General features: G+C 41.6%; 1 protein-coding gene across 1 annotated transcript; it reads left to right on the top strand.

Moving 5' to 3' along the window:
• The first annotated feature begins 32,128 nt into the window (after window positions 1–32,128).
• Window positions 32,129–66,599, top strand: LOC119949182 (orofacial cleft 1 candidate gene 1 protein homolog). Its single transcript, XM_038770725.1, has 7 exons — window positions 32,129–32,140; window positions 34,719–34,804; window positions 34,955–35,028; window positions 39,215–39,295; window positions 39,591–39,767; window positions 62,610–62,696; window positions 66,526–66,599. The coding sequence occupies exons 1-7, from the start codon at window positions 32,129–32,131 to the stop codon at window positions 66,597–66,599; spliced, it is 591 nt and encodes a 196-aa protein (XP_038626653.1).
• The last annotated feature ends 5,490 nt before the right edge of the window (window positions 66,600–72,089 follow it).

Here is a 72,089-nt window from a genome sequence, read left to right as displayed (position 1 = left end):
TATTCACCCTTCTGTTTTGATTGTGGGACAGGGGCTGTATCTGATCTGACTATCCTGTAGCTGCTCCAGTGCTTGGTACATAGCAAGTGTTTAACAAATACTATTATTATTATTATCATGAGCAGGGGGATGGACTAAATGGAAGAAATAACTAAATAATTTCTCCAGGTCCCTTAAACAATCTATTTTGGCTGTTTTTTTTTTAATCAAATGTCATTATTTTGAAGTCAACTGGTTTCGAAGCTGTGCCTTACCTATCCCAAAGATTTAGTTTCTGAAAAAAATTACATCTCTTTTCTAATTTTATTGAATACAGGCTGCCTTTTCTAAAATGCAATGAAATATGTGTTAAGGCCAGGTAGGAAGAAGTTCAACACTTCAGTTTATTCTCTTTGAAATCCAGTTAACTCTTAACCAACTTTGAATAGGTGGTCCATTTGTGAAATATTTTGAACTAAATTTTAAACATTCACCAGCAGAGAATCTACTTTCCCTAAGTTCTTCTTCCACACCAAAAAAATCTCTCAATCCAAAATAGTAGTCTCTACTGACCCAGGGGTGCCCTCTCTGTGTCACTCTGATTGCCCTGTCAACACCTCTCTCTCAGTGACTACCACCTCAAACCACCTCTCCTGTTGGCAGGTTTTTGATGCTTTGAATTATCTTCATAATTCTCTCTTCCACCTCGGGGGACTATTGAGAGTTGGCAGGTTGTTTTTTTTTGGCTGAGAAAGACCAGTCTCACTTTAGTAAAAAGTGAAATTCATAGTAATCCATGCAATCTATTATTTTAGGTGGCAAATCCTTTGTTATAGTCAACAGAATTATCACTCTCCTTTTTCTTTTATGGATATTTCTTCTGCTTGACTGTAGATGAGATCATACAGTTCACTGGGGAATCTCTGGGTCAAAGAGGCAATATAGGTTGAATTTGGACACTGAATAGTTACAGCTATTTACATGTAGGCATTGGTGAAAGTGAGATCTACATTTCAATAATTTCTTCATGGTATTTGTTAAGCACTTACTTGATGTCAGGCACTGTACTAAGCACTGGGGGAGATACAAGTTAATTAGGTTGGACATAAGGCTCACAATCTTAATCTCCATTTTACATATGAGGTAACAGGCACAGACAAATGAAATGATTTGCCCAAGGACATACAGCAGACAAGCAGTGGAGTCAGGATTAGAACCCAGGTCCTTCTGACTCTCAAGCCCATGCTATATCCACTAGGCCATGTTGCTTTTCTAGTAAAGAATTCATTAAAGAGGCCAAAATAGGAAATGAGAGATAATCCTTTGTCACGGATCCTTTTCCTTTTTTAAAATTATTTTACTATGTTACACGCAGCAAAACAATTCTTTGGTAAGTAATTTGTTTCACTGTTTCATTCAACAATTGACATAAACAAAATTATTCCTGCTGATTAATTTGCTTCCTGCTGCTTGGCCTAATGGGAAAAGCACAGAACTGGGAGTGAAGAGACTTAAGTTCTAGGTCCCACTCTGCTGTGCATCCTTCAGAGAGTCACTTACCTTCTCTGTGCCTCATTTTCCTCAAAGTAAAATAGAGATTAAATACTTGCTCTCCATCCCGCTTAAGACCGCGAGGCCTCTGTGGTACAGGGTCTGAGTTGGATCTGAGTATCTGTATCTACCCAACTCGGAACTTAGTCAGATACTAAGGAATACCATTAATATTTTTATTCTTTTCAGCAGAAGGAAACCATCCTAAGTCTGTGCACTGAGCTCTAGGCTTTCTGCGAGAACTTCTGGCAAAAGATATGAGCTGGAGGACAGAGCGCTTGCCAGGAGGGCAATTCAATACTTCTAGAACAGGGCCACAAGCAGGAGGACCAGAAATCTTAGGGTTCTTTGCACACAGATGGATGCCCTCGTTACAGAATACCAAATGTTCTTCAGCTTCTGGGTCATGATGGCAGGTTTGAACTTTAGTACAGAAGCAGCTAAACCAAGTCATTTGGGGCTCAAAGTGCAGCTTCTAAAGAACTCAGTCTTGCCAGTTGATAACTCCCATGGGTGACTCTTCTATCCTGATTCAGTCACCATTTTGAGCTTTGGAAAGTATATTTTTCTGTTTCCTCCCTTAAGTGACTTCTTAGATCATGAGCTCTTGCCGGAATCACTGTTCATCACTGTTCCCCCCAGCCCGGAGTCCTGCGTACAGTACTTTGCATAAATGGCTTGATTTGTAACTTCTTTACATAAAAATGCTTTCATGGCCCCCAAATGGAAATGCCTTTCAATGTCTTGAATGGCAAGAGTGAATGCTCTCCCTTAAAAAAAAAATTAAATGAAACAAACCCAACAAACCCTTCGCTCCGCAGGAAAAAGAAACTTTTTCCATCTTCCCTTTCTTGTCTTGGGTGTGGCCAGTTAGAGAAAGTTGATGTTTTATAGGCTGTGCATTTGATTTGGTGTCTCAGTTCTTACTTCCATCTGTCACTAAAGGCTTTTGTTCCTAGGCTGGAACACTAAAGGGTTTGTGTCAGCTTGTGATGCGTAAGAAAGAAACCTCAGGTAAATAATGAATGAAAAACCAGTTTTTTGCCATTGTCAACTTCAAAATCCATAATATGCTTAGTAGTTTATTGGCTCAGTGAAATATCTTAGTATGATAGGTAGGATAAATACATCCTCCATTTTTTATGAAATAACTGTGTAAATTCAATTGTTAGAAATCACTTAGACTAAATGCATAGGTGAATGGGCATGAATAATGAAAGAACTCTAAAATATTAGCAGCTTAGCCATATGGTTGATATTTTAGGCATTTAGCCAAAGTGGAACTTCCTATCAAATTACCTATTTGGCATAAACTTTCTCCTACTTTTACAAATTTAAATGCTAGCATTTTGTTTTAGAGAAGTAAGACTATTTAATTTTAATCATTGCAGGACATATGTTGGTAGCTAGAAATGTTCAAAATTAGAAAAACTTTTCTACTAAATTTGTGATGCCTTCTGAGCATCAGTAAAAAGAGACAAGTACCCAAAGAAGGAAGATCACTAGAGTATTGTAGTAATGTTCATCTACATGCTGAGAATGAAGGAAAAAAATCCTTTTAGGTTTTTAATGGAAATTAGAAACTTCTTTATAGTTTCTGACAGTAAAATAATAGATGTTGACAATATAGTCCCTTACTCCACCATATTACATTACTTTTTTAACCTTGTCCCTCAACAGAGCATACTTACATCTGTTATTTCTATTTATGTAGACATAGAATGCATTTTAAGTTCCCCTAGGGCAGAGACTGTGTCGTTTTTTCTTTTGTAAATTCCCTCAAGAAGATGTATCAGGAGAAAATAACAAGATTCAAGAAAGGGTTAGATAAGTTCACGGACAATAAGTCCCAAGTGAGTTATTAGGAGGAAAATTAGCAATGTTACACCCCTTCCCATGAAAGCGATGTCATGGGGGCACCAGTCGTGTCTTCCTCCAGTTCTTTGGTGACGTTTTCAGAGACGGACAGCCAATTGGGTGGTCCCTCTATTCAGGTACAAAAAGGCATCTTTTAAATGTTCTTAGGCTTACTGCACATTTCTTCACATCCTTGATGATCATGATATTGACTGAAGGTGTTAGCTAACTGCAAACTGTAAAATAGCATCCCTGAACAGATAACCAAAAATTGGCAAATTATTTAATCGTAGGGCTATTGGAAGAAGAAATGAAATCAAAGTTTAAATCTCTGAAATTAGTTATTAATTCCAGGTGGTAATATATTAATATGGGTTCAGCCTGGCACATATTTGGGAATGTCAGAAAGACAGTTCCCTCAAGCCTGAAAGATTGTTGTGGGCAGGGAATGTGTTTGTTTATATTCATTCATTCAATTCATTCATTCATTCATTCAATCGTATTTATTGAGCACTTACTGTGTGCAGAGCACTGTACTAAGCGCTTGGGAAGTACAAGTTGGCAACATATAGAGACGATCCCTACCCAACAGCGGGCTCACAGTCTAGAAGGGGGAGACAGACGACAAAACAAAACATATTAAGATAAAATAAATAGAATATGTAGAAATAAAGTAAATAAATAAATTGAGTAACAAATACGTTCAAACACGCATATACACACACACACACACACACACACACACACATGTACAGGTGGTGTGGGGAGGGGAAGGAGGTGAGGCGGGGGTATGGGGGGCTCATTCATTCATTCAATCATATTTATTGAGCGCTTACTGTGTGCAGAGCACTGGACTAAGTGCTGGGGAAGTCCAAGTTTGCAACATCATATTTATTGAGCACTTACTGTGTGCAGAGCACTGTACTAAGCACTTGGGAAGTACAAGTTGGCAACATATAGAGACAGTCCCTACCCAACAGCAGGCTCACAGTCTAGAAGGGGGAGACAGACAACAAAACAAAACATATTAACAAGATAAAATAGAATAAATATGTACAAATAAAAAAGAGTAATAAATACGTACAAACATATACACATATATACAGGTGCTGTGGGGAGGGGAAGGAGGTAAGGCAGGGGGATGGGGAGGAGGGGGAGAGGAAAGAGGGGGCTCAGACTGGGAAGGAGGAGCAGTCTCTTGGAGGAGGTGAGCTCTCAGTAGGGCTTTGAAGAGAGGAAGAGCGCTAGCTTGGCGGATGTGCAGAGGGAGGGCATTCCAGGCCAGGGGGAGGACGCGGGCCAGGGGTCGACGGCGGGACAGGCAAGAACAAGGCACAGTGAGGAGATTAGCAGCAGAGGAGCGGAGGGGGTGGGCTGGGCTGTAGAAGGAGAGAAGGGAGGTGAGGTAGGAGGGGGTGAGATGATGGACAGCCTTGAAGCCTTGAATATATTGTCATATTGTACTCTCCCAATTGCTTAATACAGTGCTCTGCACACGGTAAGCACTTGATACATATGATTGATTGATAGAAACCCAAAATAAAGTTGTGTCTCTTGCTGAAGGTTAGTGTGTAACCATCTCTAGTTTTCCAGGGATGATTGGTGGATAGTGTGTAACTATAGTGATTACATAAACCTCTCAATTACCTAGGGCACTTTTTGATGCACTGCAAATGTTGGCGGGGATGGTTTAGCTCGAGTCTTGAGGAGGACAGATAAGGAAGGAGGTGATTATCACGATAGTAGCATGTGCAGCCCTAGTTGTGTGCCCACTGGGGTCTTGAATGCTATGAAGGCATAGGTGGTCAGGGTGACTTGTGTGGCAAGGGACATGTATTCATTTGCTTTCATTCACAAGAGACCAATACCTTTTGCTTAACTTCTCTTTAAGGCCAGATAATTTTTACAAAAGTACGTTAATAAGAAGGCTTCTTACTTCTCTTTTGAAACTATTAGAAAACTGGATAACTGATATATATATATGCATTATCTGTTTATGTAAATTTAGACAGAATATACACTCTAGGAGAGCGACTAGGAAGGACAAGGCTACAACTTTCTGAAAAATAATTGAAAGAATTAATTTGAAGGACTCATGACTAGAGAAAAGTGACGCGTCCTCATATGGAATCTGGCATGGAGAGAGCTGACAGTTTTCTACAAGTTTACTAAGCAAGTCTAAAGCTGTGGATGAGAATGTGCACATTGTCACAATCCACAGAGACTGTAGGCTCTCATTGGACTGTAAACTTCTTGAGGACAGAAACCTTGTGTCTTGCTGTTGTACTCTCCCAAATGCTTGGTACAACATCTAATACTTGGTGGCTCAATAAATGCCAAAGGTAGACCAACTGACATAGGATTGAATTCAGTTGTACCGAGCCTTCAAAACTGGCTTGTTAGAAACTGGAGTATCATATACTGGCAGCTGGATGAGTGTTAATCTTGCCAAGCACCTGGGGTCTGGGACCTTGCTCCATTACTTAATTTTTCCAGTCACTTATTCCTGCTAAAATCAGAGGATGAAGCACATCTTTGCTGTCCTCTGAACAAACTGGTTCTCTACCTGATATTCTGCCTCATTTAAGGCCCAATTACACTCTTGGGGATTTAGAATAGAAGTCATAGTTTAAAATACTATTATAGAACTGTGAAAAATTAAATGCATGGTACGTTGACAATCAAATTCAAAGTGGTGATTCTTTGTGAAATGCAGCCCACTTTAAATTTTGGTGAGGCAAACACAACCCAGACATGAGGTTCTTATGGCTGATAGATTTTTCGGAGACAGTGTTACGGTGTTCTTAGGACAGGAAATAATTTTATCATTATTTCCATGGTTACATCATCAGATGGTATCAGTTGTCAAGTATGGTATTACTTAATATGTTTTAAGCTTCAAATTTCTCATTCTTACAGATCTGACCTGATCATTCCCAACCTTAACTTCCTTGATTTTTTTCCTTATTTACTGTTCCTTCAACTGTTCCAAACCCTGACCTGTTTTTTGCTGCCTTCTGACCCTTCTCTTCTCCACTCGAATGGACCTATTGTGGACTGCTTCTCCAGAAAATCGCTGTTTGAACCATTAGCAACTAAATATGTAACGACCAGTGTGTTGGTACTTTATCATTGCAAATTTTAATAATAATAATCATTGGGGGTTTTGTTAAGCATGTAATTTGTGCCAAGCACCGCTGGGCTGGATACAAAATAATCAGCTCAGACATAATCCTCATCTCATAATGGGGGCTCACAGTCTAGGTAAGGAGGAGAACATGTTTTTAGGCCCCATTCTACAGATGTGGAAACAAAGGCATAGAGAATTTACGTGATATGAAGTTCAATTTGAGACTCCTCACACCTACAACCTCAAGGCCTCAAAGGGATGTTGTAATATTTACTTAGTTCCCCACTCCGGTTAGGAAGTGCATTTTAAAATGATGAACAAAATCTTCAGCTAGTCAACATATAGGAGACCAGAAATGAAAAAAAACTACTCATGAGAACAAAGGCAAATGTGCTCCCAACCCTAGGTGCAATAGAACCCTAGAATTGGGTTAATGCTCTGAGTGACAGGCATCTTCCTAACCAGGGAAAGTCTGTTGAGACATCATTGTTAGCTTCTGTCCATATGCCTATCACTAAACACCTGCTGCTTGTCTGATAAAGCTTGACATTAACTCCCATCTTTCTTCTATGGTGTAGTGTGGTTGAGGAAAAATATTTCTTCCTTAACATCTGTCAACTGCTGATTTCTCCAATGAGATCGGAATCCCGGGAGTCAGCATAGGACTTGATCCGTGAATGAATTCATGAGCTTGTTCAAATGTGTTCCCAGAAGACAAACCCAAATTAACTTGTAGGCATCTTATTTTCCTGACCTTATCGCATTTGGATGTTAGTCACAAATAGCACCTCTACCTCCCAATCCTCCCAGGAAAAAAAAATGCTGGAAAAATGTAATCTAAACTTTTTGCTTCTTCAACAAACAATCCCCATTCCTAACTCACAGAGATTATGCTTGCTCTTTATTCCTTTCAAGATAAAATGGAATAGAGAATATTATTTTGGAGGAGACCTTCTACCATCAATGGCTCAGAAAAAAAAAACTCGGGCTGAAGAGGTCCCTCAGGATGACAAGGACACTTGCACACTGGTTGAATGTGCCAAGAACCTGCCCATCAATGAAACCCAAATGTCACTGTTCCCATAGAAACTGCAGCAGGGATACAGTTTCAAGAGGCAAGGAGTGCCAGGATCTGAGAGACAGAGGTAGGGTTTTCCAAGAATTCTAAAGATTCGAATTGAATTTTGGCTGTGTTGAGGAATTTTCAAGGCCAGTTTTGAACCTGTATATTGGTAAAATTATTGAGACTAAGATTTATCTTTCTTTTCTGGACTGCTCAGAGGCCATAATTACCTCAGAGGTTTAAAGTGGGATTTTGATGCACTAGATCTTGATGGAGGTGCTGTTTTAAAGGCTTCAAAGATGAGAAACACAACACCCAATACTAAAGTAAAATGGAAAGATGTCAGTCATTTGTCTATTAAGTAGAGAAAGCAAATTAATTTTTAAAATACACAGCTTAATTTGCCTGTTCCCAGGAGCAGGGATCTTGTTTGTGTTAGATTTCACACAGTGACACAATTTTTCCCTTTCTTCCTATTGTCTCTCTGGCTTCCATCATCTCAGTGGAATACAGTGAATGAATTCAAGGTGGACAAAACAAGAGAAGAAAGAAATTTGACACTCAGGTACTGTTGGTAGCTTTTTTTAACCAATATGAAATGCTTCCCTAAAATCTATATTCTGTGGTGAAATAGCAAATGAAATGGTGATCTCTTTTGGCTTTGGCAGGGGTGATGGATTTTTCCACCTTTCAGAGAGGGAACTCAAAATAAGTAGTTTCTGATGGGTCTCTGTTTCAGTATTGAGCCCTCTGAAGTATTCAGTACTTCAATAAGGCAATTACCTTACATACTATTAAAGTCCTAGAGAAGTCTGGCTCCATTCCTCCAAATAAACTTGCTTTATGTATTTGTTAAGCATGATGCTTTGCACATAGTAAGTGCTTAATAAATGCTATTATTATTATTATGAATGGGAAAAGGTATCAGCGATTGGTAACAGGCTGTGGACTGCTGCCAAAGAGGACACTGTACAGGGTCAGAGCACTAGGTAAATCTCTAGGCCTAAATTCGACTAAAATGTTGGTCGATAATCTCCTTGGCAGTATTGATTACTTAAGGTGTTTTTGGAGTAAATCAGACATTGTGTGATTCTGCATGATTACACACAATTCACCCAAAATGGCCCTCTGTGGCAGAGCCTCCAGAAGTGGACACAGGAGTTGGATTTCCTGCTACGGGTCGACTTTATCACTGTAAACCTCTTCCATCAGACCCTGTGTGTTCAGATCAAATCTCACCTCTCACTGACACTGGCCTGAAGTTATTTCTGTTTATATGGATTCTCAATTACCCACCTCTCAAATGCCAGACTGTAAAACTTTACAAAGACATTGCCTATGAGAGAAATGAAACCATAATGCTCTCATGTTCTTTTATTTGCACCTTATTTTGGAGCATTTCAGACTTGCCATAGAGGAATGTGTACTCCTAGAACAGTGAAAGCTCAATGTCGTCATGGAAAACTGAAGAAAATCCATGATAAGCACTTGCAAAGCAGAACTATCTGAGGAATAGGAATAGGGTCAGATACTTTCCCATCTGAGAATGCTTTTAAAACAAGTTGGTACATCGCATAAGAATTTTGACTAGACACAACCCATAAAGTTCTTATATGTCTCCATGAATGGCAGTGTTAAAAATCAACTTTATGATTTGATGTCATTTTATGCAAGTCAGACCAGGATCAGTTTTATTGATTCCTACGAATATTTGCCCAATAATACATTCTGAAACAATGAGGGATTTGTCTACCCAGTAGGAAAACAAGTCTCTACAAAAGTAAACCAAAAGTTATGAAAATGTGGGCAATAAAAATAGGCAGCTTTTCTTTACACGCTATTAATTAAAATATCGTAAAGAGCAAAGCCCTGTCAGATTTCAGTCTTGCTTTTAATTGGCTTGATCTTCAAACAGATGTTAGTTTATGTTGCCTGATCTTCTCAAGTTATTTCTTTGGGAACCAGAATTCCATGAATAATAAAACTGTTGTAGGGGCATAAACATAAAATAATCATAGGGTCATCATGGTTTAGGAACTCCAGCAATGAACTAAGAATGAGGAGAAATAGATTTTACATTTACCTCTGTCAGTGTGAGCCAAAGTTAGCTAACCTCTGAGGCTTTAGGTGCTCTTGTGCCTCCAGTTCTCTATCCATGAAATGGAAATATTAATATTTGTTAATTGGAGGCTAAGAATGCTGGAAGAGACCTCAAGATTCTCTGCTCCGATACCATACTTACCCCTGCAGTGGTCACAAGAACCTTGGACTAGACAGTCTCTGCCCTACGTCTGGCTCATAGTCCAAATGGAAGGAAGACTATTTATGATAAGCCCATTTTACAGATGAAGAGCCTGATGCCCAAAGAAGGTTTTTTCTTTCTTTTTTTGATGGCACTTGCTAAAAGGTTACTGTGTGTCAAACACTGTTTTGGAAGCAGCGTGGCTCGGTGGAAAGAGCCCGGGCTTTGGAGTCAGAGGTCATGGGTTCAAATCCCAGCTCTGCCAACTGTCAGCTGTGTGACTTTGGGCAAGTCACTTAACTTCCCTGTGCCTCAGTTACCTCATCTGTAAAATGGGGATTAAAACTGTGAGCCCCCCGTGGGACAACCTGATCACCTTGTAACTTCCCCAGTGCTTAGAACAGTGCTTTGCACATAGTAAGCACTTAAATACCAAAAAAAGTGTTGTGGTAGATACAAGTTAATCAGGGTTTACAGTCTAAGTGGGAAGGAGAAAAGGTTTTGAATCCCCATTTGCAGTTGAGGAAAACTGAGTGTAGAGAAGCTAAGTGACTTGCCTAAAGTCACACAGCAGGCAGGTGGCAGAGCTGGGATTAAAACCCAAATCCTCTGTTTAATCAGTTAAATGGCTATCTAGATAAAGCTACCATTACCAGGATGTAGCAACATTGCTTAATGTTTAGACCCAGGTCTGGGAATCAGAAGACCTTGGTTCCAAACCCAGCACTGCAACATGCCTGCTGTGTGACTTTGGGCAAATCACTTATTCTCTGGGCCTCAATTGCCTAATCAGTAAAATGGGGATTAAGAGTGTGAGCCCCATGTGGGTCAGGGATTGCATCTAACCTGCTTAACTTGTATCTAACCCACTGCTTGGCCCATATTAGTGCTTAACTTACTATTACTACTAATAATGCTAATTATTCTCTTTCTACATGGTCTGTCATTATACCATTTTTTCTGGCTTGATTTGCTTTTCACAAAATCATGTTTGAATGCTTTCTAATACTTCATGTTCTCCTAGGTACTTGCAAGTTTTTAAACAAACCCAGGCAACTAATAAGCTTTTCAATCTTCAATTACCGGTACCCTTTTTTCTAACCTCCTTTAAAAAGATGAGTCCAACATTCACCCTTTCCCTAGCCTCAGGGGGAATCTACCTCCCTCCATGAGTGATCGAAAACAATGACTAGAGGCAATTAAATGACTACACATTTGGCATGTTAAACCTACTGAAATTCTACTTGACTTTTCCCTATGTGTCAGTCTTCCACTTTTAAACTGTGCATTTTTTATGGGCTAGGTATTGTTCTCAGCACAGGATTTTGCATATTGTAAGTATGTAACAAAAAATTCTGACTGAAGTTTCATAATAAGGGTATCAATACACATCTATCTCTCAAGAAGGAAGGCCCAGAATTAATGCAGGAATAAAAATGTTTTCCCTTAAAGGCACTAGATCAAAATGCAGACATTATTGAGAGGGCCAGGGAGTAGGGAAGAAAACTGAGTGGGGCCTTCACCATTAAGGGACCTGTCTCTCCTCCTCCTCCTCACCTTAACTCCGAGGCCTGTTGACAACTGAGGTTGATAATCAATCCTATTTATTGAGTGCTTAGTGTGGGCAGAGCACTGGACTAAACACTTGGGGAAGAGTATAATACTGCAGAATTGGTAGACATTCCCAGCCCACAACGAGTTCACAGCCTAGATAGACAGTAATATAAATTGCAGATATGTGCATAAGTGTTGTGGGATTGAGGGAAAGGTGAATAAAGGGACCAAATCAGGGCAATGAAAAAGGGCGATACCCATGTCTAACACCTAAAACATGATGGGACATGTTTTGAGTTGCTTCTGGTGAAGACCACAGGAAACGGGGTATGGGAAAATAAATTTTGACTTGTGGATAATTTTTTTTTCCTGAAACATGGAACGCAAGTTGGACTGGTTTCTGAGCAGGTTTAGACTAAATGCCTGGTATTTAGGCAACAGTTAACCCTACCGGCACTTGCCTTAGCAGCTACAATGAGGTAATAGGTTTACGGGTTGAACAATATCTTTCTCTGTGGTTTCAATGTCTCCCAAGATGTGATTACTATTAGATTGGCAGATACTATCTTTCTCACCTCTTCCTCTTGCATTGCATAAACAGATTGGCTGTAGCGAATGCAAAATATCTTCTCTCCTGCTCATATTATCCAAGGACAGTGACTTGTTTCCAGGATCTTGTTTCATATCCATGCCTGATTTGGGGATTTACCAGCAAACTAGTGCCATAAGAACACCTGCTAACATTTAGAAAGTTTTGAAGTTTATAGTCCTGTCTTTTCGGAGTGTCAAAATAGATTTCCTACAGCTCAGTATACGAAAAATGTCCTTAGGCCACATACCTGAGAATTTGCGATAAAACCAGTGCCAAAGACTGTGAAAGTGGCAGCTACTTGGGTAGCCAATGTGTCAGCATCAAAAGTACCAATGTGACCAGTGCATGTTGAAGGAATTCTTCCATATCAAGTGATGTGGTCCTGAAGGAAAATAGTTCCTTTCTGGATAGTACACTTAAAGGGAATTGGCCAACTTGTAGTGGCTATGGATTCTTCTCTCAGCAGAAAAAGAGCACAGGATTGGGAATTAAAGCTTCTAATCTTGAGCCCATTACTTGCAAGCTGTGTGACCTTGGGCAAGTCACCTAGCTTCTCTGTACCTCAGCCAGTGGTACTTGTATGCAGAATATTATATTAACTACTTGGGAGTTCCCCAGTTTCCTTACCTGTAAAATACCTATTCTTCCTTTCTGGAACTGTGAATCTTATGAGAGCAGGATCTGTGTCTGATCTGACTGCATTGTATCTACCCAAAGCAGCACTGAAGATCTCCCAAGCACTTAACACAGTGGTCTGCACACAGTCAATACCACTGACAGAGGCATAGAAAAGTTAAGTGTCTTGCCCAAGGTCACGCAGCAAGCAAGGGATGGATGGCAGTGACGGCACTGAAATTAGAGGTAAGGAAAGATCAACCCCTCAATCAATGGTATTTATGCAGACCACTGTACCAAGTGCTTGGGAGTGGTCAGCACATAGTAAGTGCTTAACAAATACCATCATTATTATAGTAACATAGCTCTGGGGGACCTTGTGAGAGCCCCAAGCCACAAGCAGCTGGCTCTCCAGTCCTAAAAAGTAATCATTGCTTTGTTATGGGCTTACTGTATGCCAAGCACTGTATTAAAGACTATTGTTAATTCAAGATAATCAGGTCAGACACAGTCCCTGTCCCAACTGGGGCTCACAGTATAAGGGAGAGGGAGGATGGACATTAAAACCCCATTTTACAGATGAGGTGTGGAAAAGTTAAAACAACTTGTCCAAGGTCACGCAAGAAATGAATGGCAGAACTGGGTTTAGAACCCTGGTCTTCTGTCCCCCACGCCAGTGCTCTTTCCACTAGGCCATCCTGTCTGTATTGTTGAGGACCTGTGGAAGGAAGGTCGCTCAGATCCAAACACCAATTTCAGGTCTTTTACATTCACCAGGAAATGATGGAACAACTTTTACCCTCTTTGAGAAACAGCACATTTTTCAAAGAGATTCCTATCTCCTGAGTTTACATCTAGTGCAGATCTAAGCTGAGGAGCTTCAGGCACACAGTTTTTTACCTTTGGCTATGGCACTGGTTTTCCTTTCTCTCCTAACTTGCCATTAGAAGTTCCAGAGCAAGAACCACTTGGGAAAATCTGAGGGTGGGTTTCAGAGGTAATCAGTATTAAAGCAATCATTAAGCCATTAGCATGGCATAATGGAAAGAGCACTGGGCTGGGAGACAGGAAAGCTAGATTTTAATCCTGTTTCTCCCACTTGCCTGCTGAGGGACCTGGGACAAGTTACTTAACTTCTCTGGGCCTCAGTTTTCCCATTTATAAAAATTGGGATAAGATACCTTTTCTCCTTCACTCATTCATTCAATCATTTGTTGATCACTTATGGTGTGCAGAGGACTGTATTAAGCACTTGGAAGAGTACACTATAACAATCAGACATTTCCAGCCCACAAGTTTACAGTCTAGAAGACTTAGATGATGAGGCCCAGGTGGGACAGGGAATATGTTCAATTTACTTATATTGTGTGCTCTAGAGCATAGTAATAATAATTGTGGTAATTTGTTCTGCCCCTTTACCAAGCAAGTAGTAAGCACTTAGCAAATATTATTTACATGAATTGCAGGTCATTATGGGTAGGGAACATATCTGCAAATTCTGTTGTATTGTACAAGAGCTGAGTACAGTGTTCTGCACTTAATAGGCTGCAATAAATGACATCGATTGGGGAAGACCCAAGAAACCTAAATGTGCCACATAATCCTGATACATTCTTAGGTTTAAAAGCCATTTACAAGAGTGACTGGTTTATAGAGCCTTGTAGGGGTTGGGGGGTGGAAATATCACAGTAACTGGCTAGGTGGAACTGAGTGTCTTATTTAGATGGCTGTGGTGTGGAAATTGGTCTGAGTTGTTGAGTAATTATACTTAAGCATATGCTTTCGACTCTATTAAACCTCAGTGAGTAATACCACTTGGAGGAAAAAGAAGAACCCTCTATATTTCTTTACACAGTTGGATATCCAGCTGCTCTTGTTTTCATATTGCCAGTGCATTTACTTTATAAACTTGTTAGCTCCTGCGTTATTTGGGAGATGTGGGTTATAAAAACCAAGCAGCACTTAAAAACTACAGGGACCAAATCAGTACACTTCTAATGTTGTTCAAGATAGTTGGAACCCCCCACCGATAGAGAAGAAAGTCACCATCTATCTTAAATGGATCTGCATGCAAAGCACTCAGTGATAGGAGCAGCTGAGCTGCATGGAGTGGTGGTGGTCATGATAGTTGGCCCCTGTTTAAAATTGCACACAGGGAAGCCTGGATGAACAAAATTGTCAAAGGGATAATCCCCTTCCAGATCCCATTCTATCCAACCATTTGGAGAGTCCTCTGAAGTCTAATAATGATTATGGCATTTGTTAAGCGCTTACTCTGTGCCATTCATTGTACTAAGCCCTGGGGTGGATACAAGTAAATCAGGTTGGACACAGTCTCTGTCCCACGTGGGGCTCACACTCTCAATATCCATTTTACCAATGAGGGAACTGAGGCCCAGAGAAGTTAAGTGACTTGCCCAAGGTCACACAGCAGACAAATGGTGGAGCCAGGATTAGAACGCACAGCCTTCTGATTCCCAGGTCCATGCTCTGTCCCTACACCCTAGACTGTAAGCTCACTAGGGGCCGGGAATCTCTCTACCAACTCTGTTGCATTGTACTCCCCCAAGCACTTAGTACAGTGCTCTCACAGTAAGCATTCAATAAATACCATTGATTGAGCATTCTGCTTTCACACGACAGCTTCCAAATCTGAACATGTCAGAATGTTAGAGCGTTCTTCAAAGACAGCCCTGAATAGTGGGAAGTCTAATTATCATTGGCTTATTTCTTCCACATGAACCCTGAATGCCTTTGCCAAAGTTGTAGCCCATCCATTCCTCTTTATCTACTGGCTCCTTAGCACTTGGTAAATCCAAGCTAAGTTTGTGACTGAGTGGGAAAGTTTAGATCAGTTGCTCTTCCTCACATTTGTCTGACTTCTCTCTTTGTTGGGAAACCTATTGTGTGGTCTAGTGGAAAAACTGGATAACTGCATCAGCCTCCTCTCTGATCTCCCATCCTCCTGTCTCTCCCCACTTCAATCTATACTTCACACTGCTGTCCAGATCATCTTTGTGCAGAAAAGCTCTGGGCATGTTACTTCCCTCAAAAATCTCCAGTGGCTACCAGTCAACCTATGCATCAGGCAAAAACTCCTCACTCTCGGTTTCAAGGCTGTCCATCCCCTTGCCCCCTCCTACCTCACCTCCCTTCTCTCCTTCTCCAGCCCAGCCCGCGCCCTCCGCTCCTCTGCCGCTAATCTCCTCACCGTGCCTCGTTCTCACCCGTCCCGCCGTCGACCCCCGGCCCACGTCATCCCCCTGGCCTGGAATGCCCTCCCTCCGCACATCCGCCAAGCTAGCTCTCTTCCTCCCTTCAAAGCCCTACTGAGAGCTCACCTCCTCCAGGAGGCCTTCCCAGACTGAGCCCCCTCTTTCCTCTCCTCCTCCCCATCCCCCCAGCCCTATCTCCTTCCCCTCCCCACAGCACTGGTATATGTTTGTACAGATTTATTAACCTATTTATTTTACTTGTACATATTTACTATTCTATTTATTTTATTTTGTTAATATATTTTGTTTTGTTGTCTGTCTCCCCCTTCTAGATTGTGAGCCTGTTGTTGGGTAGGGACCATCTCTATATGTTGCCAACTTGTACTTCCCAAGCACTTAGTACAGTGCTCTGCACACAGTAAGTGCTCAATAAATATGATTGTATGAATGAATGAACGAACACAGGCTTGGCAGTCAGAGGACTTGGGTTCTAATCTGCCACTTGCATGCTGAGAGATCTGAGGTAAGTCACTAAACTCTGTGCCTCACTTTCCTTACCTGTAAAATGGGAGATTACTTGTTCTTCCTCTCCTTTAAATTTGAGCATTCATTCAATCATATTTATTGAGCACTGACTGTGTGCAGAGCACTGTATTAAGTGCTTGGGAAGTACAAGTTGGAGCACCATGTGGGACAAGGCCTGTGTATGATCTGATTGTATCATACCTACCCCAAGGCTTGGCATGTAGACAGTGCTTAACAAGTGCCATTATTATTGTTTTTAATATTTTACTTCCACCTAATACTCCTAAATAGTCTACCTCCCCAAATTCACACCCATTCTCTGTTAAGCAAAGAATATATTTTTTTCCCCATTTCCCAACCACGGTCCCTTCTTGAGGAAGCTGGTGAAATAATGGGACTCGGACAAATACTTTCAACAAATCCAGTTACACATAGCGGCAATTGTACTTGTTACAAAAGGGGCAACTTTTGCTAAAAACACAACTTATCATGTCTTTACAGAGACACCCATTCTACTGACTGCATGTTCATCCACCCCTCATCCTCCACCCAGTCCTAAAAATCCATGAGGACAGATTAATTCTTATGCTCTTTTTTTTATAGGCTCAACAGCCTCTAAAATCAGTCAGGCATTAGGTGGCCAATCAAGAAATATCAGGGAAAGTAGAGTTCATAATGTGATGGATTCAAGTTCAGAGGAGAAGGCTCACACATTCAATGTCTTAGAGACTAATACAATAGTGTTTTGGGTTTCTTCTCTACAGGCACTGCCTCCATTTCAGCTCAAAGGAGCATCATCCAGATTGCTAAACCAGAAGTCAATAGCCATGGGTCCTTGATGGTAAATTTCCTATCCTGGAGCCTGGAAATAATAACAGTAATAATAGTACTAATAATATGTTGCCAACTTGTACTTCCCAAGCGCTTAGTACAGTGCCCTGCACACAGTAAGCGCGCAATAAATATGATTGAATGAATAGTAGTGGTATTAAGCGTTTAGTCAATTGTATTTGAGCGCTTACTCTGTTTAGAGCATTGTGCTAAGCATTAGAGCAAGTACACTACAGCACAAATTCACACATTCCCTGCCCACAATGAGCTTACAGTCTAGAAGGGAAGACAGGCACTAATAGGTCAAACAGCATGGCTCAGTCAAAAGAGCATGGGCTTGGGAGTCAGAGGTCATGGGTTCAAATCCTGGCTCTGCTAGTTGTCAGCTGTGTGACTTTGGGCAAGTCACTTAACATCTTTGAGCCTCAGTTCCCTCCTCTGTAAAATGGGGATGAAGACTGAGCCCCCCGTGGGACAGCCTGATTACCTTGTAATCTCCCCAGTGCTTAGAACAGTGCCTCACACATATTAAGCACTTAATAAATGCCATATTATTATTATTAATATGAATAATTGTACATAGTGGTACAACTGGTCACTGTGAGTTATCAATGTGATGACACCGGCCAACAAGAGAGCCAGGGGGTGGCTTTATGGTATTGAAAGTTCACAACACTGAGGGATTCAGGGACAGACAAGTAGGAGATACAGTCCCTATCTTTCAGAGACTTCCAGTCTAACAGTCCCTATAGGGTGGACTCTAATGCTGATATCCCATCCCACTCTTCCATTGATATGGCACCTCTGCCAGGCCAGTTCTCATGTTTATACTTGTCTAGACACATAGATATTCATTCGTGCAATCGTATTTATTGAGCACTTACTGTGTGCAGAGCACTGTACTAAGCACTTGGGAAGTGCAAGTCGGCAACATATAGAGACGGTCCCTACCCAACGGCAGGCTCACAGTCTAGAAGGGGGAGACAAACAACAAAACAAAACATGTAGACCAGTGTCAAAACCATCAGAATAAATAGAATTATAGCTATATAAATAGAATTATAGCTATTTGGGATAGAACAATGTAACAGAATGGGTAGACATGTTCCCAGCTAACAATGAGCTTACAGTCTAGAGTGGTAGTCGGACGTTAATATAAATATATTACGGATATGTATATTAGTGCTGTGGGGCTGAGGAAAGGATGAATAAAGAATGCAAATCCAAGTGCAAGGTCAACACAGAAAGGAGAGGGAGGCGAGGAAATGAGGGCCTAGTCAGGGGATATGGTGGCCCTGCCCTCGGGGAACTCACAGTATCGGTCCAAAGCCCTCTGATTCCAGAACCTCTTCACAAAACAAACCAAGCCCGAACCAGCCAGGTCAGCTCTCAGTCTCCAGAACCAACAGCAATGTCAGAAACCTAAGCCAGCACCCTCAGACAATCATCACCACTCAGACTTTCTTCCCAGGGAATGCACAATATATACACCATTACCAATATCACAACACAACAATACAAAATAGCACCACATTTCTCTCAGCCCCCCCACAATTCAGCGACACACACAAAAATCATTTCTGAAACGATGAAGTCAATACCTTCCCCAACAGCCAGTCTTTACGCTGTCCCGAAACCCTTCCCCCCCATATCCTGATTGTCAGCAGAATCATTATTACAACAGGTATCAGCAACCCCAGTTCCACCCTGAAAGAAATGTGTGTGTGTGTGTGTGTGTGTGTGTGTGTGTGTGTGTGTGTGGAGGGTGTAGCTAGAGCAGCCAGAGCCCCCCTACTCACCAAGGCCCTGGACAGGCTATGCTCTGCCTCCTGTCCACCTGCAAACCAAGGGGAGCCTCCCTCAGGAGCCTTATGGAGGGCAGGGAAAGGCCATAAAGGGGCAGTGCCTGCTGAACCCACTTAGAGGCACCTGGGGAAGAGATCGGCTGTTTAGGGCTGGAAAGGGCAGGGTTGCCCTGCATTACTGGAAACAGCTGAAGACAGGAATCCTGTCTGTCCTTTAACTCTAGGCCCACCCAGGACTCTACCCCATGGGAGGTCTTTGTGAAGGTTAAAGGTGATGGTGATGAGAGGACTTCAGGCTTCTCAGAAACTCTCACTGTGACCCTGGCCAGGTCTGCGTAGGCTCAGACCTGCTGCTTGTTCATTCTACTGTTCTCTCCCGAGCCCTTAGTGCAGTGCTCTCCAGATAGTAGATGCTCTATAATAATAAGGATGGTGTTATTTAAGCACTTGCTAGGTGTCAAGCATTGTTCTAAGTCCTGGGGGAGATGCAAGCTAATCATGTTGGACACAGTCCCTGTACCTCCTGTTACAGTCTTAATCTCCATTTTCCAGATGAAGTAACTGAGGCACCAGGGAAGTGATTTGCCCAAGGTTACTCAGCAGACTCCAGGTGCTCTATCCACTAGGTCATGCTGCTTCTCAGTTAGCTTCTCATGGGCAGCGATCACGTCTACCAACTCTGTTTTATTGTACTTTCCCAAGTACTTAGTACAGAGCTCTGCGTACAGAAAGTGCTGAGTAAATATGATGGAAGAGGAGGATCCAGACAATATTTTTGAGGAAAACTGATTAGGGGCAGACAGTGTGAGAGAAGTGAGAGAGGAGTCATAGATATTAAATCAATCAATGGGATGCTTTGAGCATTTCTTCTTGTGCAGCACTCTTGTTCTGTGCAGAGCATTGTACTAAGTCCTAGGGGTAGTACAATATAACAGTATAGCAGACACATTCCCCACCCAGAGTAACTAGTGTGGGCTTTGAAACTCCATCATATTTAAATACTGGATTTACAAAGATACAAATCTATGGAATTTGGGAATTCTGAAATTCAGCCTAGGGAGTTGTGTCTAAGAAGATGATGACAAAACAAAAATTTACCAAGTTCCAAGCCTGTGTATTGATGAGGCCAGTCCAGAAATTAGAAACAGAATCACATTGCCCGGAAGGACCCTCAGAGATCATCCTGTCCAGTCTCTGGCCTCAGGGCAAATGAGTGACTAAATGGTTGTCTCTTCTTTTAAAAAATATTCTACAGGGATAAAGACTTCACAGTCACTTCGATAGGCTCTGACTTTTATCATTTTTCCAATGTAGGAATCCTTCCTCTGGCCAACCAAACTCTCTCCTGCTATAATTTAAACCAGATTTCTCCTCCTCGGTGAACATAAAGGAAAAACTGGTCAGGGCCGTGCTCATAAAAATCCTTCATCTGTGATAAAAACCTCATTTATTTAAATTCCACTAATCTGGAATTCACTCTTCTAATGACAACCACTGTGGTTCAGTTAGCTGTTACCACCTGGCTGGATTACTGTATTAGCCTCTTAAGTTCTCCTTGGCGCCACGCTCCCCCCTCTTCAGGCTACCATACATAACCACCACCTGAATCCCTGGCATCTGTCCCTTCTTCAAAATCTCCAATGGCTACTACAATCTAATCTACACGCTTCATTCCTCTATTGCCACCTAACTACTTACTGGGTCTTGATCTCATCTCCCTTATCATCTACTTCTTGCCCACATCCTCCAAATCCCCTTGCCTGGACCCCCCTCCCCTTTCACAACCAGCATTCTTCCCATTTTCACAGTCCTCCTAAAATCATATCTCTTACAGGAACTTTCTCTGACTAATCTATCATTTCCCCATCCTAGTCTCCCTCCTTTCTGTGCTGTCTGTGCACTCGCATTCAGAATGGTCATGTCCACATACTCATATTCTGTTCCTTTTCGTATTTGCAATTTATTTTACTGACTTCCCCGCTAGATTGAAAGCTCCCTGTGGGCAAAGATCACGTCCACCAAACCTATAGTATTGTGTTCCTCCAAGTTGTTAACATAGTGTTCTGCACACGGTAAGTGCTCAATAAATAGCATTAACTGATTACCCTGAATGAAATAAGGGCTCATTAAATACAGGGAATTGATTGATACTGAGGTTTGGGAGTCCAAGAGAGGTTCAATCTGGTTCTGACTTTTGTTCCTGAGGTGTATAGCCCTGCCTTAGGGTCCCATTTGTACGATAGTGCCACAGATACCCGATAGAGGTGTGGCTTGCTAATTTATGACTCCCTTGATAACGAATCGCTTCTGGATAACTTTTGTTTTTCCCGATTCCTCCAATGAAAACATTGATTCATGAACCTCCCCTCCCACACCTTCCTCTGACTGGCTCCCCAAGGCAACTGCTGCTTGGTGGTTTAATCTACCGGTTGATTGCTCACCACGCCTAGGCTGAATCTGATTGGTAGGAAAATCTGCCTGCTGAGTTCCCCCATGCCAGTGATGCAAAACCATCTGAAAGCACATCTCCTCCAAGAGGCCTTCCCTGACTTAGCCCTCCTTTCCTCTTCTCCCACTCCCTTCTGCGTGGCCCTGACTTGCTGCCTTTATTCATTCCCCCTCCCAGCCCCACAGCACTTAATAATAATAATAATGGCATTTGTTTAGTGCTTACTATATGCGAAGCACTGTTCTAAGCGCTGGTGTGGATACAAAGTGATCAGGTTGTCCCACATGGGGCTTACAGTCTTAATCCCCATTTGACAGATGAGGTAACTGAGACACAGAGAAGTTAAATGACTTTCCCAAAGTCACTCAGCTGACAAGTGGTGGAGCCAGGATTAGAACCCATGACCTCTGACTCCCAAACCCGTGCTCTTTCCACTGAGCCACACTTATATACATACCTGTAATTTATTTATTTCTATTAATATCTGTCTCCCCCTCTAGACTGTAAGCTCATTGTGGGCAGGGAATGTGTCTGTTTATTGTTGTATTGTACTCTTCCAAGCGCTTAATACAGTGCTCTGCACACAATAACTGCTCAATAAATATGATCGGGTGAATGAAAGGCAGAGGTGATGCAGGGAGAGAGAGGACGGGGTTACTTATTCTTAGTCCCTGGCGGCTTCTGCTCTTGCGTCCGCTCTCACAGAATGTTTGTCCTCCATGCTCCAAGGACGTGGCCCAAGACTATTGTAAAAAGAACCGGTGTAAACCCAGCGATCATTGGGGTTATACTGGGGCTTTAAGTTTGAATGGGGAAAGAGGTTGTAATATTTTACTTGGGTGCGTCATGTCGATTAACCCTGCATGAATCAATGGGAAGTTGAAGATTATCCTTGAAACATTCGGCCCTTGTTAAAATGACTCTGCATCAGTGACTGTCATCATAAAATGTTTGGGGTAGCTTTTTAATGACTTTAATAAGTGTCTGCGTCAGGATCCTCCTAGCCCAGTAATTAGAGGATCCCTGGGCCAGATGTCGGCCATTCCCATTCACTGTCATCAGCACACCAAATGGATATGTCCTGCTCAACTTAGTTGTGATGAGCAGCATTTAAATGATGTCTATCCTTCGTTAGAGACCATAGAAAAGAGTTTAATTTCTTGGATACAGCTTGGCCTAGTTGGCAAGAGCACAGGCGTGGGAGTCAGAGGAATCCTGGCTCCACCACTTGTCCGCTGTGTGACCTTGGGCAAGTCACTCACTTGTCCGATGGGCAAAGGGATTGTGGCCAAACTGATTAGCTTGTATCTACCTCAATGCTTAGAACAATGCTTGGTACATAATAAGTGCTTTACAAATACCATGATGATTACTGGAGAAGCAGCGTGGCTCAGTGGAAAGAACATGGGCTTTGGAGTCAGAGGTCATGGGTTCAAATCCCAGCTCTGCCAACTGTCAGCTGTGTGACTTTGGGCAAGTCACTTAACTTCCCTGTGCCTCAGTTACCTCATCTGTAAAATGGAGATTAAAACTGTGAGCCCCCTCTGGGACAACCTGATCACCTTGTAACCTCCCCAGCGCTTAGAACAGTGCTTTGCACATAGTAAGTGCTTAACAAATACCATTATTATTATTGTTATTATTATTATTGTCAGAACTGATAAGAACCCAACCCACTGACATCTTGTAAAGGTTGCGATAGCATAGATAGAAGGGGAAACCTCCATTAGGGGCATGGCTTAATGGACTGAGCATGGGTTTGGGAGTCAGAAGGAACTGCACTGTAATCCCGGCTCTGCCGTTTGTCTGCTGTGTGACCTTCGGCAAGTTGCTTAACTTCTCTGTGCCTCAGTTACCCCATCTGTAAAATGGGGATTAAAACTGTGAGCCCTACTTGTGACAGGGACCGATTAGCTTGTATCTACCCCAGCGCTTCGTATAGTGCCTGGCATATAGTAAGCACTTAATAAATACCATTAAAAAAAAGGTGGGGAGAAGGCAAGAAGAGGTGCTCACCCTGCTGCCCAGAGGGGAAGAAGAAATAATGATAATAATAATCATAATAATAATGTTCATATTTGTTAAGCGCTTACTATGTGCTAAGCACTGTTCTAAGTGCTGGGGGAATAGAAGGTAATCAGGTTGTCCCACATGGGGCTCACAGTCTTCATCCCCATTTTACAGATGAGGTTACTGAGGCACAGAGAAGTTAAGTTAAGCACCTTGTAACCTCCCCAGCGCTTAGAAGAGTGCTTTGCACATAGTAAGTGCTTAATCAATCAATCAATCAATCAATCGTATTTATTGAGTACTTATTGTGTGCTGAGCACTGTACTAAGTGCTTGGGAAGTACAAGTTGGCTACATATAGAGACAGTCCCTACCCAACAGTGGGCTCACAGTCTAGAAGGGGGAGACAGAGAACAAAACCAAACATATTAACAAAATGAAATAAATAGAATAGATATCTACAAGTAAAATAAATAAATAAATAGAGTAATAAATATGTACAAACATATACATATATACAGGTGCTGTGGGGAAGAGAAGGAGGTAAGATGGGGGGAATGGGGAGGGGGACAAGGGGGAGAGGAAGGAGGGGGCTCAGTCTGGGAAGGCCTCCTGTAGGAGGTGAGCTCTCAGTAGGGCCTTGAAGGGAGGAAGAGAGCTAGCTTGGTGGATGGGCAGAGGGAGGGCATTCCAGGCCAGGGGGATGACGTGGGCCAGGGGTCGACGGCGGGACAGGCGAGAACGAGGCATGGTGAGGAGATTAGTGGCAGAGGAGCGGAGGGTGAGGGCTGGGCTGGAGAAGGAGAGAAGGGAGGTGAGGTAGGAGGGGGCGAGGTGATGGAGAGCCTTGAAGCCCAGGGTGAGGAGTTTCTGCCTGATGCGCAGATTGATTGGTAGCCACTGGAGATTTTTGAGGAGGGGAGTAATATGCCCAGAGCGTTTCTGGACAAAGACAATCCTGGCAGCAGCGTGAAGTATGGATTGAAGTGGGGAGAGACACGAGGATGGGAGATCAGAGAGGAGGCTGATGCAGTAGTCCAGACGGGATAGGATGAGAGCTTGAACGAGCAGGGTAGCGGTTTGGATGGAGAGAAAAGGGCGTATCTTGGCAATGTTATGGAGCTGAGACCGGCAGGTTTTGGTGACGGCTTGGATGTGATGCCATTAATAAATGCCATTAAAAAAAGTGATCTGCTCAAAGTCACACAGCTGACAAGTGGCAGAGCTGGGATTTGAACCCATGACCTCTTACTCCAAAGCCCGGGCTCTTTCCACTGAGCCATGCTGTTTCCAGGCTAGGCCAGAGGCTGTGTTCTGCCACCCAGAAGAACTTTGCCGAAGCATACCTGTGACTTGGGCCCTGGGTTGTGTCCTGGGGCCGGACTTGGGGGATGTCCACTGAGCTGTAACCTGCTACACACCTGCCAGGGAGGGGCACCTTCCAGCAGGTGATCAGAGGTAAAAGTTGGTTTCAGTTGGTCATCGATTAGAGGGAAGTCAGGAAAATTGTCCCCCCTAAGCACTTAGGTACTTACCCCTCTCTCTCCCTTCCACTGCAGTAAAGTACATATCTTCTGCTCGGTTCCATCCCCCTGCCTGTAGTTTGTTGAAGTGCCTATCACCCCTACTAGGCTGCAAGCTTCCTGAGGGCAGGGATTGTGTCTACTAACTGTTTTGTAGTCTCTCAAATGCTCTGCATGAAGTTAGTGCTCAGTATCAATCAATCAATCGCATTTACTGAGCGCTAACTGTGTGCAGAGCACTGTACTAAGAGTTTGGGAGAGCACAACACAACAATATAACAGACACATTCATGGCCCACAGTAAGCTCAGTAACTATTATTGACTGATTGATTGTACTGGTGCCTTGCTTATAACATTGTTCCTTGGAGAAAATTGGTTCCTATGAGAAAATTCAATCAATCAATCACTCATATTTATTGAGCATTTACTGCAAGCACAACATTGTACTTAGCATTTGGGAGAATACAATTTATCAATATAATAGAGTTGGTAGAAACTTGATTACTTGATTGCTTAGAACAATGCCTGGCACCTAGTAAGTGTTTAAGAAAAAACATTTCAACAATAACAACAACAACAAGAACAAAACATTCCTTGCCCACGATGAATTGGTGACTTTCGATTTGAAGGATAGCTGGAAAAGAAACCATGGGGAATAGCCTTATTCGGCTGTCCTCAGCCGAGCAACATTTGAGGTTCCTACAAAAATCAGTGGGGTGTTCACAGAATGCTGTGACTGCTCAGTAAACACCAGATTGAACTGATGGACAGTGATGACCTGAATATTTTATGCAAGCACAAGAAAATACAAACTAATCAGGTTGGACGCAGTCCCTGTCCCACATAGGGCTCACAGTCCAGGTATCTGAGGCATGGAGAAGTCAAGTGACTTGCCCAAGGTCACCCAGCAGACAAGGGCAGAGCTGGGATTAGTACCCAAATCCTTCTGACTCCTAGGCCTGTGCTCTATCCACTAGGCCACACTGCTTCTTGGGCCTTGGCCCATTTGGGCCAGTGAACCTTGGGCCTTGGACCTCAGGCCCTATCTAATTTATTTATTCATTCATTCAATCAAATTTACTGAACACTTGCTGTGTGCAAAGCACTGTAGTAAGCACTTGTGAGAGTACAGTATAACAACAATAATAATAAGAGATAATAAGGATAATAATAATAAGAATAAGAGAAGCAGCGTGGCTCAGTGGAGAAGAGCTCGGGCTTTGGAGTCAGAGGTAATGGGTTCAAACCCCGGCTCCGCCAATTGTCACCTGTGTGACTTTGGGCAAGTCACTTAACTTCTCTGGGCCTCAGTTACCTCATCTGTAAAATGGGGATTGAGACTGTGAGCCCCACGTGGGACAACCTGATCACCTTGTAACCTCCCCAGTGCTTAGAACAGTGCTTTGCACATAGTAAGCGCTTAATAAATGCCATCAAAAAAAAAAAGCACTGGGGAGGTTGCAAGGTGATCAGGTTGTCCCACTGGGGGCTCACAGTTTTAATCCCCATTTTACAGATGAGGTCACTGAGGCACACAGAAGTTAAGTGACTTGCCCAAAGACGCACAGCTGACAGTTGGCAGAGCTGGGATTTGAACCCATGACCCTCTGACTCCAAAGCCCATGCTCTTTCCGCTGAGCCATGCTACTTCTCCAATAATAATAATGGTATTTGTAAATCACTTATTATGTACCAAGCAATGTTCTAAGCATTGAGGTAGATACAAGCTAATCAGTTCATTCGATCAATCAATGGCATTTATTGAGCACATATTGTGTGCTGAGCACTGTACTATTCTCTCAGGAGAGTAAAATATAACACTATAATGGAATCGGCAGACACAGTCTCTGCCCACATGGAGCTCACACTCTACAGGAGGAGACAGACATTAATGTATAATTATTGATGGCATTTATCTTAGAACAGTGCTCTGCACATAGTAAGTGCTTAACAAATGCCATTATCATTATTATTATTATTATTATTATTATTATTATTAAGTGCTTACTATGTGCAAAGCACTGTTCCAAGCACTGGGGAGGTTACAAGGTGATCAGGTTGTTCCATGGGGGTCCCACAGTCTTAATTCCCTTTTTACAGATGAGGGAATTGAGGCACAGAGAAGTTAAGTGACTTGCCCAAAGTCACACAGCTGACAATTGGCAGAGCCGGGATTTGAACCTATGACCTCTGACTCCAAAGCCCGTGGTCTTTTTCCACTGAGCCATGCTGCTTCTAAATAGATGCATTCCCTGCTCACAACAGGGAAAGGGCTTGAAGTGAGCCTAGAATTCACGGCTCTAGACTGTGAGCTCGTTGTGGGCAGGGATTGTTACCGTTCATTGCTTTGTTGTTCCTTCCTAAGTTCCTTCCTTCCTTCCTAAGTACAGTGCTCTGTACAGAGGAAGCACTTAGTAATAATTATAATAATAATAATGATGATGGCATTTGTTAAGCGCTTACTATGTGCTAAGCACTGTTTTAAGCACTGGGGGGATACAAGGTGATCAGGTTGTCCCACGTGGGGCTCACAGTCTTAATCCCCATTATACAGATGAAGTAACTGAGGCTCAGAGAAGTTAAGTGGCTTGCCCAAAGTCACACAGCAGACATGTGACGGAATCGGGATTAGAACCCGTGACCTCTGACTCCCAAGCTCAGGCTCTTTTCACTGAACCATGCTACTTCTAAGTACGATTGAATGAATGAATGAATGAATGAATGGACTCCCAACAGCCCGAGAAGCAGCTTGGCCTAGCGGAAAGACTCCAGGCCCAATAGTTAGAAGGACATGGGTTCTAATCCTAGCTCTGTCACTTGTCTGCTGTGTGGCTTTGGGCAAGACCCTTAACTTCTCTGGGCCTCAGGTACCTTACCTGTAAAATAAGGATCGACTGTGAGCTCCATATGGGAAATGTACTGTGTCCAACTTGATTAGCTTGTACCTACCCTGGCATTTAGTACAGTGTCTGGCATGTAGTTAAGCACTTAACAAATACCATCATCATCATTATTATTAACATCTCCCATTAAAAAAACCATAAAATACCTACTTTCACCAGAAAACAGTATTTCTGTTAATGGGCACACTGAATGACTATGAGTACGTGTTTCTTCTAGTAACAAGGACTTCTTTTGAGGACATTAATTTCCCTCCACTTGCCAGTCAGTTGTTTTCTTCACAGATACCTGACAAAGAAATGTAAACTCCCTGAGATGTGTGTATTGATACACGCAGTCAATGTCAACTTGAATACGAGCAAGATGAGGGGGAGAAAAGTGAATGTATAAACAAATAGCCTCTGCTGTTTCACGTGAACACATATGTGACACTAATCCAGAAATGTATGCCCGGGGCAGTTGAAGTATGCTTTGAATCAACAGCAATGTTCCTCTTGAGACTTCTCATGAGATATGATTTATATCTCAATGCTGTCAATCGGATTCCAGCAATCGATTAATCACACCATCAATAACAAAAATCAGGGATATTATCTGAAGTCATATACTAGCTGAGAAGACTGATTTTTTTCTTGTATGTAATATTAGTATCTCAGTCTGTGCTTATGTATTTTGGTTGGGAAATGAATTGAAAATGAAAGTTGTTGCTCTAATAGTTTTGTTTAAAAAAACACAGAAACTTCTGGTGACTTGGTTTATTTCTATTAAATTCAACTGAGGAAGGGAGATTCCTGGGATAAATATTTGGGTCCCTTATTAAAAGAGTTAATTCCATTTCATTAACTGGGGGGAGTCATAGAGTGGGATAGGAAGGGAGGAGTGAAAGGGCATTTGTAAATGATCACTAGTCATTTTCATTTCAGGAAACCTACTCAAAGCGAAGCCTTTTAGGCAGACAAGGAGCAGGAGGGGGCAGATACTCATTTATTCCCAGTTTGAAAATATACCTGTTGATATTTTCCATAAAATTCAATCATCAGTAGCAGGTCCAATAAGACGGCCTTATCCGTAACCTGCTTGCTCTAAATTCCGCGTTGCACGCGGGATCCACGTATTCAGCCCGCTGTATTTGGAGCAGGTCCGCAGGGAGCTGGGGAGCGTTCTCGCCCTGAAGCCATTGTTAAACCTATGGAATGGCCAATGCTAATTTCTTAATTGAATTTGATGTTTGTGAGAGGCTAAGGAGCCGGCAGTCTATAAATTCATAGCATGAATGACTCTAGCTGTGCTGTGAATAAACTTTTCTGAGCAAGTGTAGTCTTTGACAAAGATATTTATTGCCCACCCTCTGGGTACAGAGCACTCTGTAAGGTACTATGGGCTGTTACAAAGGAAAGAGTTATAAAGACATGGTTTCAGCTCTAGTGGAAGAAATGGGACAGACCCAATCGGTAAATCAATCAGTAATACTTACTGAACCCTTACTATGTGCAGTGCACTTATTGAGTGCTTGGGAGAGTACAGTAGGGTTAGTAGCCCTGATCATTAACCTCAAAGTGCTTACAGACTGGAAGGAGAGACAGAAAGACCCAAATGGAAATGCATGAAAAACAGACACACACACTCAATGCCTCAATAGTGATAGCGGCATACCATGCGAAGAGAATTGGTGTGATTGGAGAGACAGAATCAAATCAAGAAGGCTTCTTCTGGAAAGATATCCTGGAAGAAGAGATTTGGGAGGCAGGAGTGAGATATAGTTTGGTGGAGGGCAGGTGGAAGCATATTCCAGGTAGAGGAATAGGATACAGGATTGGAGGTTAGTTAGTTAGTCAGTTGGACTTATTGAGCACTTACTGTGTGCAGAGCACTGTACTAAGTGCTTGGGAGAGTACAGAGCAACAATGAAACAGACACATTCCCTGCCCACAACAAATGGAAATCACACTTCTTCCAAGAAGCTTTCCTGGATTAATCTCTCATTTCCCTAACCCACTTCTCTCCCAACTGTCACTTCAGCACTTTTAGTGTCATCTAAGCACTTGCCTTCTCGCACACCTGTGTTGCACTGGTCACTGTCTATTGCTTCCTTCTGACTGAATTTTAGTGTCTGTCTCCCCATTGGACTGTAAAGTCCTTGAGAGCAGGGATCAAGTCTACTAACCCTATTGCATTTTCCAATACATTTAGTTTAATGTTCTGCGCAGAGTAAGCATTCAAACACTATGGATTTGGAGGGGAACTGTACTTAAGATTTACTTGGCTGGGGTGGCTTGTACCCGGTATGGTGCATTAAGAGGCAAAGATAATTAATTGGGCATTGGGCTGAAGACGAGGGTCTTCTGAAATCACATCTCCTCCAGGAAGCCTTCTCTGATTCATTTATTATCTCCCCACTCTCTTTAATAACAATAGAGTGGCATGGCCTAGTGGCTACAGCACAGGCCTGTGAGTCAGACAGTCCTGGATTCTAATCTGGGCTCTGCCGCTTGTCTGCTGCTTGGCCTTGGGCAAGTCAGTTCACTTCTCTGGGTCTTAATTACCTCATCTGTAAAATGGGAATTAAGACTGGGAGTCCCGTGTGGGTCAGGGATTGTGTCCAACCTGATTAATTTGTATCTACCTCAACACTTAGAACAGTATCTGACACATAGTAAATGCTTAACAAATACCCTTTAAAAACAATAATAATGATAATAATAATAATAATTGTATTTGTTAAGCGCTTACTATGTGGTAAACATTATAATAAGCACTCGGATAAATACAAGATAATTAGCTCTCATATGGGGCTCACCATCTAAGCAGGAGGGAAGATAGCTTTTGAATCCCCATTTTGTCAGTGCGAGAACGGAGAAATTAGGTGATTTGCCCCAGGTCATGTGGCAGGTATGTGGAAGAACCAGGATTAGAACCCAGGTTCTCTGACTCCTAGGCCCCACGACCTTTCCCCGGGACACGCTGCTTCTCATTCAGTCCCCAACTGCACTTCAGCACTTCTGTGTCACCTGATCACTTGGGTATTCACACCCCCAACCATTGCACTTATGTCATATATTCACACTCTATTGCTTCTGTGATTTATTTTAGTGTCTGCTAGATTGTAAGCTCCTTGAAGGCAGGGCTCATGTCTGCTAACTATCGTGCTCAAGTGTTTAGAGTAAGAAGAGTAGGTGTTCAATAGATATTACTGATTGATCAATCTTCTGCCCCTTATCTCCTCATCAATCAATCAATCATATTTATTGAGTGCTTACTGTGGGCAGAGCACTGTACTAAGTGCTTGGGAGAGGACACTATAACAGAGTTGGTAGATGTGTTCCTCACTGGACCACTGCTAAATTATGGCTGTAATTGTCAGTAATACCAGGAAGACCACTGAAGGCAAGGCTGAGACTGTGGAGAAGACCTGATCGTCACCTTCTTCTAAGAGTCCCAGAAGATAAGATGGAGGCCAAAGTGATGGCAAAGACCATCTGATTCCTTTCCTGGCCCTGTTGCTGTGGTTCCCCATCTTTCTGGGTTTTCTGAGGCCCATCTAGGAGAGAGAGTGTCCCACCAATAGCAGAAACGGGTAAGAATACAAATTTCTGCTACTGTTGCAACAGTTATCTGGACCATCATGGCCTGCTTCCAGGACTCAGTTTACACTCCCCCTTCGTTTATCTCTTTTCCCGCCACCCCCACTGTCCCTGCTCCTGTTTCCCTAACTCTGGGCCAAGCCAAGCAGTTCCACAGGTGATTTGGAAGGTGATTGTCAACTTTATCATGGACTTTTAGCCTACATTCACTGCACAGTAAAATTCAAACTGATTTTAATAATACTGTGCCTTTAGAGGAAATACTTGGAGAACACCAAATCCTTGAATTCATGCAGAATGTCATATAGTCTTTCTAAGAATTCAAGTTGACTCGGAATGACCACATTCTTAAAGGATTACCAATCATTTGGCCCGTCACACACCTTATGGCAATTTTCAGATTACCCATTATGCCAAATTTCATATTACTTTAAATTGGGTTTGTTTTTGTTGGGGACCTCTGTTTACCAGGGGTCTGACATCAAGATGCCAGATTCATTTTGCTTTAGTGCCCCTGTTTCCTGAAGACTGCAAAGATGAAAGGACACAACTGGCTTTGTGAACTGTTTTCAACAACCGGAACAGCTCAACATAAATTAGGGTGTTAGACCAATTCTATCCTTATGTATGATTTAATTTTACCATCTAATTTCTTTTAGGTAGCTGTGAAGTTTGTCATCTATCCAAGGGAAAGGAGTGGACGACATGGATAGAGAGGTAAGATGAATACTGGCCAATGTCTGCTTTTTTTTAAAAGGACCTATAAGATATGTATTTCATAACATTATTCGTAGAATGATAGACCAGAAGTTAGCAGAAATGTAGTTTCTTTTGTAGCATTGACAAGCCAAGGGGATGATTAACGAGTGGAGCAGACAATGTAGTAGCAAAAGAGGGTCTATAGAAGTTAAACAAAAGTGCCTTCAGAATTTTAGAGAATTCCCATGATCCATAGTAGGAACTCATTGTGCCTGTCTACTGTTTCTATTTTTGATTAGATTTATAAACACAGCACCACAGATTTTCATGTGGCTTATAGCCTAGGGGCAGAATGAGATTGACTGCACTGAAACTGTGAGGCTTGTGAGTTTCGGGCAAGGGATAGAGTGAAATAAGTAGTGTAATTGTTTTTGTGGAGTGACCGTGGGACCCCCTCTGTTCTGAATTACACATGGTTCAACCCTTTGACCTAACCAACCTCGGCAATGCCTGGTAGATCTCCTAAAGCTTTGCTGAAAGGTCCTATCAGTGACATGTTGGAACATTATCTGTCATGTGAGATGTATGCCAACAACCCTATTAAACTCCATTAATTATGAGTGAGACTGCGTTTGTGACAAACTCAACTTCATTTAACCCATCATCATATTGGTTATTGTTGTAACAGGAAGTACACACGTGAACAATTTCTGAAATTGAAATGAATCCCCAGTGTTTAATAAGGCATCCTTTTGGGCTTATTGAATTTTCCATTCTCTTCCTCAGACATCTTTCAATGCTGTAACCAGTTTGGGAGTTAAACATTTCTTTTGTTTAATAAAAAAGGATTAGAAAAACTTTGTTTATGACACATTATTTTCCTCCATTAGTTGCCTTGAAAATTTTGGAAGGTGATTGTCAACTTTATCATGGACCTTTAGCCTACATTCACTGCCCAGTAAAATTCAAACTGATTTTAATAATACTGTGCCTTTAGAGGAAATACTTGGGAAACACCAAATCCTTGAATTCATGCAGAATGAGATGATTTACAGGATGGCAACACACGTAAATTTTAAGCATGGAAGAAGTATGAATTTGAACTCTCTCAAATGTAGATAAGTAGTTTTCATTATTTAAAAATTCATATCTGGAGGCCTTGTGCAGTTTATTTTAATCCATTTGCATTATTTCAAAGACTTGCACTACACCTGTTTTGAGAGAACCATATATAGCACGTATTTGTTTTATCGTCACAGAGTAAAACTTTTCCTGCAATGGCTCCTTGTAGCTGGGATTACAAGTCCAAGTTCCTCTATGTCTCAGTAACCTCACCTGTAAAATAGGAATTAATAATAATGGCATTTATTAAGTGCTTACTATGTGCAAAGCACTGTTCTAAGTGTTGGGGAGGTTACAAGGTGATCAGGTTGTCCCATCGGGGGCTCACAGTCTCAATTCCCATTTTACAGATGAGGTAACTGAGGCACAGAGAAGTTAAGTGACTTGCCCAAAGTCACACAGCTGACAAGCGGCGGAGCCGGGATTTGAACCCATGACCTCTAACTCCACAGCCCATGCTCTTTCCCCTGAGGCACGCTGCTACTCTAGTGCTCACAATCTTAACTGTGAGCACTATGTGGAACGGGGACTGGGCCCAACCAGATTATTTTGTATCTACCCAGCACTTAGTACGGTGCCTGTTACGTAGTAAGCACTTACCAAATACCCTTAAACAATTACAGAGCAGTAGAAGGTTCTTTTCCTCCTAACTCACCACATTTTGTGACATGCTTTAAGGAGCAGTGGTCACAGCCATATAATTTTTTGGGTGCCAAGCAGGGACATTGTACTGAGTGCTTAGAAAAGTTCACTAGAAGCCCAAGGCAAGTTCCTTGCTGGCAGGGCATGTGCTATAATTTGCTTTGGGGTTATCAAAACCTTTTAAGGAATATTTCAAATAAGTGTAGTCTTCAATCACTTTTCAATAGCTCAGACCTCTTGATCCAAAACATAGCTCTAAAAAAAGTGATTTCTCTTTGCTTTTCATCACTACCGCATCAGCTACCAAACCTTTCCCTTTCCCCCCACCTTTCGAATTTGACCTACCCACGTGCCATTCTCATTAGCAGTGAAGAGTTGCACTCCACATAATCTAACAGGGAAAGCTTAAAGCAGACAGGTGCAAATTACAAGCCGTTTCACTTTGGCTGTTATCCCTTAAATAGACAAAGTAATAGACTGAGAGAACACGAAGGCTCCAACTCCAGCTGCATAAAAGAACATTTTAACAGGGACATACCAGCTGGTTCTGAAAATTAATTGTGGCGAAGACCAAATAATACGTTTGGGCTGTTTGCTGAGCAAAATATTGTGAGCAGCCTCCATCCATTCTCCTGCGAGAGATCTTTTCTTTCAAAACCCTACTCTGTTTCAATGTTTAAAGGCTAATGCTCTCACCGAAGTCAATGAGAACAGAAGCCAACATACCTGTTTCTGTTTACCATCATTACACTCCTTCAAGCATTTCAGGCATTATTAGGTTTTTGGGACCTGACCAGATTGACAATATTTCCAGCTCCTTCTCTTTTGGCAGCATTCAAACAAGGCCCCAAAGGAAAAAACAGAGGAGAATAGACATAACCATGGATCCAGGGATGGATCTGCGGAGCCTAGTTTGCTGTTAGAAATAGTTGTTCGTATTAGGAACCCCTAATTTAATTTCAAGGAGGAGACATAACATGCCAGGATGTGTATGAATCGAAGCTAGGCATCTCTTAAGAGGGAATAAAACTCTGTCACTCCCAAGTTGCTCTTCTTTTTGACTTCCAGCTTGCACGGGGGACCGCTGTCTGGAAGCGGGAACTTGAACGGTAACTCTAAGGCTGCGGAGGAGGCCTCTCTGGGTAACCTTTGGAAGCAGATGAGGGTAGGAAGACAGCTCGAATGAGCACTTGTTTACGGCGGGACAGGAGAAAACAGCCAGATGTAAATGAAGGCTGACAGTTTCATGAAGAACAATCGGCTGCTTGCAGATTCAATCTGACTGCCCTGCGCTGAGCGACGATCCGTACAGTATGCAAAATTCACTTCCTTGCTAGCGGCAGCTTCTCCCTACAACCCTTAGCCAAGGCTTTGAGTGGAACCAGAACTGAACACAGACTTGTTGTGCCCAATTCCTTTTGACAACAATCACATTCTTTGACAAACTTCCTAGGCTTTAGTTGTCACGGGTTATAAATGAGTTTTTTGTTGTTAGTGCTCACTGTTCACGTCTAGCTTTAATTTCCAGTTGAAAAAGTCAACATCAGAAAGTATTTGCTACATTTTAATGACAAGTAAGTGAAAAGACACATCATTGAAAACACTGAAAGTAAAGAACACTGTTAAAATTTCATGCAGATTGGTTTTCCACTCTTGTTTAAATCACTAGTTATCACCTGTCTTTTTCCACAATACAACACACTCGTGGAAAGAACAAAGCATGTCAAAAAAATTTTGTTTTTCCCTGTTTCCATACACACATAGAAGAAATAAGTCAGCAGAAACAACACATTTTAATCTGACTCGTAGCCACAGTGTGTCAACTTTGTATAGGATTTTCTTAAGCTACCTGACTTTATTGTTTTCCTCCTCAGAATAGGTATATGGAGATGAAAGTCACAAGTTTTCTACATCCCTCAACTTGGCTTGTAAAGAGGAGGAAAATAATGCCTGAAAAATGGAACGTGAGTTTTCAGATGTCAGTATCAAGCTTTCACAAGCACTTATTTGAGAACAATTACTTTAGCCACACATTCGCCTAAGCGTACATGAATTAAACCCTGGTAACTAATAATGAAATGATTAACCATGTGGGAGAAGGATCATTTTGTGCCTGAACTCTTGAGAAGTTTTGTAAGGAAAAGGAAAATCTAAAATGAAGGAGAGAAAGGATGCAATTTACACTGCTTAAAGGTGCCCATGTGTGAAGGAGCGAAGAGTGAGGAAATTGGCAGTGGGTAGGAGAGGAAAATAACACTTAATTTCCTCTGAAGCACAAAGTGCCAGAACCTGTGTTAGGTGTACTGAGCCAGACAACCCCTCAACCCCCACCCTGCCCAATCTTCCACACCCTCCAAAAAAGGGCCATTATTGAGTTATCTGCAGGAAGAATTTATCTCTGGTGTAAAAAATCAGGTATTGCTTTCATTGTAAATAAGTGAACTTGTAAAAACATCTTTGAAATCTTAATCACATTAGAGGACAAGTGCATGATTTTCTTTGAAGTCCTTTTTAAGGAAGCAAGGCCTACTAATAGGATGCATCGAGCTTTTTTAAAAAATATTACTTGAGCTGGAAAGAGTGAAACGTCCAAATTGCAGAACCTATTCGGGAAAAATATCTGCTCTTACCTCAGTGGAAAGCTGTGAAGAAACAATTACACCCCCAGCACATTTTGTAATGTAGGCACTTCGGATGCAGTGGTGAATTACTATTTTGGAAAGTTCACAGCAGGAGCTGCTTTAGGGTAAAACATCATCTTTTTGTTTTGAAAATCTAAGGGATGGGATCACTCTTTAGTTGGGAAAATCGGCAGTGATCATTGATGACCTATATCTGCTTGATCTAGAGACTTTATCAAATCATAAAAATGTAGAAGTAGTAGTATTTCTATTGATTTGAATGCTTATTGGGCACTATGCAGTGCACTAAGTGCATGGGTAGGGACCATCTCTATATGTTGCCAACTTGTACTTCCCAAGCGCTTAGTACAGTGCTCTGCACTCAGTAAGTGCTCAATAAATACGATTGAATGAATGAATGAATGGGAAGTATGAAGCGGAGAAATGACACATTCTCTGTTTACAAGGAGCCTCCACTCTAAAGGGGGAAACAGACATGCAAATATTTACACATAAATTAATCAAAGGAATTGAATGCATAAATACAAAAATGCTCAAGAATGGATATAAATGAGTGCACTAGCAGTAGCGGTAATAGTATTTACTAAGCGCTGACTACATGCAGAATAGCACTTGAAGCACTGGGAAAGAAATATACAGATGAATTATAGGCCCATTCCTTAGACATATCTCTGATTATCTACCCTATAAATCAAGCAAGAATGATGCACTATTCTGCAGCAAATAAGTGTGAGTGGAAATAGCGGGATTGTCTTACAAAACCTTTTAGAGTCTTTTGTTTAAATATTGCACTCTTTCAAAATACTGTCAAATGATCATAGAATTTTTATCCATTCCAAAATGTTTTTAGCTCTTTCACCAAAGAGGTGCTTTCTTAGAACAAATGTAGGATATTTTGTTGAGGAATCAAATATCATCTAAGAGACATTTTTACTCAAACATGGTTAAAATGGTCTGCTTCCGTGCCAGGGAAGGGGAAGTTTATGTCAATTAAGAATTGCCAATCCAGGCAAGATTGGTTAAAAAAAACCCAAAAGACTAAAAAAATTGTGGCATTTGTGTGGTGCTTACTATATGCCAAGCAATGGAGTAGATACAATACAGTCAAATTGGACACAGTTGCTATCCCTCTTGGGGTTTACGGTCCAATAGGGTAGAACAAGTTCTTAATCCCCATTTTACAGATGAAGAAACAGGCAGAGGGAAGTTAAGTGACTTGCTCAAGATGAAATGACAAATAGTGGTTGAGTTGGCATTTAAAATCCCAGTCTCCTGATTCCCATTTCTGTGTTCATTCCAATAGACCATCCTGGATCACCAGAACCAGGACCTTTCCTGACTCTTTATAGCGAAGCATCATTTTCCTTGCTGCCTGCCAATTAAATCAATGACCTCTCTGACACCGAATGTTGATGGACTAGTGTTTCTGTTAACCAATCAACAGTCATGCTGGGCTAATAGTTAAAAAAACAAAACAACTGTGCCTCATATTCCATAGATTCCTTTCCACCAAGAGATTTTTTGGGAAATTTTCTTTTGCAATTGAGCTAGCTATGGAACAGAGCTGTTAGTACAACCTTCAGCATGCCCTCTAGAACTATCTGGCTGAAAGAATAATAAAGGAAATGGGTGATTTTATTGTGAATATTTTAATTCAATCCCTGGAGTGGAAGTTCCTAGTGGCTGCATTGTGAGCAATAGTTGTCTTTGAGAAAAACCACTGTCGGTATTAAGGGGTGGAGAGAAACCAGCTATTTATGATCTCAATTTCAGGATCCTAGAGAAATTGAATATTATTTCCCATTCTGGGGGATTTTTTAGTGTAGTCACTTGATATGATTTTGCATTATTTACCTTTCCTTCTTTCCTGCCCCTATTATTACTGAAAGTATTACGGCTCAATTTATATTAGATATTAGGAAGTTGCTACGGATTTTTTGAGTTTGAAGGTTACCCAGCATTCCATTTGGATCTCGAAAGAATCTGAAAAAAGTCTAATAATATTGCTCGCTATTCATTTTCATTTTGGACCATTTTTTATGCATGGTTTTTAATATTAATGGATTTCCCAGTAATGTAATGAATTCTGGTTTGGGGTGACATGTAATATCTGAGGTGGCATCTCATGAAATCTTTGTAATTTCCATTATCTTATGAGACGGCTGGTAGAGTCTTTTGCCCTTTAAACTAACCACAAAACCCTTAGCTCTGCATTCCCAAACATACACCTTGGCAATTACTGGTTAGGTGGAAAGAAACAATCTTGTAGTTTGCATAATTCAATGTAGAAGATTAAAATGAATCTGCAAATAGAGGGAATTAACGTAGAACTCAACAAAGTTTCCTACAGGGCTCTTGAAGCTTATCTAAATGAATGAGCAGAGTTGTGTTGAATTCTTAAATGGCGATGCCAGTTTTTTAGTGCTATTCATTGTTGAGACTTCTTTACATTAATTAAACATGATAAAAACAAAGTATTTTAATGTGACCTTCATTCGGCATTTGTATTAACTTTTCTTATCCTACTTTATTTAATTCTTCCACCTCTGTTGTTCAATTAGTGTTTGACCCCTTTAGGAGAGATGCAAATTAAATGACATTTCAATGCTATCCCATATTTAAAATACTGTGTTAGTTGTGGATCATAAATGATGATCTTCGTTCTTTGGCTAATTTATTCATTTAGCAATTTCCCTCCAGAAGTTCCAGCAGAAGGCTCTGAAGCAAACTGAGCAGAAGAAATCCAAGTCGGCTGAATTTCTGATGGGTGAGCCTTGCTTGATGAGTTATTGCTCATAATTTGTGTAAGGATTAATTAACTAATTACAGACAAATGGCTGAGGGCGAAATTTTGCTCTTGCTTGTCAGGGTGCAATTTGTAATTATTTTAATCATTTATTCTTTTTTTTTAAGAGTTAATTTTAACCTAATTCTGTTTGGGTGACATTTGAGGACGATACACTTGAGCCTTTCAGCAGAAGAATTACTAGAAGGAATTTTCTGCTTGTCACTGGGACCCACTTCGGTATAATGTGCTCTTCTGACCCCCTTGTTTTCTCTAGTAAAAGAAGATGAAGCAGCTTCAGCAGGCATTGAAAATCCAGCTTTTAACAGCAGCAGCATGGATCTTTCAGCGTATCAGACTTCAGGAGGGCAAGTTATTGGACATGACAAGCTCTATAGCACCCTTGAAGCTCACCGACAAAACCTCAGCCTGCCAGCCCATACCGAAACTGGAGGTGAGACTTCAGTCTTGATTAGCCTTACCCTGAGTGACAGACAGTACGATCCTGATCTAACCTGAGCCTCTAACAGACATTCCATCCCCATGTGTCCAAACAGGCTGCCCAGTGGATGAACATAAACAAAGTCTAAATGTTGAGGAGTCTGTTCTTCCAAAGGTTTATGGGTGAGACTGAACTCCTTTTCTTCCCTCCCAAACCCTGCCCTCTCCCTGACTTTCCCATCTCTGTTGACGGCACTACAATCCTTCCTGTCTCACAAGCCCGCAACCTTGGTGTCATCCTCGACTCCGCTCTCTCGTTCACCCCTCACATCCAAGCCGTCACCAAAACCTGCCGGTCTCAGCTCCGCAACATTGCCAAGATCCGCCCTTTCCTCTCCATCCACACCGCTACCCTTCTCGTTTAAGCTCTCATCCTATCCCGTCTGGACTACTGCATCAGCCTTCTCTCTGATCTCCCATCCTCCTGTCTCTCCCCACTTCAATCCATACTTCATGCTGCTGCCCGGATTGTCTTTGTCCAGAAATGCTCTGGGCATGTTACTCCCCTCCTCAAAAATCTCCATTGGCTACCAATCAATCTGCGCATCAGGCAGAAACTCCTCACCCTGGGCTTCAAGGCTGTCCATCACCTCGCCCCCTCCTACCTCACCTCCCTTCTCTCCTTCTCCAGCCCAGCCCGCACCCTCCGCTCCTCTGCCACTAATCTCCTCACCGTGCCTCGTTCTCGCCTGTCCCGCCATCGACCCCCAGCCCACGTCATCCCCCAGGCCTGGAATGCCCTCCCTCTGCCCATCCGCCAAGCTAGCTCTCTTCCTCCCTTCAAGCCCCTACTGAGAGCTCACCTCCTCCAGGAGGCCTTCCCAGACTGAGCCCCTTCCTTCCTCTCCCCCTCGTCCCCCTCTCCACCCCACCATCTTACCTCCTTCCCTTCCCCACAGCACCTGTATATATGTATGTATGTTTGTACATATTTATTACTCTATTTATTTATTTATTTATTTATTTTACTTGTACATATCTATTCTATTTATTTTATTTTGTTAGTATGTTTGGTTTTGTTCTCTATCTCCCCCTTTTAGACTGTGAGCCCACTGTTGGGTATGGACTGTCTCTATATGTTGCCAACTTGTACTTCCCAAGCACTTAGTACAGTGCTCTGCACACAGTAAGCGCTCAATAAATACGATTGATTGATTGAGACTTACAATTGGAGCTGATTGCTGGATGAAGAGATGCTCCTCATACTGAACAGTTACACGATAATGATAATAATCCTGGTATTTAAGTGTTTACTACAGCTCCATGTGGGCAAAGATCATGTCTACCAAATCTGTTACAATGTACTCTTCCAAGTGCTTAGACGATTACTCTCCCCTCGACTCAAAGCCTTATTAAAGGCACATCTCCTCCAAGAAGCCTTCCCTGACTAAACCCTCCTTTCCTCTTCTCCCTTCTGTGTCACCCTACCTTGCTCCCTTTATTCATCCCCCCCCGCCCCAGCCCCACAGCACGTATGTACGTATCTGTAATTTATTTATTTATATTAATGTCTGTCTACTGCTCCAGACTGTAAGCTCATTGCGTGCGGGGAACATCTCTGTTTAATATTAGATTATACCCTCCCAAGCACTTAGTACAGTGCTCTGCCCACAGTAAGCACTCAATAAATACAATTGAATGAATGGTTAGTACAGTGCTCTGCACACAGTAAGTGCTCAGTAAATACAGTTGATTGATTTCCAAACAATTGGCTACCAAGAATGGAGCTTTAGAGCACACAGTTCTGTGTACTTTGTTTTGTTTTGTTGTCTGTCTCCCCCCTTCTAGACTTTGAGCCCATTGTTGGGTAGGGATTGTCTCTATTTGTACTGAATTGAACTTTCCAAGTGTTTAGTACAGTGCTCTGCACACCGTAAGCACTTAATAAATATGATTGAATGATTGAATGAATGAATGCACTGCAAAATAATCAGGTCAGTAACAGTCACTGTCCAACACAGGGTTCACACTCCATGTGGGATTTACCTACTCAGTTTCCCTACTTGTCTACTTAGTTTACCTTAGGATTTACCTCTTACTTTATGTTGTGTTGAAATTATTTCTGCCCATTGAGTCAGCCCAGGCTGACTTGCTTGGTCCAGGGTTTCTGCTTTTGCGAAACCTCACCCGCTGCCACAATTCTAGACTGTGAGCCCATTGTTGGGTAGGGACTGTCTCTATATGTTGCTGACTTGTAGTTCCCAAGTGCTTAGTACAGTGCTCTGCACACAATAAGTGCCCAATAAATATTATTGAATGAATGAATTCTACATCTCCACTCCTGACCTCTCTCATTCCCTGCAATCTTGCATTTCTTCCTGCCTTCAAGACATATCCACTCGGATGTCCTGCTGTCACCTCAAATTAAACATGTCTAAAAGTGAACTCTTATCTTCCCACCCAAACCCTGTCTTCCCCGTCTTCCCCATCACTGTAGATAACACCACTACCTTCCCTGTCTCACAAGCCCATAACCTTGGTGGTGTCCTTTACTCATCTTTCTCATTCCACATGCATATTCAATGTCACCAAATCCTGTTGGTTCTGCCTTCACAACATGGCTAAAATCCGCCCTTTCCTCTCCATCCAAACTGCTATGTGGGCCAATGCTCTTTCCATTAGTTCATGCTGCTTCTCTTGCTCATATATTACATGTCCATGTTTTCTACCAGTTCATGTAGGCTTGTAGATATTTCATTTTAGACTGTGAGCTATTTGTGGGCGGGAAATGTGTCTACTAATTCTGTTCTTTCATACTTTCCCAAGCACTTAGTACAGTGCTCTGACCACAGTGGAGTCAGCATGGACCTGGGTTCTAATCCTGGCTTTTCCAATTGTTCTGCTAATTGCTTGCTGTTTGACCTTGGAAGTCACTTCACTTCTCTGTGCCTTAGTTTCCTCAACTGTAGAATGGGAATTAAATACCTTTTCTCCCTCCTACTTAGATGGTGAGCCTTATGGGAGACAGGGATTGTCTGACCTAATTAATTTGTACCTACCCCACTGCTTAGAATTGTGTTTGACATATAGTGAGTGCTTAATGAATAATATAAAAAGGTACTCAGTAAATAGGATTAATCGACAATGGGAGGGCCTAGAAAGGAAGGATTTCTCCTTGAGTTACACGAAAGTTTGAGAATCCAATTATTTTTTAATAATGATGTTGGTATTCATTAAGTACTTACTCTGTGCCAAGCACTGGGACAACATATACAAGGTAATTAGGTCTGAGAATCCTTGTCCTCCATCTGGGGCTCACAGTCGAGGAAGGAGTGAAAGCAGGCTTTTAATGTCCATTTTACAGATGTGGGACCTGAGGCACAGAGAAGTTATGTGACTTGCTCAAGGTCACACAGCAGACAAGTGGCAGAGCTGGGATTAGAACCCAGGTGTCATGACTTCTGGCCCCGTGCTCTTTCCACTAGGTCATACAGCTGATTAGGAGATAATAATAATGGTGTTAAGCGTTTACTATGTGCCAGGCATTGTTCAATAGATATTTATGGACTATATGTGAGGCTTGTTTTGCTCCACTCATGAGAATAAAAGACAAATTTTAATTTATTGTAGAATGCTAGACAAGATATACCAAAGTGCAGTCTTCAAATATTGCTAACACGGAAGGCAGAATCATGTGGGTAAGAGCAATGGGTTCTCACTTGTCCACAGGGAAAGATTTTCTGAGTACTGAAGATTTATTTATTTATTTTATATATCTCTTCAGATGTTTCTATTTTGGGGAAGCCTCCCAAATGAACAGCATCTGCTGCAAATGAGATGGGCGATTTCATGGTCCACAAACAAAAAAGAATATTTCAAATACCCCAAATTCAAAACTGTGTAATGTTACAAGGCCTAGCACTTCTTGCTAATGTACTGAAGGGCGATTAAAAAAAAGAGTTCTGAACATTTGTATCACCTGCCAATGTTTTGGTAGAGATTTAGGCAGAATATAGTAGCTACATATATTCCTCATGGTACTATTACAAATTGGTTATCTTCTTAAAAACAAGTATCAACATTTTCTTGTGCTATAGATTTTCTTTAGGAACATTAGTCAGGGATGGCAGAAGTCCAATATACACACATTCAAAATACAAGTTAATTTATCTAAAATGCATTGGGGACAACAAAAATGATTTCAAGAAACGGGAGGCTCTGACAGACACAGATTTAACTTAGAGAAAATTTTGGTAAAGATGGCTTTGAACCTTGAGGATACCGAGGACCCGTCTCCACTGTTCTCCTACCTGGCTAGAACAATTGTAGATAATAATAAATAATGATGGTACTTGTTAAGCGCTTACTATGTGCCAAGCACTGTTCTAAGTGCTGGGATAGATATAAGGTAATCTGGTTGTCCCTTGTGGGGCTCACAGCCTTAATCCCCATTTTACAGATGAGATAATCGAGGCCCAGAGTAGTGAAGTGACTTGCCCTAGGTCACAGAACAGACAAGTGGCAGAGCGGGATTAGAACCCATGATCTCTGATTCCCAAGCCCGGGCTCTTTCCACGAAGCCACACTGCTTCTCCAATGCCTGGGGTGGTTGGTTATTGCCATCTTTCAATTAATCGTTATATATACTCAAAAATGATGGACAAAATTCCACACCTGTCCGGGAAGATGCTGCTGGTGGTGAGATCCTAGCCATGCTAGAATATTTATGAGCTCAGCATAGTTAACCAAAAAAAATCAGATAATGAGAAACCACCACATGCCATTTTTCTTGGTTATCCGTACCTTTGGGTATCTAAACTAGTTTCAGAATTCGAATTGTAGATTTTCCGTTGTACTGAGATATGAGACGATGCTCCAAAATAATTATTTTTATGTTATTTGCATTACTACTTCTCCCATAAGCTAGGAAACAGTTGTTACATGAAGCTCATTAAAGATATTTTTCTATTTTTTTTCATTTTGAGGAAGTTCTGTGTCCATGTTAAAGAAGTCTGAAAACGAGGTCGGATGGTTTATTCTATTTTGGTCAACTTGTCCAGTTTTAAAACTTAACTAGTTTGGGATTTTGAAATTAAAGAGAATAAATTGAACTCTTTACTTACTGAATTTCAATTTGTTTTCCATCTATCCATTCATCGAGATTGCCTTAAATACCTGGGTTCACTTAGAAGTTTATCGAGACAACATTTTCCCTGCATTTTAGAGATTATTTTCTCTGCTGGAACTTCTGCTACTTAGATACCCAGTCACTTGGGGCTTGAACAGGTGAGGAATTTGAATTTTATGAGTGCTGGGAATTTCAACTAGAACCATAAGAATAACGGTTTATTTTCTCTTCCAAAGTATCAGTGTTCTTTTACATTAGCACGGGGGGGCATTTCAGAGAATCAGTTTAGGACATGTTGAATTCACTTTTTAAGCAGTACCGGAAGAGAAAATAACCTTTAGGCCATACATCATCTATCAATAAACACTGTTCATTGAGTGTCCACTGAGAGCCGAATATGGAATTACGGTTTAGGTGTAGTCGCAAAAGAAAGAGAAGACATGAGCCCTGTCCTTGAGGATCTCTCAAGTTAATTGGAAAGACTGGAAAAACATAAATGAAAAAAGTAGTAATAGAAAGTACTAAACCTTTGAAATAAATATGCAATATGCTACATGCACTTATTTCAGGTCTCAATATGCACGAGTGTATTGTTGTAGTGATTAGGGCCCCTAGAGCAGTTAGGGATTGTTTTTTGGTGGTGACTGTTGAAGATCTGTTCTTGATGAGTATTTTGATGAAGGGGAGGGAAAAGGTTTGCCAAGAGGAGGTGGAATCTTTGGGTCGTACATGAATATCATTATTCTCATTTATCTTTTTCTTTTGACATATACTGGAGGGCTTAGCAAAGGAAGAAGGAACTTTCACAAGCCCATGATATAGAGAGAGGAAAGAGAATCCCTTAAACCTGGAGGCCCATTGGACTTCTTTGGGCTTTTTTAGCTACAGTTTCACTTGGAAGGATTTCTGAAGGGTTCAGACTTCCCAAGTTCAAAGAAGGGATTTTCACTCTCATGGGTCCTAGACACCTCTAAGCAATTGTAGAATTGTTATGGGTAAACCAATCTCACAGGAAGTGTCTGATGGGTCTTAATAAGCCTATGATAGATTTAGGGTTTTATTTTCATAGAGAGTGGTCCTGAAGACCAGGAAACTGGGCCTTCCGAATCTTAGAATATTTTATAGTCTTAAAAATTAATGATAGATTGAGGTGGTCTGTGTCCTGCGCTCCAAGAAAATAACGCTATCGAAGGACTGATGAATGACATTTATCTTAAAGGGAAAGGATTGGCAATGAAATCGATCCTGGATTGAACTCTAGAGAGTTGGGCAGGGTGGACGGATGAAGCAGTGTTGCCCAGAGGTAAAAGCACGGCCTTGGGAGTCAGAGAACCTGGGTTCTAATCCTACCTCTGTCTGATTTTGTTAATGATGTGCATATAGCTTTAATTCTATTTGTTCTGATGATTCTGACACCTGTCTACATGTTTCGTTTTGTTGTCTGTCTCCCCCTTCTCGACTGTGAGCCCATTGTTGGGTAGGGACCGTCTCTATATGTTGCCGACTTGTACTTCCCAAGCACTTAGTACACTGCTCTGCACACAGTAAGTGCTCAATAAAAACGATTGATTGAATGAATGAATGAATGAATGAATGAACCTGCTGTGTTAGACCTTGAGACAGTCATTTAACGCTTTGTGCCTCAGCTTCCTCATCTGTAAAATGGGGACCTGATACCTGTTCTCCCTCTCCCTTAGACTGTGCAAGCCATGTGGGATAATAATAATAATAATAATGGCATTTATTAAGTGCTTACTATGTGCAAAGCACTGTTCTAAGCGCTGATAGGGACTGTGTCCAACCTGATTATTTTCTATCTACCCCAGGCCTTAGTACAGTGCTTGACACTTAGTTTATGCTTAACAAATACCACAATTGTTATCATTATTATTATTATTGTGGTATTCGTTAAGTGCTTACTATGCCCCAGGCCTTAGTGCAGTGCTGGACACTTAGTTTGTGCTTAACAAATACCACAATTGTTATCATTATTATTATTATTATTGTGGTATTTGTTAAGTGCTTACTATGTGCTAGGTACTATACTAAGCTCTGGGATGGATGCAAGCAAATCAAGTTGGACACAGTCTCTGTCCCACATGTTACTCACAGTCTCAATCTCCATTTTCTAGATGAGGTAAATGAGGCCCAGAGAAGTCAAGTGACTGGCCCAAGGTCACCCTGCAGCCAAGTGGTGGAGCTGGGATTAGAAACTATGACCTTCTGACTCCCAGGCTGTGCTCTATCCACTACGCCATATTACCATTATTAGGAAGGAGAGGAAGGATAGAGGTAAGGTTTTCGGGGGCTGAGAGCTTCTTTCCTTCCATCTGCCACTTTCCAAATGGCTCCGACAAGCTACAAGGTAGCTCGAAGCTCTGAGCAAGCAAGCCTCCTTTTGAAGCCAAGCACAGGCTTTGATGGCTTACATTTGCATCGGCCTGCTGGAAATATTCTAGTATTTTAGTTCTCCTCTCAAGACAACTCATGATCATTTATGGGTTTAGAGGAACTGGGCTGGCTGGTTTTCATTTATACTAAAAAATATAAGCAATATAACGTACAAGTGGGGTAACCATGGAATCCTCGTCTAATAACACAGAAGTCGATTTGAATGAAACAACATTTGAACGATTAAATGAGTAACTTTAAGTAACTCTGCTTCCTTGGTGTGGTGGTGAGCCCGCTGTTGGGTAGGGACTGTCTCTATGTGTTGCCGACTTGTACTTCCCAAGTGCTTAGTACAGTGCTCTGCACACAGTAAGAGCTCAATAAATATGATTGATTGATTGATTGATTGGTGTGTGTGGATATACGTTTTTCAAAGAAAGAGTGTCCTAATTTGAAAAACAATATTCCAGAAATCAAACCAAACACAAGATTATTTTACACTGTAGTCTGTCTTCCAGATAGAAAACACAGCAAAATGTAACCAAAACCATTTTAGTCTGAATTAGTGCATAAAACATACATATGTTCATTTAAAAAGTTATCCTTTCTCAAAATGTATATGATTCTTTAAAAAAACACTATTGCTAACTATATTTTCAACCAAACATGTTTGTGGTTATATTGACACTGTGCTTTGTGATAATTTTCTGGGTTTATTGAAAGACAAAGAGAGAATGTTTACTACATTGCTTCCAAATTGCCATGTTCAGTGCATATTAAATATCATATTGTAGTCTCCCCGGGCCTAATACACTCTCTAGTAGTATGTCAGAGGTTAGGGAAGGGAGGGAGGAAGAAAGGGAGGTAGAGGATTGTCTCCTAAGCTATTAATCCACTACAGTTGCTGGGTTTCCCTCAGGGAGAAGTACCACAACAATCCAGCTTTTAGTGGTACCCCAGTGACCTAAAAGAGCCCAGGGGGAGGGGCAAGCTGGGTTCAATTATGAAATGTGCCTTATAAGGGATTTAATTTTATTTAATTACACACACACACACACACACACACACACACCTGTATCTACCAGTTTTATAGAGGGAGTCCAAGAGTTCATACTTCAGGGATCTGAGTGCAGGCTACAAATGAATTCCACTGATATCTGTAAGTGTTTTCTAAGCAATTATCATCAGCAGCAGCAGCATTTAATAAATGTCTGTTGGGGCCATCACACTATATAATAATAATGATGGCATTTATTAAGCACTTACGTTGTGTAAAACACTGTTCTAAGCGCTGGGGAGGTTATAAGGTGATCAGGTTGTCCCACAGGGGGGCTCACAGTCTTAATACCCATTTTACAGATGAGGTAACTGAGGCACAGAGAAGTTGCCCAAAGTCACACAGCTGACAATTGGCGGAGCTGGGATTTGAACCCATGACCTCTGACTCCAAAGCCTGTGCTCTTGTATGTAGTGTTGGGGAGCACACAAATATAAAAGAAGCAGCATGGCCTAGTGGAAAGATCACAGACCTGGGTGTCAGAGGACCTGGATTCTAATACTGGCACCGCAACCTGTCTGCTGTGTTACCTTGGGCAACTCACTTAACTTTTCTGTGCATCAGTTGCTTCATCTGAAGTCTGGGATTAAGACTTGTGAGCCATCATCATCATCAATCGTATTTATTGAGCGCTTACTATGTGCAGAGCACTGTACTAAGCACTTGGGAAGTACAAATTGGCAACATATAGAGACAGTCCCTACCCAACAGTGGGCTCACAGTCTAAGAGTGGGCTCGCAGTCATGTGGGACAGGAACTGTGTTCAACTTGATTATCTCATTTATTTCTCTCAGGTCTATCCCAGAACTCAGTACATTGCTTGGCACATAGTAAGTGCTTAACAGAAATCATTAAAAACGAAAGACATGTTTTCTGCCTTCATGGAGTTTACAATCAAATGGGAGCAACAAATGGTAACAAAATGCAGACATACCATAGGTAAATATAGAAAACATAAACACCAATGAGAAAAATAAAAGCAGGACATTTGAAAAATAGATAAGGTCAGGTTCATGTGATCAGATTAATATTATTCCTTCTGTTTCCACTGTATATCTGCCTGCCTTTCCTTTAGATTGTAAACTCCTTTGGGCCAGAGACTGTTTCTGATTGCATTCTCCTAATAGTCTAGTACAGTACTCTGCAAACAGTAAGGACTGGATCAATCATTCTATGAGTCCTAAGATGTCTGATGGAATGGCATGACCAGAAAGATCCCTTATACCTTTACTCCAAGAGGGCTAGTTGAAAGAGCATGGGCCTGGGAATCGGAGGATCTGTGTTCTAATTCTGTCTCTGACACTTGCCTGCTGGTATAAGAAGTAGCATGGCGTAGTGGATAGAGCACAGGCTTGAGAGTCAGAAGGCCATGGGTTGTAATCCTGGCTCTGTCACATTTCTGCTGTGTGACCTTGGGAAAATCACTTCACTTCTCTGGGCCTCAGTTACCTCATCTGTAAAATGGGAATTGAAACTGTGAGCCCTGCATGGGACAGGGACTGTGTCCAACTCAATTTGCTTGTATCTATCCCAGCACTTAGTACAGAGCCTGGCACATAGTAAGCACTTAACAAATACCATTATTATTATTATTACTATATTGGACAAGTTACTTAAATTTATCTGTGGCTCAGTTGTTTTCAATTGTAATTTTCGATTGTTCTCTCTGCTGCTTAGAATGTAAGCCCCTTGTGGGACAGAAATTGAATTTGACCTGATAATTTTGTATCAACCCCAGCTCTTATTTCAGTACTTGGCACATAAGGAGGGATTAAAAGACGATACAATAATTATTATCATTAGAACTTACTTGCTAGTTCCTTGAGGGCAGAGATTGCCCTCTCCTCTCTCCCAAGCGCTTTATACAACGCTCTTCAGGGGATCATTGTCTATTAATTCTATTTTACTTTCTTGAACTCGTAGTAGAGTGCTCTGCACAAAGTAAGCGCCCAATAAATACTGTTGATGGATAGATTATCCAGTTGACTCTGAGAAGGGCAGTTGGGAATATTTTCCTCTTTAAAATCATACTAATATGGCACGTCAATTAGTACAGCCATTTTTCACAGGGGAAATAATTATGAGCACAGAGATAAGCTACCCTAGCTCCAAAGGAATCTTCTTTGTATTTTTGCCTAGCTTAATCTCTCTCAGCCTCAAGTGAGAACAAGATAATATTTAACAGTCCGGTTGATAGAACCTGATCTTGTCTTTAACAGAACAATAGAATGACAGAAATTATATTGCATATGTATGTACTCAATTCATTTTTTATTCATCTGTCCTGGTCATCTGATTTCCGATGTTTGAATTTCTTGGAGAGGTTTGCTGTCTTTTTAGCTGTCAGGTTTAGTTTTCATGTAAACACAACAGTACAGTCATTCATCTGTGCCTTTCACAGCAACTTACAAAGGTCGGTTGACAGGTATAATACCCAGATTTTAGAATGAAAAACAGGGCCTCGCCTTATTCACCACCTACAAGATTGAGCTTTTTTCCCAAAATTACAGTGAAACTTCCCCTTAAAGAATCTTGGTATAGGAATCATAATAATTGTGGTGTTTGTAAAGTGCTGACTTTGTGCTAAGCCTTGTACTAAGCACTGGAGGCGATACAAGATAAGCAGATCAGACACAATCCCTGTCCCACATGGGGCTCACAGTCTTAGTGAGAAAACAAGTATTTAATCCCCATTTTACAGATGAGGAAATTGAGACATAGGGATTAAATCAAAAGACTTTCCCAAGGTCAACCAGTAAGATGAATAGCAGGACCAGAACCCAGGTCCTCTGACTCCCAGGACTGTGGTCCTGCCACTGAGTAATTTACTACATTTTTCTCTATACCATGAAGAGGAAACTTCCATATTACAAAGGTATACTTACCTTCCTTATTGACATTTCAGTGCAATTCAACCATTTCCTTGCATCAGGTTCATAATAATAATAATAATGGCATTTATTAAGTGCTTACTATGTGGAAAGCACTGTTCTAAGCGCTGGGGGGGATACAAGGTGGTCAGGTTGTCCCATGTGGGGCTCACAGTCTTAATCCCAATTTTACAGATGAGGAAACTGAGGCACAGAAACGTTAAGTGGCTTGCCCAAAGTCACACAGCCGATACATGGCAGAGACAGGATTAGAACCCATGACCTCTGACTCCCAAGTTCGGGTTCAACAGGGTTTGAATGGTATTTCATCTTGTTAGTCCTCCCACAATTCCTTTGCCTGCCTTCCAAGCTCTTCCACTTGCCTGCTGTGTGGCCTTGGGCAAGTCACTTTACTTTTCTGTGCCTCAGTTGCTTCTTCTGTAAAATGGGGGTTAAGATTGTGAACCCCGTGTGGGACAGGGACTGTGTCCAACCCATTTTGCTTGTATCCACCCCAGTGCTTAGTACAGTGTCTGGCACATAGTAAATGCTTAACAGTTACCATAATTATTATTGTTACTTAAACTCTCCTTTTGGCCAGGTATTGCATCTACCAACTCTATTGTACTGTTACCCTCCCAAGTGCTTAGTACAGTGCTCTGCATACAGTAAGTAGTCAATAGATAGTATTAATTGATTTGCTCATGTAGCTCATTTCCTCAAAATCCTTCAGTAGTTGTCCATTTCTCTTATAAAACAGAAAGCTTTGATGATGGCACTAAGGTACCCCACTTACTGTGACTCTCTTCACATTGTAACTCAGCCCTCACACGTCTCTAAAAAGCCAACCTAGTCATTGTGCCTCATTCTCATCTCTCTTGCCGCTGACCTCTTTCCCATATCCTCCTCCCTCCCTGGAATGCCCTCCCTCATCACAACTGGAAGACCACATTTCACTCCTCCTTCAAAGCTCTTCTAAAATAACATCTCCTCCAGGAAGTCTTCCCTGATTAACCTCTCATCTACCTATCCTAGTTCCTGCCTTCTGCCACTTCAGCACTTCTGTGTCACTTGAATGCTCACTCTCTAAGCATTTGGACACTCACTCCATCAAGTTCCTCATAGCACTTATGTAGATATCTTTAATCTCTATTGCTCCCTCTCTGCTGTAAACCTGTGGGCAGAGAACCTTTGCACCAACTCTGCTGTGATGTAATAATAATAATAATAATAATAATAATAATGGGATTTGTTAAGCTCTTACTGTGTGCCAAGCACTGATCTAAGCGCTGGGGTAGATACAAGGCAAACAGGTTGTCCCACAAGGTGTTCACAGTCTAAATCCCCATTTTTACAGATTTGGTAACTGAGGCACAGAGAAGTTAATTGAGTTGCCCAAAGTCACACAGCGGATAAATGGCAGAGCCGGGATTAGAACCCACGACCTCTGGCTCCGAAGCCCTTTCTCTTTCCACCAAGCCTCGCTGTTTACTCTCACAAGTGTTTAGAACAGTGCCGTGCATACAGTAAGTGTTCAATAAATACCATTGGTCAATTGATTTCCATTCCCTATCATTTCTTTTAGTGTCTGTCTTCTCCTGTAAACTCCTTGAGTAATTTTATTTATATTGATGCCTGTTTATTTGTATTGATGTCTTGATGCCTGTTTACTTGTGTTGCTGTCTGGCTCCCTGCCACTAGACTGTGAGCTCTTTGTGGTCAGGGATTGTCCTTCCCCTGGCCTGGAATGCCCTCCCTCCACACATCCGCCAAGCTAGCTCTCTTCCTCCCTTCAAACCCCTACTGAGTGCTCACCTCCTCCAGGAGGCTTTCCCAGATTGAGCCCCCTTTTTCCTCTCCTCCTCCCCATCTCCCCCACCCTACCTCCTTCCCCTCCCCACAGCACTTGTATATATTTGTACAGATTTATTACTCTATTTATTTTACTTGTACATATTTACTATTCTATTTATTTTGTTAATGATGTGCATATAGCTTTAATTCTATTTGTTCTGATGATTTTGACACCTGTCTACATGTTTTGTTTTGTTGTCTGTCTCCCCTTTCTGGACTGTGAGCCCACTGTTGGGTAGGGACCGTCTCTATATGTTGCCGACTTGTACTTCCCAAGCGCTTAGTACAGTGTTCTGAACACAGTAAGCGCTCAATAAATATGACTGAAAGACTGAATGAATGAATTGTCTCTCTTTATTGCTGTATTATATTTTCCCAAGTGCTCAGTTCAGTGCTCTGCACACAGTAAGTGCTCGATAAATACGATTGAACAAATGAACAGTCATGTCTGCTAATGCTATTGCACTCTCCCAAGTGCTTAGTACAGTGTTCTGCACAGAGAGAGGGCTCAAACAAATACCACTGCTTGGTTGACCATGTAACTAAATTCCTTATTCAGTCAAATCAGTTCCAGCCTTTAGGGGTTATACAGTGCTGAATGAAAAGTCAGTATTAAATGGCATCACAGAGATGTAATGGTGTTCTGGAGTCTTCGTGTAAATTGTGAGGGGGATCACCTCTCAGTGATTTGAGGTGTTGATAGAATTTAGCCCTATGTATCCCTAAATGAGACAGAAATCTTGGTCAAATCTGAAAAGACAATTCACATTTTATTCCAAGAAAATGGATTTCAGTCATGTTCTACTTTACACTTCAAAAGCACCTTAATGACCAAGGACCCTAAAGTATTTTTGCAACATCAATTTGCAATACCCTCGTGATGTATCAATATCCCTCTTATTCAGAAAAGAAACCCCAGAGCGGGGATACAAAGCATGATTTGTCTTAATTTCCCCAATGAAGGGAATCAAGGACAGAATCTTGGCTCTAGTACTGTTTGTTTAACTTCCAGACCAGAATGATAAGGGGGAGCCTTCATTTTCATGGACGTGTAATAATCTATCTGTGTAGATGCATGTTTTAGAGGTTGATTTAGCTTTGCTGAAGGATCTACAATATTTATTGCAATGTTCATGTGGTTGTGGGAAGAGCGATGCTACTGGTGCAATGATAGGCTGTGGTGAAAAAAAAATGGTTTGTGGCAGTAGATAAAGTAGAAACCATATACTCTTGAGTATCCGTCACCAATGTGTGATTTAGATTATGGTGAATCAGGAGTAATTGGTTACCTAAGTCACACAGCACTTAAACTTTATTTAGAGCCCTTTTCTTCAGCTTCTGTTTCTCTTTTATAATAATAATAATAATGGCATTTATTAAGCGCTTACTATGTGCAAAGCTCTGTTCTAGGTGCTGGGGAGGTTACAAGGTGATCAGGTTGTCCCACGGGGGGCTCACAGTATTAATCCCCATTTTACAGTTGAGGTAACTGAGACCCAGAGAAGTTAAGTGACTTGCCCAAAGTCACACAGCTGACAATTGGCAGAGCGGGGATTTGAATTCCATGACCTCTGACTCCAAAGCCCGGGCTCTTTCCACTGAGCCATGCTGCTTCTCCGAAAGCCTCTCAGGAAATGAGAGAGTAAACTGAAGGTTCTTTAGTTGGTGCCCAGAGTGATTTGAATAAAAGAAAGGAGTCTCAGTTGAATGGCTAGAAAACCAAATTTATGTTGCGAGGCAGAGGGGTTGCATAGCCCACCTCCATCTAATTCAGAGAGAAGCTGTCCAGGGAAGGCCCGGACTGACTGCTGAAGCTGCAAAACTGGAGGTGTTCGGAATATATTTAGGAAGAATTTGCTAGTATTTTGCAGCAACTTCAATTGATTTAAACAGCCTATGGGTACATGGTGTATGTGCTGTTGGCCCGTTGACATTCACACACTTGAAAGTTACAAATAGTTGGCAAGAACAGATATTGCTCTAATACTCATTGCTTTAATATTGGATGGTAAAGTATTCTTATGCAGATTCCTCAGTGGACGCCTGAAGTTTCAATGTGCTAAACTTTCAAATTTTCCAAAAGGAGATTATGAATAATTATCACTCCATTCAGGAATTATCTTATTAGCAAAGAATCTTTCGGCAATGTGATATATTGCCTAAAATATCACTTTCAATCTTGAAAAATGAAGGGTGTGTGAGATTTCCTTCCATGCTTCACAAATTTAAATGAGTCTCTTGACTCCCTTTTTTCTTTCTTTCTTTTTTTAAACCCTAGATCCTTGCATAGATTTTTGGCAAACAAAATATCTGCTTGAAAAATTTTGTCTAGGCACTATAATTAATGAATATAGTGAATGCAAGGAGCTTGTTAAAGAACTTGAGAAGTAGCATGGAAAGAGCACAGTCAGAGGACCTGGATTCCAATACAAGTTCTGTTATTTGCATGCTATGTGGCTTTGGGCTAGTCACTTAACTTTTCTGTGCTTCAGTTTCCTCAACTGTAAAATGGGGACTAAATACTTGTTCTCCCTCCTACTTAGACTTGGAGCCCTATGTGGGACAGGGACTTTATCCAACCTGATTAACTTGAATCTATCCCATTGCTTAGAACAGTACCTGACACATAATAGGCACTAAACAAATATAATAATAATAACATTATCCGCAAGATAAATAGAAGTGTTTGAAGTTGCTGAGTTCTTCACAGATATAACGGAAGGGAATACCGTAAAAAAATTTCCAAGGGTCGTCTGATTTACTCTGTTCTCTGTGGTTTGGACAATAAATGTGTGCAGTAAACAGAAAATGAATATTTTAATTCTTCTTAGGTAGCCTTGCCTCCTATATCTCAATGCCTCTCTGATATAACAGGAATTCTCTGGTACAAAATTAAAGGACTGCACAGATAGACAACAAGGTTTGCTTTTCAGAGCTATATATGGTGCCAGGCTACAAGCGTCATATGTCAACGAGTCTGTGTTAGTTATTGAGCACTTACTGTGTGCAGAGCACTGTGCTAATTGCTTGTGAAAGTATAATACAATAGTTATTAGTGGTGATCCCTGCCCACAGCTAGCTTATATTCTTTAGGGGGAATAAGACATTCAACTAAATTACAGATAGGGGAAATAGTAAGGATATAAGGATATGTACATAATTGTTGTGAGACTAGGGCATTCAGTAAATGCTATTAATCATCATCATCAATCGTACTTATTCAGTGCTTACTGTGTGCAGAGCACTGTACTAAGCGCTTGGGAAGTACAAATTGGCAACATATAGAGACAGTCCCTACCCAACAGTGGGCTCACAGTCTAAAAAGTGGGCTCACAGTCTAAAAGTCTTAATCAATTATTATTAATTATTATTAATTATTAATTATTATTAAGTATTAATCAATTATTAAGATGGTATTAAGTTCTTACTATGTGTCAAGCACTGTTCTAAACTTGTAGGCACAAGTTTATCAGGTCAGACACAGTCTCTAGCCCACATAAGGTTCACAGTCTAAGTAGTGGATTGGTTGATGGTTGATTGATTACAGTTGAATAAAGTTTTTCCTTGGGTAGGCAAACTTTTGAAAGGTCAAGTCAAACCAATTTGGGATCCGGAAATTACTTAATTAGGAAACTGGATTTAGAATGCAGCAGGGAAGATTTAGGTGAGTTGTCAGGATGAATCACCTGATAAGGAAGGTGGTTAAATATTAGAAGATTTGCCAAAGGCGGGGAGGCGGTGGGGAAAGAGAGAGAAAGGGGTCTTAGGTTCACAGTCCTGATGGATTTTAAGAATCAATCAGTGGTATCTATTGAGTGCTTATTCATTCATTCATTCAATCAAATTTATTGAGCACTTACTGTGTGCAGAGCACTGTACTAAGCGCTTGGGAAGTACAAGTTGGCAACATACGGAGATGTTCCTTACCCAACAATGGGCTCACAGTCTGGAAGGGGGAGACAGTTGAGATCACCATCCCAGAAAGAGCTTACAGTCTACAGCGGAGATGACATTAAATAAATTGTAGCTAGTTAATAAGAAGGGGAGGTTCCTACTGTTGGGATGGTTTGAGTGTTTCCTGTCCATAGGTTGAGTTTACAGTTCAAGATGCCTTCCACCTTCATAGTCCAGTGATCTTCTAATAGTCATTCAGTAGTTCTCAAATCTCCGTGGCTAATTACACGCAAATCATTTACTGTGAAAGTGAAACGAACTGTGTACAGTTTAAGAATTCAGAAAAAAGTTCTAAAGCTATGTTTGTGAATATGAGTGAACAGAAACCCAGTTTTACATTTTTGTGAATGCCAAAAATCCTATGCCTACTTTGAAATCAGCTGTTTCTAAATTTCATTTCGCGATTACTCTGTGCAAAGCACAGCACAGAGAAGCAGCGTGGCTTAGTGGAAAGAGCCTGGGCTTTGGAGTCAGAGGTCATGGGTTCAAATCCCAGCTCTGTCAACTGTCAGCTGTGTGACTTTGGGCAAGTCACTTAACTTCTCTGTGCCTCAGTTACCTCATCTGTAAAATGGAGATTAAAACTGTGAGCCCGCCATGGGACAACCTGATCACCTTGTAACCTCCCCAGGGCTTAGAACAGTGCTTTGTGCATAGTAAGTGCTTAACAAATATCATCATTATTATTAATATTATTATTAAGGGGCAATCATTAATAGCATATATAGCCTCCTAAAGGTTGGGTATGGTGATAGTAGCTAGAGAAGGCTAATCTAAGTTTGGATTCCACCAGGAGCCCTTCTTTCCATTGTACAGTTGCTGGCCCGTAATTTTGTTATAACAAATTTTGGAATACCTAGATGGGCCAGGTCTCCAAATCTCTTTAGAGGCAGAAGCACTTCTTCCTACTTTTAGCGGTGCTGCTCTTTATTGTTTAGATGTAATTATCCTGATTTAGTACCTTAATATCACTATGTAATAAGAGCTTTGACTTTATCGCAGGGTCAAATGGTTTGCCTAGATGTCTGGGTAATTATGATACTAAGAATCAGGGTATTTGATTGTTGGCCAAGCATTTTGTGAAGATAATAATAATAATAATAACGATGGCATTTGTTAAGCACTTACTATGTACAAAGCACTGTTCTAAGTGCTGGGGAGCATAAAAGGTGAACAGGTTGTCCCACGGGGGGCTCACAGTTCTCATCCCCATTTTACAGATGAGGGAACTGAGGCACAGAGAAGTTAAGTGACTTGCCCAAGGTCACACAGCTGACAATTGGCGAAGCTGGGATTTGGACCCATGACCTCTGATGCAATCAATCAATCAATCATATTTATTGAGCGCTTACTGTGTGCAGAGCACTGTACTAAGCGCTTGGGAAGTACAAGTTGGCAACATATAGAGACGGTCCCTACCCAACAGTGGGCTCACAGTCTAGAAGGGGGAGACAGAGAACAAAATGAAACATATTAACAAAATAAAATAAACAGAATAGATATGTACAAGTAAAATAAATAAATAAATAGAGTAATAAATATGTACAAACATATATACATATATACAGGTGCTGTGGGAAAGGGAAGGAGGTAAGGCGGGCAGATGGGGAGGGGGAGAAGGGGGAGAGGAAAGAGGGGGCTCAGTCTGGGAAGGCCTCCTGAAGGAAGTGAGCTCTCAGTAGGGCCTTGAAAGGAGGAGGAGAGCTAGCTTGGCGGATGTTGGGAGGAAGGGCATTCCAGGCCAAGGGGATGACGTGGGCCGGGGGTCGACGGTGGGACAGGCGAGAACGAGACACGGTGAGGAGATTAGCGGCAGAGGAGCAGAGGGTGCGGGCTGGGCTGTAGAAGGAGAGAAGGGAGATGAGGTAGGAGGGGGCGAGGTGATGGACAGCCTTGAAGCCTAGGGTGAGGAGTTTCTGCCTGATGCGTAGGTTGATTGGTAGCCACTGGAGATTTTTGAGGAGGGGAGTAACATGTCCAGAGCGTTTCTGGACAAAGACAATCCGGGCAGAGTCGTGAAGTATGGATTGAAGTGGGGAGAGACAAGAGGATGGGAGATCAGAGAGAAAGCTGATACAGTAGTCCAGACGGGATAGGATGAGAGCTCGAACGAGCAGGGTAGCGGTTTGGATGGAGAGGAAAGGGCGGATCTTGGCAATGTTGTGGAGCTGAGACCAGCGGGTTTTGGTGACGGCTTGGATGTGAGGGGTGAACGAGAGAGTGGAGTCGAGGATGACACCAAGGTTGTGGGCCTGTGAGACGGGAAGGATGGTAGTGCCGTCAACAGTGATGGGAAATTCAGGGAGAGGGCAGGGTTTGGGAGGGAAGACAAGGAATTCAGTCTTGGACATGTTGAGTTTTAGGTGGCGGGCAGACAACCAGTTGGAGATGTCCTGAAGGCAGGAGGAGATATGAGCCTGGAGGGAGGGGGAGAGAGCAGGGGCAGAGATGTAGATTTGGGTGTCATCAGCGTAGAAATGATAGTTGAAGCTGTGGGAGCGAATGAGGTCACCAAGGGAGTGAGTGTAGATCGTAGACTCCCAAGCCTGTGCTCTTTCCATAGACAAACAGCGTGCCTCAGTGGAAAGAGCACGGGCTTTGGAGTTAGTCATCATGGGTTCGAATCCCGGCTCCACCACATGTCTGCTGTGTGACCTTGGGCAAGTCACCTAACTTCTCTGAGCCTCAGTTACCTCATCTGTAAAATGGGGATTAAGACTGTGAGCCCCACGTGGGACAACCTGATTACTTTGTAGCCCCCCCAGCGTTTAGAACAGTGCTTTGCACATAGTAAGCGCTTAACAAATGCCAACATTATTATTGAGCCACGCTGCTTCTCTAATCTGGGGTAGATAAAAACAATCAGACCATACACAATCCATGTGCCATACAGGGTTTACAGTCTAAAAGGGAGGGAGAATAGGTATTTAATCCCTATTTTATAGAAGAGGAAGCAAAGATAAAGAAGTTAAGTGACTTGCCCAAGATCACACAGCAAACAAGGTGCAGAGGTGGACTGAGAACACAGGTTTCCTGACCAATAGGCCGTACTGCTTCACCACATTTTCTAGCACTTGCCTGAATCTGGCTGTGATCAATGAATAAACATATTTGCTTCCATTTTTGCCTTATCACATAGGTGAATTATTTTACCAGTGTATGAAAGTGTACTTACAGTGTCCTAGTGCTTTGTGCTAGGGGAAAACAATTACAGTGAATAAGGCAGAATAGCTATGTTATTGCAGTACATGAGACTTTGATTATATACTGCCAAGATTCATACTAGCCTAGTAGTTGTTGACAGATAAAGCAACAAAAATGAAACTCATTTATTTTTTCTTTATTGAGACCTCAAGGTAAAGCAGATTTCCAGTTCTTGTACTTACTACATTGATAGAACAGAGACTGACAGCAAAAATGTGCCAGTCTTGAAATATAAATTAAACCTAGTTTCATATCAAAGTTTCATTAAGTCTTTGAAAAGGAGCCACTGCTTGGATTATTTTTGATCTTAAAGTAACTCTACTGTGGATTCTTAATAGAATGACTAGTGTGTGTTAACCCTTTCAGGCTGGTAACTTTCAGAAATATTGTTGTTGCAAGCCCTTTGATATTTAAATTATTTTACAATGTTAGAATTAAACAGCGGCTTTTCATTGACTACAGAATAGAATTGCTATAATGTATAGTTTTTTTTGCTAAAAGGGAGAAAATATGAAGGAAAAAATTGAAAGTTTGAATGCAGTCCTTATTTCTTTGGTTCTCCTAGGATCATGGATGATTGGCCACAAATGCCAGCAACTATGGGGTCAGTGCCAGCAGTAATAAGGACAGCGGTCGAGTTTGTTCTCGGCTTCTCTGTTGGGACGGCTGATTTCAGACGTACGATCTAGTGTCCAGCAGAAAATCCAGCCCTAAATGGAGATGTAATTTAGGTTTCGATAGGTAAATTCTACCTGACTTAATGGGTATGAAAATTTAACCTAGTACATAGTCTTTATTGAATGCCTATATATGTATATGCCTATGTCATTTGTACACACACACATACACACAGACACACACATTTGAATGCACACCTTTCCTTCATTTAGGAAGCTGATACTGCTGACAATCCTATCCACACGTGTGAAGGTGTGTGGAAAGAAGAGTTCAGCATCCTTCTCTTAGACTGTGAGCCCACTGTTGGGTAGAGATTGTCTCTATATGTTGCCATCTTGTACTTCCCAAGCGCTTAGTACAGTGCTCTGCACACAGTAAGTGCTCAATAAATACGATTGATTGATTGATTGATTGATTCTCACATAAAGTACTTGTCCCTGTTTCCAACCTAATGAATGGGATGAGGGGATTTTCCAGTTCCTTCAGTGCCCCGAGCGTGGCTCAGTGGAAAGAGCACGGGCTTGGGAGTCAGAGGTCCTGGATTCAAATCCCAGCTCCGCCACTTGTCAGCTGTGTTACCTTGGGCAAGCCACTTAACGTTTCTGTGCCTCAGTTACCTCATCTGTAAAATGGGGATTAAGACTGTGAGCCCCACGTGGGACAACCTGATCACCTTGTATCCCTCCCAGCACTTAGAACAGTGCTTCACACATAGTAAGCGCTTAACAAATGCCATCATTATTATTTTGGGGAAATCAATCAATCAATCGTATTTATTGAGCACTTACTGTGTGCAGAGCACTGTACTAAGCGCTTGGGAAGTACAAGTTGGCAACATATAGAGACAGTCCCTACCCAACAGTGGGCTCACAGTCTAGAAGCGGGAGACAGAGAACAAAACCAAACATATTAACAAAATAAAATAAATAGAATAGATATGTACAAGTAAAATAAATAAATAGAGTAATAAATATGTACTAACATATATACATATATACAGGTGCTGTGGAGAAGGGAAGGAGGTAAGATGGGGGGATGGAGAGGGGGATGAGGGGGAGAGGAAGGAGGGGGCTCAGTCTGGGAAAAAAATGAGCTTTGAATGACTATATTTCCCATGATTAAATTCACCAGAAATTCACTGATTTTTCTAATTCCCTTCATTTATCTAATGAAAGTCAAAAAGTTCAAAATAGTTTATTTTTCTCAAGCATTGACTTGAAAACACTGGCTGAAGATGTTGTTCAGGTTAAGGAGAAAAACTTGGCGGACTCTCTCTGATAATCGAACAGCTGTCATGATCATTCTAGGATTATGAATGCATCAGACAAGATATGCATGGTGGGATAGTTTAAAGTTCATAATAGACTTCGTATTTTTCTCATCTTTAAATTTTATAATCTGGCCACAACCACTGATCCAAGATGTCTTGAAAACACTTTAACTGCTTAATTTTTTTGTTATTATAATGTCTAAATTTGATCATTTTCTCATTAATTTCACTGCAACAGTAAGATAGAGTAAACTTGTTTCCAGAATTACCTTTTCTGACCTTTTACAAGATGATAATTACAAAACTGTGAGGCTCGGAAGACTTGTAAAAAAATTAAGCTCACAAAGAGGCAAAAATGGGCCTTCCGTGCTGGTGTCGATTTCAAAATTAACATTTTGGTTCATGTGCTTCTAATAATCACTGACCCTTACTTCATGTACTTTCCACAGGAAATGAATACAGCAGAAATTACTTTGACCCATTGATGGATGAGGAAATAAACCCAAGGCAGAGTGGGATGGAGGTCAGCGGAGAAGGTGAGCCAGAATTAAGTATGTAATTTTTGTGTCAGAATATTCTTTTCCATTCATGAAAATGAGGTGACAAAGATCACCCATGCAGTTCCATTTAGATTCTGGGGCTTACGATTTAAATGGGAAGCATTAACCACTAAAAAACATGATAGGCAGAATAGTTAGTGGACGGAAACCTGGTGGGCAAAACAGAAGCAAAAAGCAGTTTTCTTTCAGCACTTTGCTGTAATTCAGTACTATCTTTCAAATATCCTCTTGGCTGTGAATGCAGGGGGGAATTGCCTAGAAAATTAAGCAGTTGTTAGTCGAAATCACTCATCTGCAGTGCACCAGGCATATCTAGCCACTGAATGTTTTCCTTGATTCATTTCTAGAAAGCAAATGTGATCACCTTTGAATGAATGAATGAATCACCTGATCTTTTTTTTTTTGCATTTTACGAGCAGTGGAAAAGTGTAATGAAAAGTAAGAATCCTTTGATCCACTTTCTTTACATAATCACCATAGTGGCAAAGGTCAATGGCAGGTGAAAATGTAATTAATCAATCAATCCATTGTATTTACTGAGCTCTTATTTGTGCAGAGCCCTGTAGTAAGCATTTGGAAGCATTTAATAAAGTAGAGAAGCAGCGTGGCCTTGTGGATGGAAGTCAGAAGGTCTTGGGTTCCAATTTCTGCTCCACCACTTGTCTGCCGGGAGACCTTGGACAAGTAACTTCACTTCTCTGGGCCTCAGTTACCTCATCTGTTAAATGGAGATTAAGGCTGTGAGCCCCAGGACAGGGACAGTGTCCAATCTGATATCATTCAATTGCATTTATTGAGTGCTTACAGTCTGCAGAACACTGTACTAAACACTTGGGAGAATACAAAATAACAACAGACACATTCCTTGCCCACAACAAGCTTACAGTCTAAATTTGCTTGTATACACATTAATACAGTGCCTGGCACATACTAAGCACCTAACCAATACCACAATTATTATTGTAAAATAAGGAGATAAAATCCTTGCTCTTATGGGAGCCTTTAGTCTAGTGTGAGATACAGACATTAAAAGAAATGACAAATAAAGGAAACAGCTGAGTATAAGGATATGTATATGTTCTGTAGGGGTGAGGATGAGGTGTGTATCTAAGTACTTGAACACTTGTAAAGGGTCATTTGTATCCCTATAGTTTCCATAGCTTCACCATATTTCAATTTCCATACTTTCATTCATTCATTCAATCACATTTATTGAGTGCTTACTGTGTGCTTACTAAGCGCTTGGGAAGTACAAGCTGGCAACATACAGAGATGGTCCCTACAGTCACAGTCTAGAAAGGGGAGACAGACAACAAAACAAAACATATTAACAAAACAAAATAAATAGAATAAACATGTACAAATACAATAAATTAATAGAGTAATAAATATGTACAAACATATATACATATATACAGGTGCTGTGGGGAGGGGAAGGAGGTAAGGCGGGGGGAATGGGGAGGGGGAGGAGGGGGAGGGAAAGGAGGGGGCTCAGTCTGGGAAGGCCTCCTGGAGGAGGTGAGCTCTCAGTAGGGCTTTGAAGGGAGGAAGAGAGCTAGCTTGGCTCCCTCTGTGGAGGGAGGGCATTCCTGGCCAGGGGGATGATGTGGGCTGGGGGTCGACAGCGGGACAAGTGAGAACAAGGCACAGTGAGGAGATTAGTGGCAGAGGAGCGGAGGGTGAGGGCTGGGCTGGAGAAGGAAAGAAGGGAGGTGAGGTAAGAGGGGGTGAGGTGATGGAGAGTCTTGAAGCCAAGGGTGAGGAGTTTTTGCCTGATGTGTAGGTTGATTGGTAGCCACTGGAGATTTTTGAGGAGGGGAGTAACATGCCCAGAGCATTTCTGCACAAAGACGATCCGGGCAGCGGCGTGAAGTATGGATTGAAGTGGGGAGAGACAGGAGGATGGAAGATCGGAGCGGAGGCTGATGTAGTAATCCAGTCGGGATAGGATGAGAGATTGAACGAGCAGGGTAACGGTTTGGATGGAGAGGAAAGGGTGGATCTTGGCAATGTTGCGGAGGTGAGACCGGCAGGTTTTGGTGACGGATTGGATGTGAGGGGTGAATGAGAGAGCGGAGTCGAGGATGACACCAAGGTTGCGGGCTTGTGAGACAGGAAGGATGGTAGTGCCCTCAACAGTGATGGGAAAGTCAGGGAGAGGGCAGGGTTTGGGAGGGAAGATAAGGAGTTCAGTCTTGGACATACTTCAGCTTCACCATATTAGGAAATCACTGGAACTCAGTAGTTTCAGCTTTTTGGAGTATGAAGATGGACCCACAATGAAACGACTTAAATGGAGTACATTCTATCAAAAAACAATTTCAAATCATTTTCTTTCTAAATAAATTCAAGCCTATTTAAAAATGATTTTGAGATCTTGGCTTCATTTGTTGATTATCAGCTTTGTGGAGAAATAATAATTTTGCTGGGTAGATAGAAATGACAGTTACTAACTTTTAGGACCGATTTGCAAAATTGCTTAAGGGCTGGAGTGACTTTGATAGGAGATATTAGACATTCTGCAGAACATCCTGATCATATTTGGGCTATTCCATTTCCAATGATTTTAAATAGCCAAGTAGAAAAGTTTCCACTATTGTTATGACACGCACATATTCATGTGCTGCAAATGTAGCATTAGTAGTAGCAGTTGTTAGTAATGGTAGTTAAAAGGGGCATTTATGAAGTGCAACTCATCATATTGTACTGTACTAAGCACCAGTAAAGTGCAATACAAGCACAAGGCATGTTCTCTGCCCACAAGTAGTTTACACTCTATGTCAGAGCACCAAGCCCCTTTGACCATTACCCTGGTTCTTCATGAATTATTTTGACTATCCAGAGGGCTTAAAGGAGCTATGTTTGTAATTAAAATGAAATATTATTTCCCCTTAAGGTGAGTGTATTTGAAAGGCTGATGCTTGATGGATAACCCTCCCACATCATCTGCGGGCAAAGATTGTTCCCACTTACACTGCTGCATTTCTTCCCCTCCATGCCTGGTGTTATTTCCCTTTCACCCTCTTCCAGTTGCATTGATCTCAGACCCTCTGTTTTCAGAGAGTAATGCAGGATATGTAATCATTCCTGCAAAACTCTGGCTACTGAGCTGTTGATTAGCTGTTTTCAGTCATAGAGGGGAGTGAGAGAAGGAATATGTGTGATGGGTGGGCTTTTTCCTGATCCTCCCTCCTCTCTTCCCCACAACTGACTTAGCTCAGAGAGCTAATCAGGAGCCCTACAAGCTGTATGTGAATCCTCACTATCCCACAGGTTGCATTTTAGATGCCACATCACTCTTCTCTCTGTGTTTGTTTTTCTCCTTCTCCCCTATCTTTCTGCCTTTCCAAGAGCTACCAAAGAGATGGATAACCAACACCTAGCTTCATCGCCAGCACTGCCGTTTCTCTGAAGAACTGGATTTTACCCACGACTCCATAGTGTTGGTCAGGAAATCAACAGGTGAAACTTAGATTTACAGACACAGGCTGACCTCAAGGGTTGGGACCCAAAGTTCTTTCCAAGAGCTCTTGCCTGTTGATGTCAAAACTGGGAACACTTAAGAGCCATTTAATATAACTAAGTCTTTAGCTAAACCGTCAGTAGAATAATTACAAGGGAACACTGGCACTAGGGTTGAAACAATCTGTAGAAACATTTGGGACGCTCTTATCCTTGAAACAATAAGGCAGATCGCAGTTCTTGAAGATCATTCATTAAATGAATCAAAGTCAGTGTCTTCAGCAATCAGAATCTAGCTGACAAGACGCTTGAGTCTGTTCACATAATGTGTCTTGTTTTATAGAGATCAAGTACACTGAAACTGACCAGAAGACGAGATTCTTAACAGGAGCTCTTAACAGCAATTTTCCTTGGTAGAGCTGGCAGTTCAGGATTAGAGGGTGAAGTCTGTTTATCTTCCAACTGATTCATGAGAAGTCAAATTACTGTCTCGAACTAGCTAATTTGCAACAAACTTCTCTGTCAAGGAGCTGCTGAATCAGTAAATTAATTTCCCATTCTCCCCCCACTGTAAAGTCAGTATCTTCAACAGCAGACACTTGGAAACCTGAGTAGCTAGAGAAGCAGTGCACTTCACAGGAGAATTATCAAGAATGTAACCACTTGACTTCTTTCTGAGTCTGACTACAAAAGATGAAGACAATTTTAAAGTAACGATTAAATTGATGTCATACAAATTGCATGTTTCTGTAGTACTGTTTTTCACATGAAGTTTTAAATGGTTTTTATGTTTGATGATAGTAAAGCTACTTGAGGACAGGGATTATGTCTACTAACTCTATTGTACTCTCCCAAGTGCTTAGTACAATGCTGTACCCAGAGTAAGGGCTCAATAAATACTACAGACAACTAAGAGTATTAAGAGTATTGAAAGTTAAGAAGTGGTCTGGGCTCAGATGGACTGAGAGTGAAATTATGTAAAGAATTCATGGATATAATTGTTAGTTTAGGACGACTGGAGGGATTAGGGATTAATGAATTATGAACCTGAAGGGCAGGATGGCAGGGGAAACCACAACAACTGAACAACTGAATGGCAGCCAACCAGCGAACAGCTACACAGCAGAGTGCAAGAGAGAGAAGCAGAGCTGAGACAGGAAATTTTGATCCCAAGAAGGCACCAGGTGTTCAATAAATATCCCAGCTCCACCACATGTCTGCTGTGTGACCTTGGGCAAGTCACTTAACTTCACTGAGCCTCAGTTACCTCATCTGTAAAATAGGGATAAAGACTGTGAGCCTCACGTGGGACAACCTGATGACCTTGTACCCCCCCCCCCAGTGCTTAGAACAGTGCTTTGCACATAGTAAGTGCTTAACAAATGCCATTATTATTATTATTATGATTGACTACAGGTATTATCCTGCGTGATTTAGTTCATACTTCACTCTGCTCTCTGGATCATTTTTCTACAACATTGCTTTGCACATATCTCCCCACTCCACATATACTTTCCATGGCTGCCCATTCCTCTGGGCGGCAAGCAGATTACTTCAACTATCTTCTCCCTGCTGATCCTTGCTCCTCTCCAACTCTAATCCAGCTCTGCTCCTCTTTAATCCACTCACTGGGCCTAGTTCTCATCTCTTTCACTGCCAACCCCCAGTTCAAGCTTTGCTTTTTACCTGGATCTCCTACCCCTTCAGTGTTCTCCCCATCTTCAAAGCTTTTATGAAATTACATCTCCCTTCAGAGGCTGGGCACATGATAATGGGGGTTCGATTTGCATAAAAAGTGGTTGGTTGGGTTATGAATGCGCCTGAGCATCCTATCAGATCCATCAGTCCCTGGTAGAAGGGGTTTAATTATGATGTCTCATGTCCTCTATGATTGACAAGTGCTGGGAAATAAGGACACTTTTTTTTTTAGTGCTTATGGAGGTAGATGAAAGACTCCTGTATGATGAATTAATAAAGCTCTTAGATGAAGATACTAAAAGAGAAGATGCACAAGGTAAATAGCATTTTGTTTATAATGACAATCTATGAAAACTGTACATAAACATTGGGGAACATGTAAAAGTAAGGCTAGAAGTAATCTCTGTCTTCAAAGAGTGTACAGTCTGAGAAGAGCTAGATTGTAAAATCCTTGAGGTCAGGGATTGTGTCCGCTTATTCTATTATACTACCCAAGAGTTTAATACAATTCCCTACACAAAATTAAGTGCTCAATGAATAACATTGATTAATTGATTAATAGGAGGATTGGGAGGGAAGGGGTTGAAACAGTAGACATAAACCGATTAATAAATTGATCCCAGATATGCAGTCTTTGATTGTTCATGATTTTGAGGTGGGAATATGTGAGCGCTTGGGAATTCTGAATCCAGTTGTCTCTGGTGGGAACCACATAAGCTGGAGCCTTCATTAGGAAAGGAAGGGAGAGTAGATTTTTTTTTTTAAGAATCAGGAGTTCGGGTTTATGTGGTGGGATAAAATAAGGAGCCATATCATCCCCACTGGTGAAATCCTTCCCTGGAACTTGAAAAATTAGGAATTAGGGGGCCTATTAATACTTCGAAAGAGGACTGACAGCTTCAAATATTGGGTACGTTTGTAATGTAATGGGAAATGTGTAAAGGGGTGACTTTTAAAAGGGCATATTAACTCTTTCAGGCAAAGAAAGTACCACTTTTTTGATTATAGCTTCAAGCCTTTGAATGGTATTGTTTAAACACAGTGCAGTAAAGTCCATACTCAATGGAGCTTGACATTGTGAACATTGATCATACTAGTAAACTTATATTATTAGTATTATTAGCATATTTAATAGTATAGCCACCTTTGTTGTAAGTATGATCTTCTTTTCTGTAGTTTTGTAATTTTCCTTGTGGTTGATTTTCTCAAAGGTTCTTTGGTTAAAGGTAGAAAGTGGTTTTATATTACAAATTTGAATTTGAATTTATTAATAGACATATTGATTGGTACTGTTTATTGATGATAGATGAAAAAACAGTTTCTTATAAGGAAGAGTAAATGAAATTATATAAACGGACAGAAACATAGCCACACTTCAAGAAACACCTGGGAAACAGGAATGAGTTTTTAGTATATGATTGCCTAAACATTTTAATATTAACAGGGTAAGACAAATTTTTATCTAAAGACTTTGTCTTGTGACAGTTCTATTAGTGTTTAAGGCTATAGAGTAGCACAATCTTTCTGAATTGTAAAGATTATGGGGCTTGAATGTTGTTCAAAATCAGATTTCAAGCAGTTATCCATTCTCTGTTTCTATTCCCGTGTGTGAGTTTACCTTTTTGCTCTAATAGCAAAAGACAAGGAAGACAAGCTTTTGGATTCTGAATGGCCAGTGAACCCTAGTAAGAATGATGGCCTCGATGTGGACGATGGAGATGAAACAATACCTTCTCATGTTGAGCAGTTTGAGAGAAGTGTTCATGAAGATATAGTTCTACTTGGCAGCTCTTCAATGGAGCGGGTTAGACTTAAAAGTTATAAATAATTTAATTGTTTACTTCAACAGTGCGTTAACTCCTGTCCTATGAACTGTTTATGATGATGCTGATGGTATTGCTTAAGTGTTACTTTGTGCCAAGCACTGTACTATATGCTTGGGTAGATACAAAATCATCAGGTTTGACACAGTTCCTGTCCCACATAGGGCTCACAGTCCAAGCTGGAGGGAGAACAGGTGCTCTGCACGCAGTAAGTGCTCAATAAATACAATTGAATGAATGAATGAATCTCCATTTTACAGATGACAAAAGTGAGGCATGGAGAAGTAGTGTAAGTGACTACCTCAAAGTCACACAGCAGAAAACTGGCAGAGCCAGGATTGGAACCCGGATCTTCTGACTCCCAAGCCTGTGTTCTTTCCACTAGGCCACACTGCTCCCTAGTTTATGTTTTTCTAGCCAACAACCCACTTTTCCATAGACTATAAGATTCTTAGTTGGGTTATTTTTCCCATTTTTATTTTACTGGACATTTCTTCTCTCCTTAAATGAACCTAAATTGTTTTTATCTTTCTCTTTATCTGAGAATTAAAAGCAAACTAGACTTAGTTCTTATGCTTACATGACTGATTTTGACATCATCTGGTTTTGTTTTGTGTTTGAAGGGAATTATCTGGAGCTTTATGAAATATCTGTGGCAAAACCTGAAACCAGCAGAAACTCGCTTGAATGAGATTATGAAATACAACACTATTTGGACTTGTTTGCTTCAGTGCTACATTACTAAAGTCAATATTCTAGTTTGAATGAAGTTACCATTTTAGTCTTATCCTGCAAAATACAGCCTTTGTAAAAGTTGTTGATCTAACACGGGCCACGGTTGGTTCCTGACTCTTGGGATATCTTTTCTCCATTTCATGGGGCTGGGCGGGTTAGGTAGATTCAGTTTTCCAAGATCACCTTGATATGGTCCCTATGGGTAGACTAGGACAAGTCTGAGAGGGACTTCTACTTATGAAAGGTGGAATGCCAGGTATTGCAACAAAACAATCTGCCGCCTTAACAGAGGACCACAGGGAAAAGCAAAAACTCCGCACTATTGGCTTCAGAGCTCTCCATCACCTTGCCCCCTCCTACCTCACCTCCCTTCTCTCCTTCTACAGCCCAGCTCGCAGCCCCTGCTCCTCGGCTGCTAACTTCCTCACTGTGCCTCGTTTTCACCCGTCCCGCTGTTGACCCCCGGCCCTTGTCCTACCTCTGCCCTGGAATGCCCTCCTTCCTCAAATCTGCCAAACTAGCACACTTCCCCGCTTCAAAGCCCTACTGAAAGCTTGAGACCTATAGGAGGCCTTCCCAGTCTAAGCCCCCCTTTTCCTCTGCTCATCCTCCCCTCCCATCTCCCTGACTCACTCCCTCTGCTCTTCCCCCCTCCCCGCCCCACAGCACTTGTGTATATGTACATATTTAATATTCTACTTATTTTATTAATGATGTGCATATGTCTATAATTATATTTATTTCTATTGATGCTACTGATGCCTGTTTACTTGTTTTGATGTCTGTCTCCCCCCTTCTAGGCTGGGAGCCCATTGTTGGGCAGGGATTGTCTCTATTTGTTGCTGAATTGTACTTTCCAAGTGTTTAGTGCAGTGCTCTGCACACTCTGCTCTGCTCAATAAATACGATTTAATGGATGAGTGAATGACTGTTCGTGATCCTGCGAACAACAAGGGAGAGACTTGGCAAAGACACTGATGGGCTGTACCTGAGACAGGTGATTGCCGGCCTGTGAAGATGGATTATGAAGGGAGGTGGGCTTTCTCTCCCTGTTCTACCTGGTAACGGGCCTGGACCAAGCAACGACTGCTACTTAGAGCCACGGTTGACACGCTTAGGGCTGATAAAAGGCTGTTGTTTTGAGGCATGCAAAGGTGCAAGCAAGAAGCACACAGGGAGAGAGCAGCACAGAAGCATGCTGAGATGCAGAGAGAAGCATGCATTGGAGCAGCAGGAGAGCAGCTCTCAAAAGCAGCAGAAGGCAGTAGCACTTGGAAGCAGAAAGAAGCATCGGCAGAACAGTCTCCTTTGATTGGTGTTGGACCTTTGGTGGGGTGGAGTGAGTGAGACTGTGAGCATGTGTCACTCCCTTGCACGTTGGTAAAACTAAGTAAAAAACTTTTCACAATAACCTCGGTGATCAGAAGTGTAGTTGGACTTCTACTACATTTCACCGAGGCTCCCCTGTTCCAGAATGGTCCTGGTTGGTACGAACTGGGAGCTCGTGACAATAATAGACTAGAGTTGGTAGACATGTTCCCTACCCAGAAGGATAGTAGTCTGGAAGGGAGATCCAGAATGGACTTGGGAGTTGGAGGCCTTAGATTCAAATCCCCACTCTACCACTTGCCTGCTGTGTGACCTTGGGAAA

Source organism: Tachyglossus aculeatus, chromosome X2, assembly GCF_015852505.1.
Source record: "Tachyglossus aculeatus isolate mTacAcu1 chromosome X2, mTacAcu1.pri, whole genome shotgun sequence".
Taxonomy (NCBI): Eukaryota; Metazoa; Chordata; class Mammalia; order Monotremata; family Tachyglossidae; genus Tachyglossus; species Tachyglossus aculeatus.
Note: the sequence above shows the minus strand (reverse complement) of the source record. Positions and strands in the feature narration are given on the sequence as shown.

Bases quoted from the DNA above. Each gene is read 5' to 3' on its own strand.
- LOC119949182 (XM_038770725.1), top strand. The intron at 39,296-39,590 runs GTGAGCCTTGCT...TGTTTTCTCTAG, and splicing joins GTCGGCTGAATTTCTGATGG to TAAAAGAAGATGAAGCAGCT. The intron at 39,768-62,609 runs GTGAGACTTCAG...TACTTTCCACAG, and splicing joins AGCCCATACCGAAACTGGAG to GAAATGAATACAGCAGAAAT.